The sequence below is a fragment of the Cetorhinus maximus genome, unplaced genomic scaffold, assembly GCF_964194155.1.
Source record: "Cetorhinus maximus unplaced genomic scaffold, sCetMax3.hap1.1 HAP1_SCAFFOLD_853, whole genome shotgun sequence".
NCBI lineage: Eukaryota > Metazoa > Chordata > Chondrichthyes > Lamniformes > Cetorhinidae > Cetorhinus > Cetorhinus maximus.
Window position 1 is genome coordinate 74,474 of NW_027596795.1, and position 71,208 is coordinate 145,681.

General features: G+C 51.0%; 5 non-coding genes and 2 pseudogenes across 5 annotated transcripts; all 7 read left to right on the top strand.

Annotated features, from left to right (window-relative positions):
• Positions 1-8,746: 8,746 nt before the first annotated feature.
• On the top strand, positions 8,747-8,930 carry LOC144674906 (U2 spliceosomal RNA). The gene has a single exon (XR_013574685.1). It is a non-coding gene; the product is annotated as a U2 spliceosomal RNA (small nuclear RNA).
• A 9,039-nt stretch (positions 8,931-17,969) lies between these two features.
• On the top strand, positions 17,970-18,150 carry LOC144674899 (U2 spliceosomal RNA; annotated as a pseudogene).
• An 8,978-nt stretch (positions 18,151-27,128) lies between these two features.
• LOC144674900 (U2 spliceosomal RNA) lies at positions 27,129-27,311 on the top strand. The gene has a single exon (XR_013574682.1). It is a non-coding gene; the product is annotated as a U2 spliceosomal RNA (small nuclear RNA).
• A 9,039-nt stretch (positions 27,312-36,350) lies between these two features.
• Positions 36,351-36,533, top strand: LOC144674901 (U2 spliceosomal RNA). Its single transcript, XR_013574683.1, has one exon. It is a non-coding gene; the product is annotated as a U2 spliceosomal RNA (small nuclear RNA).
• A 17,681-nt stretch (positions 36,534-54,214) lies between these two features.
• Positions 54,215-54,402, top strand: LOC144674897 (U2 spliceosomal RNA). The gene has a single exon (XR_013574680.1). It is a non-coding gene; the product is annotated as a U2 spliceosomal RNA (small nuclear RNA).
• Positions 54,403-59,747: 5,345 nt separating this feature from the next.
• LOC144674905 (U2 spliceosomal RNA) lies at positions 59,748-59,923 on the top strand (annotated as a pseudogene).
• A 5,826-nt stretch (positions 59,924-65,749) lies between these two features.
• LOC144674907 (U2 spliceosomal RNA) lies at positions 65,750-65,933 on the top strand. Its single transcript, XR_013574686.1, has one exon. It is a non-coding gene; the product is annotated as a U2 spliceosomal RNA (small nuclear RNA).
• Positions 65,934-71,208: the final 5,275 nt, after the last annotated feature.

Sequence of the window (71,208 nt, forward strand, 5' to 3'; positions counted from 1 at the left end):
TCCCGCCCGCTGCTGCTGCTGCTGCTGATATAGCAACAGTCAAAACTCACACCTCAAAGCTCACACACTTTACACAGCTACTCGGAAACGTCTACATCCACGTTCACACAATCCTTACACTGCACAAGGAGCCCATTCCGCCCGTCGTGACTGCACCAGCTCTCCCAATGAACATTTCACTTCGTGCCATTCTCCTGCCTTCTCCACGTAACCCAGCACATGCTTTCTTTTCAAATAATCATCTCATTCCCTCTTCAATTGAACCTGCCTCCGCCACGCTATCAGGCGGTGCATTCCAGACCCTGACCACTCGCTGCTCCTATCACTTTTGCTTCTTCTGCTAGTTACTTTAAACCTGTGCCCGCTCCTTCTCGATCCTTTCATCGGTGCAAGCAGTTTCTCCCTATCTACTCTCTCCAGATACCTCATGATTTTCAATACCTCTATCAAGTCTCCTCTCAGACTTCTTTTCCCCAAGGAATACAGTCCCAACTTCTCCAATCTTACTTCATAACTCAACTTCCTCGCCCCTGGAACCAAACTCGTAAACCTCTTCTGCACTCTCTCCAATGCCTTCACTACCCTCCTAAAATGCAAGTCAAAATGCAATCCATCAGAGTCAGCATGGCTTTATGAAGACTAAATCGTGTTTGACTAAATTGCTAGAGTTCTTTGAAGATGTGACAAGCAAAGTGGATAATGGCGATCCTGTAGATGTAGTATGTCTGGACTTCCAGAAGGCATTTGATAAGGTGCCGCACAAAAGATTAATACGCAAGATAAGATCACACGCAGCTAAGGGTAATATATTTGCTTGGATAGAGCTTTGGCTAACCAACAGAAAGCAGAGAGTCAGGATAAATGGGTCTTTTGTGGATGGCAAGCTGTAACTAGTGGGGTGCCACAGGGTTCGGTCCTTGGGCCCCAACTATTTACTTGGATTCAGGAGTAGAAGGTACCATAGCTAAATTTGCAGATGACACCAAAATAGGTGGGAAAGTAAGTTGCAGTGAAGAAATGAGAAATTTACAAATGGATATGGACAGGTTAGGTGAATGGGCCAAAATTTGGCAGATGGAGTTTAACGTGGATAAGTGAGGTTATCCAGTTCAGCTCCTACAGGCAATGGTCACGGTGGTGGTCCCATGGGCCATCGATCTGGTCGGGCGGAAATGACTCTCGTTCCTCCGGCCTGGGTATTCTGCTGCGGGGAGGCAACTTCACCGTCTCCGAGGTGAAGGAGGTGGTGGGCGGGCGACTCCTCGTAGCAGACGTAATGTACAAGAACGCTCCACTCCGGTTAATTAACGTGTATGGCCCGTCACAAGGAGCTGAGCGGCTGGAGGTTTTTCAGCAGCTCCCACTGCTGCTGGCGACCTCCAGGCCGGTCATTCTGGGCGGTGACTTCAACTGCATCATCGATGCGGCTGGACGATCCAGCAGGGCCGGCAGCAGATTGGACGCTACGTCCAGATCCCTGATGGAAACAGTTAAGGATGCCAAGCTGCACGACGTCTTCAGCAACCCTGCAGACAGAGCGCAGCGTAGATACACCTGGTCGCGGCCAGACGGGTCCATTCGTTCCAGGATAGACTTCCTGTTTGTGTCCCGTGCATTCACAGTCAGATCCACCGAGGTCAAGCCGTTGTTCTTCTCTGACCACTGCCTCCTACTGGCGGACTGCCACTTGGAGAAGGACCTGAGGGTGGGCAGGGGGGCATGGAAGCTATTCGTGCAACTGCTGACCCCAGAGAACATTGAGGAGCTCAAGAGGGCTTATGAAGGTTGGAGAACCATGAAACCCCTCTTTGAGTCCCTGACACACTGGTGGGAAGCGATCAAGGGAAACACCAAGAGGTTTTTCATCCTCAAAAGCATCCAGAAAGCTAGAAAGGAAGAGAGGGAAATGTCCCGACTCCAGAAAAACATGCAGAATCTGCTGCGGCTGCAGTCGGTGGGGGTCGATGTCAAGGAAGAACTCCAAGAGGTGAAGAGCCAGCAAGCCTAGCCCTTTGCCTCCAAGAACATCTTCCATTCCAGAGCCCGCTCCGTGGAGCAGGATGAGACGTGCTCACGTTTCTTCTTCCAAAAGGAACAGAGAGAGAGCTCTGTGATCAGCAGCCTGAATGAAGAAGACGGATCAGTAAAGTCAGCGCAGTCCGACATTTTGAGGATCAGCAAATCCTTTTATGCCGGATTTTATGACGTGAAGCCGACGGACAGCACGGCCTCCCAGTCCTCCTTGTCCTCTATCACGGAGGTCTCAGGCGACAGTACACGGGAGAGGCTGGACAAACCGCGAACTCCTGACGAACTGACTTAGGCCCTTGAGTCCTTCGAGAAGAGTAAATCTCCCCAGAAGCGACGGCTTGCCGGCGGAGTTGTATTCGGCTCTGTGGGACTTGATCGGCCCAGACCTGCTAGGAGTGTACGAGAGTATGCTCCTGGCCGGCAGTATGTCAGAATCCATGAGGAAAGGCATCATCACCCTCATCTACAAGCACAAGGAAGAAAGGGAGGAAATTAGAAATTGGCGACCCATTTCACTGTTGAATGTGGACTATAAGATTCTGTCCAAGGTCATCGCCAATCGGGTCAAATCCGCTCTGGAATTGGTGATACACCCTGACCAGACCTGCACTGTGCCGGGCAGGAAGATCTCTGACAGCCTGGCGCTGCTCAGGGATACGATTGCCTATGTGCAGGACAGGGGTGTGGACACCTGCCTCATCAGCCTGGATTAGGAGAAAGCCTTTGACAGAATATCGCACACCTACATGGTGGATGTGCTCTCAAAATGGGGTTTGGGGAGGGAATTCGCAATTGGATCCAGTTGGATCCTACTCTACACTAACATCAGTAGCGCAGTCTCAATCAATGGGTGGGAATCAGATAGCTTTCCAATTAAATCTGGAGTCAGGCAGGGCTGTCCTCTCTCGCCTGTTCTTTGCTGAGTCCATCAGGAAGGATCCGGGCATTAGAGGAGTTACGATCCCAGGCAGTGGAGGCACTCAGATCAAAGCCTCCCTGTACATGGACGATGTCGCCGTCTTCTGTTCTGATCCGCTGTCGGTGTGCAGACTGATCCACATCTGCGACCAGTTCGAACTGGACTCGGGAGCCAAGGTAAATCGTGGGAAGAGCGAGGCCATGTTCTTTGGGAACTGGGCTGACCGATCCTTTGTCCCCTTCACCGTCAGTGCTGACGGCCTGAAGGTGCTGGGGATATGGTTCAGAGGGACCGGGGTATGCGTTAGAAACTGGAAGGATCCAGTGTCTATGGTGAAAAGGAAACTGGGAATCTGGGAGCGACGCTTCCTCTCCGTTGCGGGTAAGAACCTGGTCATCAGGTGTGAGGCACTCTCGCTGTTGCTGTACATGGCGCAGGTCTGGCCCATTCCAGACTGCTGCGCGATGGCGATCACCCGAGCCATCTTCCGCTTTATCTGGAGGTCGAAAATGGATCGTGTCCGCAGGGACGCGCTGTATAAGCCTCTAGATAAAGGGGGAATAAACGTGCCCAACATCGCCCTCATACTGATGGCCACCTTTGTGTGCGGCTGTATCAAGCTGTGCGTAGACCCTCGGTACGCAAACACCAGGTGTCACTACGTGCTGAGGTTCTACCTGTCCCCGGTTTAGCGAAGGATGGGTGTGGCCACGCTGCCGCGGAACGCTCCAAGTAGTTGGACCGTGCCGTACCACCTGTCCCTGGTGGAAAACTTTATGCAGAAAAACACCTTTGACCCCAAGTCCATCAGGCAGTGGTCGGCACGTAACGTCCTATAGGCCCTGCGGGGAAAGGAGATGGTGGACCCTGTGCGATGTTTCCCCGAGCAGACTGTCAAAGTCGTTTGGCAGAATGCCTCGTCTCCAGAACTTTCCAACAAGCACCAAGACGTAGCTTGGCTGGTGGTGAGAAATGCCCTCCCCGTCAGATCCTTCCTGAAGTCTCAGCCTCTCTGCATGTTGACCTCGAGGTGGCTGTCGTGGGGACGAGACCGTTGTTCACCTCTTTGTGGAATGTGCGTTTGCAAAGAAGGTCTGCAGAGAGTTGCCGTGGTTTTTGTCGCGGTTCATCCCAAGCAGTTCTGTGACACAGGTCTCTGTGCTCTACGTGTTGATCCCAGGGACAGGGACGCACATCGAGACAAGCAGGTGGAGGATCATCTACTCGGTGAAAGACGCTCTTTGGTCTGCCCGAAACTTGTTGGTCTTCCAGTGCAATGAGTTGTCCCCAGCAGAGTGTTGCAGACTGGCTGGCACATTCCAAGGCCGAGGACTACGTGCTGAGGGACGCACTAAAGCTTGGGGCAGCCGCCACAAATGCGCAGTGGGGAACGGTCGCTGTCTAAGACCTTTCAGCCATAGTGCACCGAGGGACTGGGAAAGGTATAGACCCCTCGGCCTGAAAGACTCACATTGAATGTATGCAGTGAATATTACATTTATCACAATTGTATTGAAGCACCTCAGAGTGCAACATGATCTATGTAGATAACTTGAATACTATTGCACTGTCTGACTGCCTGTAATCAGCATGTTGAAATGTCTGTAATGTTCATTGATCGTATTGAAGCGTCGCAGGGTGCGACATGATCTATTTGAAAAACTGGAATATGATTGCACTTTTTGCGATGGCCATTTTGAAATGTTTTGTAACGTTCTTTCAGATATTTTATGGATAAGGTATATTTTTCCACAAAAAAACGACAACAGTTACAAAGAAAACCAACAGCAGCAACAACAGCTCTTCTCCACAGTCTGAATTAGAATTTCAGAGTCAGAAAACAGAGCAAAAAAACACGCAGCGTCCTGAAATGACAAACCTGAAATGAAAGTGTACTTAGTGTATCAAGCCTTTAAACTGCATTGCTGAAAACTCCTTCCTGCCTGCTAGTGCAACAAGATGCTGCAAAGTATATTACACAGCGAATCAGGCCTTCAGTCGTCTTGACTTGTGCAGCTCCAGTGACTTCAGGCCTCCAAAAGCAGGCCAGTATTTGAAAGGGCTCCTCTTGACAAGTGTAAGACCCTGATCAAACTAAATATTTTAATTTTCTTAACCAGTGAGATTGAACGAACCGTGATGCATGTCCAAGACAAAATAGAATATAAAGCAATGTAAAGTAAATTAATAACAAATTGAGAAAGTAAATATGGAACACAAAATATTTTAAAACTAGGGCACAGGTTAAAAACATGATCCTAATTTCTGTTGAACTGAATGAGGCGAGTCATTACAGTGCGTGACCGATTTGTTTAAGTGTGCGGGCCCATTAAACTTTTTGCACAGCCGCGCAAATTTAAAGGGGCTTATGTGGCGGTGTGTCTGTGAGGAAACCTCTCCTCATATCTTGTATCCCACTGTGAAACCGTCTTCAGCTCCCAAATTGCACTCAGACAATGTGCTACATTTGCATATTGTGCAGGAGTCGGGGGAGGGGTCATGGGGCTGCCCCTTGTCTCTGTACTTGAAATGGCAGCCAGGCAGCAACTGTAGTGCTTCCTCAAATCCAACCTGAAGAAAAGGCAAGACATGTTGGGTGCTGAGAGGGAGAAGCATTGCCACTTTAGGTTCTACTTGGATTTTACTGAGGTAAAAGGTGATTGAAAAAGTCAAGCCTTTCTCCCCTAGCAGTTACCACTGAGGACAGAAATAATACCGAGCGCTGATCTATCACTGAGCACTGAGGCCGGCCAAGGGGAGGCATCTGAAAGCTGCAGAGAGAGCAAGAAGCCAGGATGGACGACTGAGAATACTGGCTGAGATAGACAGCAAAAACTGTGACACAAGCTCAGGTAAGCGTGGTGTTTTGCAGTTCAAGTTCATCACTTTGTGACAGTATAGATATTTTTCACTTTCCTAGGATAAGGCTGTTCCCTTTCTAGAAGTTAGAAACAGCCGTGCAGATGTATTTTCTGCGCTCCTTTGCTTGCCTGCTGAATAGGACTGATTGGAGGGGAAAAGGTGATTAAAAGAGAGCCGACATCATTGCAGGCTGGCAGATGGTGTGCTGTGCTGTGCACGCAGGTGGTTTTGTTGTTTGGCTTGTGTGTGACTTCTGGTTGAAGCTGAAAGATTTCTAAAATTTTGAAGGAAATAATCTTCGAGAAGGGGAGAAACATTTTCAACATTTTAACAGGATCTAAGGCTGTTCGCTGTGTCGTACCTGTACTTATCCTTGCTGCCACCTGCCTTCTCACTGCTGATCATCATCTTGTGTTATTATAATGATATAATGCATTGGACTTATTTACTGTGACTTCATAACATGACACATTTCCCTTCTGGTGATGTCATGCTGACATCCCGTAAAGGAAATAGACCAACAGTCAGCCCAAAAGAAGGCCCAATGCCAAGCAAAGGAAGCCCATAAACGAGGATGCTAGACAGCTCGTACAAAAGAAAGCAGGGCATCAGGAAACAACTCAACAGCAGCTGACGTAGTACTCTCCAGGTTCAGTGCAGGAGAAGCACTGGAATCAGTAAAAAGTAATGCCCCTACATGTATGAACATACAACTTAGGAGCAGGAGTAGGCCACTGGGCCCCAAGAGCCTGCTCCACTACTCAGAAGATCATGGCTGATCCGATTGTAACCTCAACCCCACATTCCTGCCTACCAGCGATAACCTTCCAACCCCGCCTTGTTAGTCTATCCAGCTCTGTCTTGAAAATATTCAAAGACTCTGTTTCCACCACCTTTCGAGGAAGAGAGTTCCAAGGACTCTCTACACTCTGGGAGAAACGCTGCTGACTTTGCCTTCCCTGTAGATGTGGAAGGACTTTAGCTGCATACCTGGTCAGCTGGCAAGCTCCACAGACCGATCGGCGCAGGCTTGGAGGGCCGAAGTGCCTGTTCCTGTGCTGTACTTTTTTTTCTTCTTTGTTCTTTGACTGCTCAAGCTGAAAGCAAAGACAAAAATACAGCAGGCCTCGATCGAAGAACTCCTCTGCGCTGTGAGCTAGTTGCTCACACGGAAACTCAGCTACAAAGACTCATGGATTGTCTCTCATGCCTGTCACGTGTTCTCCCTTGTGACTGAGTGTTTCTCGAAATTTTCCATTACCTGCCAGTTACACGACACATCTAGCGCAACCGTAGACAGCGACCTTTCTCCATTACGCCTTTGCCCCAAACTTTAGTGCGTCCCTCAGCACGTAGTCCTGGACCTTGGAATGTGCCAACTCTTTGCAATGGAAGACCAACAAGTTTCGGACAGCCAAAGAGTGTCTTTCACCGAGTGGATCCTCCGGCGGTAGTTGATGTTTGTCTCGGCGTGTGTCCCTGGGAACAGCCCCTGGAGCACAGAGTCCATACCTGTGTCACGGAACTGCTCGGGATGCACCTCGACAAGAACCACGGCCACTCTCTTCAGAGTTCTGGTGATGAGGCATTCTGCCAAATGACCCTGACGGTCTGTTCGGCGAACCGTCCGCCGGAATCCACCATCTCCTTTTCCCGCAGGGCCTCTAGGGTGATACGTGCTAACCACTGCCTGATGGACTTGCGGACAAAGGTGTTTCTCTGCATAAGTTTTTCCACACGGGGCAGGTGATACGGCACTTGGAGCGTTCCGCGGCAGGGTGGCCAGACCCATCCTTCGCAACACCAGGGACAGGTAGAACCTCAGCACGTAGTGACGCTTGGTGTTTGGGTCTACACACAGCTTGATACTGCCATACACAAAGGTGGCCATCAGGATGAGGGTGATGTTGGGCATGTTTTTTCCCCCTTCATCAGAGTTTTTTTACATCATGTCCCTGCAAACAGGATCCACTTTTGACCTCCAGATAAAGCGGAAGATGGCTGGCGTGATCGCCACAGCGCAGGAGTGAGGAATGGGCCAGACCTGCGCCACGTACAGCAACACCTGTCCCTGGTGGAAAAATTTATGCAGAAAAACACCTTTGACCACAAGTCCATCAGGCAGTGGTCAGCACGTAACGTCCTAGAGGCCCTGAGGGAAAAGGAGAGGGTGGACCCTGTGGGATGGTTCCCCGAGCAGACTGTCAAAGTCATTTGGCAGAATGCCTCATCGCCAGAACTTTCCAACAAACACCAAGACGTGGCTTGGCTGGTGGTGAGAAAGGCCCTCCCCGTCAGATCCTTCCTACACGCCAGGAGGCTCACCCCCTCTGCACGTTGCCCTCGAGGTGGCTGTGGTGGGGAAGAGACCGTTGTTCACCTCCTTGTGGATTGTGCCTTTGCAAAGAAAGTCTGGAGAGAGATGCAGTGGTTGCTGTCGAGGTTCATCCCGAGCAGTTCTGTGACACAGGACTCTGTGCTCTACGGGCTGTTCCCAGGGACACACACCGAGACAAACATCGACTGCAGCTGGAGGATCATCAACTCGGTGAAAGAGGCGCTTTGGTCTGCCCGAAACTTGTTGGTCTTCCAGCGCAAAGAGTTGTCCCCGACCGAATGTTGCGGACTGGCACAATCCAAAGTCCAGGACTACGTGCTGAGGGACGCACTAAAGCTTGGGGCAGCTGCCGCAAAGGCGCAATGGGGAAGGGTCGCTGTCTAAGACCTTTCTACCACAGCGCACCGAGAGACTGGGAACTGTTTAGAGCCCCTCGGGCTGTACAGATCAAAATGAAAGGCTGTAAATGATTGTAATATTGTTTGTACTGATGCACCTGGTGATACATTTTGTAAAAGTTTAACCTGGATTGTACCCTTGTAATGTTGTTTTTGAAATGGTTTGGAATGTGATTGAAGATATTTTATGAATAAAGTATATTTTTACAAAAAAAAAAAAAAGAAAAAATCTGTTCTTATCAGTTTAATATCTGATACGTCCCTTATCTGGGGACCATATATTAAATTGATTTTTGGAGCAGGGAGATGGAATAGGGGCTTGCTCCGTCCACTCCACGCATCGACCCGGTATTGCAGTATCTCTGGGAATGGTGCACCACCCCTTTCCAGGGGATTTTCAATGCTAAAAATAGTTTTCTTACAAACATCTGCTTTCTTTACTTTTCAACATGCACATGTTTCAAAACCCAACTTTCTTTCTTTCTCACTCACCCGCACCATCTACACACAAAAAACACGCACGCTCACCCAACGCTCACAGACACCACTCTCATCTCACAAACACTCTACCTCACTCATACAAAAACATCTTTCACTTGCAAATACACCTCTCAAACACTCTCTCAGCTGCACCTTTCGCCTCACAACATTTTCAACCAGCTCTCTGCTGCCGCTCCCGCCCGCTGCTGCTGCTGCTGCTGATACAGCAACAGTCAAAACTCACACCTCAAAGCTCACACACTTTACACAGCTACTCGGAAACGTCTACATCCACGTTCACACAATCCTTACACTGCACAAGGAGCCCATTCCGCCCGTCGTGACTGCACCAGCTCTCCCAATGAACATTTCACTTCGTGCCATTCTCCTGCCTTCTCCACGTAACCCAGCACATGCTTTCTTTTCAAATAATCATCTCATTCCCTCTTCAATTGAACCTGCCTCCGCCACGCTATCAGGCGGTGCATTCCAGACCCTGACCACTCGCTGCTCCTATCACTTTTGCTTCTTCTGCTAGTTACTTTAAACCTGTGCCCGCTCCTTCTCGATCCTTTCATCGGTGCAAGCAGTTTCTCCCTATCTACTCTCTCCAGATACCTCATGATTTTCAATACCTCTATCAAGTCTCCTCTCAGACTTCTTTTCCCCAAGGAATACAGTCCCAACTTCTCCAATCTTACTTCATAACTCAACTTCCTCGCCCCTGGAACCAAACTCGTAAACCTCTTCTGCACTCTCTCCAATGCCTTCACTACCCTCCTAAAATGCAAGTCAAAATGCAATCCATCAGAGTCAGCATGGCTTTATGAAGACTAAATCGTGTTTGACTAAATTGCTAGAGTTCTTTGAAGATGTGACAAGCAAAGTGGATAATGGCGATCCTGTAGATGTAGTATGTCTGGACTTCCAGAAGGCATTTGATAAGGTGCCGCACAAAAGATTAATACACAAGATAAGATCACACGCAGCTAAGGGTAATATATTTGCTTGGATAGAGCTTTGGCTAACCAACAGAAAGCAGAGAGTCAGGATAAATGGGTCTTTTGTGGATGGCAAGCTGTAACTAGTGGGGTGCCACAGGGTTCGGTCCTTGGGCCCCAACTATTTACTTGGATTCAGGAGTAGAAGGTACCATAGCTAAATTTGCAGATGACACCAAAATAGGTGGGAAAGTAAGTTGCAGTGAAGAAATGAGAAATTTACAAATGGATATGGACAGGTTAGGTGAATGGGCCAAAATTTGGCAGATGGAGTTTAACGTGGATAAGTGAGGTTATCCAGTTCAGCTCCTACAGGCAATGGTCACGGTGGTGGTCCCATGGGCCATCGATCTGGTCGGGCGGAAATGACTCTCGTTCCTCCGGCCTGGGTATTCTGCTGCGGGGAGGCAACTTCACCGTCTCCGAGGTGAAGGAGGTGGTGGGCGGGCGACTCCTCGTAGCAGACGTAATGTACAAGAACGCTCCACTCCGGTTAATTAACGTGTATGGCCCGTCACAAGGAGCTGAGCGGCTGGAGGTTTTTCAGCAGCTCCCACTGCTGCTGGCGACCTCCAGGCCGGTCATTCTGGGCGGTGACTTCAACTGCATCATCGATGCGGCTGGACGATCCGGCAGGGCCGGCAGCAGATTGGACGCTACGTCCAGATCCCTGATGGAAACAGTTAAGGATGCCAAGCTGCACGACGTCTTCAGCAACCCTGCAGACGGAGCGCAGCGTAGATACACCTGGTCGCGGCCAGACGGGTCCATTCGTTCCAGGATAGACTTCCTGTTTGTGTCCCGTGCATTCACAGTCAGATCCACCGAGGTCAAGCCGTTGTTCTTCTCTGACCACTGCCTCCTACTGGCGGACTGCCACTTGGAGAAGGACCTGAGGGTGGGCAGGGGGGCATGGAAGCTATTCGTGCAACTGCTGACCCCAGAGAACATTGAGGAGCTCAAGAGGGCTTATGAAGGTTGGAGAACCATGAAACCCCTCTTTGAGTCCCTGACACACTGGTGGGAAGCGATCAAGGGAAACACCAAGAGGTTTTTCATCCTCAAAAGCATCCAGAAAGCTAGAAAGGAAGAGAGGGAAATGTCCCGACTCCAGAAAAACATGCAGAATCTGCTGCGGCTGCAGTCGGTGGGGGTCGATGTCAAGGAAGAACTCCAAGAGGTGAAGAGCCAGCAAGCCTAGCCCTTTGCCTCCAAGAACATCTTCCATTCCAGAGCCCGCTCCGTGGAGCAGGATGAGACGTGCTCACGTTTCTTCTTCCAAAAGGAACAGAGAGAGAGCTCTGTGATCAGCAGCCTGAATGAAGAAGACGGATCAGTAAAGTCAGCGCAGTCCGACATTTTGAGGATCAGCAAATCCTTTTATGCCGGATTTTATGACGTGAAGCCGACGGACAGCACGGCCTCCCAGTCCTCCTTGTCCTCTATCACGGAGGTCTCAGGCGACAGTACACGGGAGAGGCTGGACAAACCGCGAACTCCTGACGAACTGACTTAGGCCCTTGAGTCCTTCGAGAAGAGTAAATCTCCCCAGAAGCGACGGCTTGCCGGTGGAGTTGTATTCGGCTCTGTGGGACTTGATCGGCCCAGACCTGCTAGGAGTGTACGAGAGTATGCTCCTGGCCGGCAGTATGTCAGAATCCATGAGGAAAGGCATCATCACCCTCATCTACAAGCACAAGGAAGAAAGGGAGGAAATTAGAAATTGGCGACCCATTTCACTGTTGAATGTGGACTATAAGATTCTGTCCAAGGTCATCGCCAATCGGGTCAAATCCGCTCTGGAATTGGTGATTCACCCTGACCAGACCTGCTCTGTGCCGGGCAGGAAGATCTCTGACAGCCTGGCGCTGCTCAGGGATACGATTGCCTATGTGCAGGACAGGGGTGTGGACACCTGCCTCATCAGCCTGGATTAGGAGAAAGCCTTTGACAGAATATCGCACACCTACATGGTGGATGTGCTCTCAAAATGGGGTTTGGGGAGGGAATTCGCAATTGGATCCAGTTGGATCCTACTCTACACTAACATCAGTAGCGCAGTCTCAATCAATGGGTGGGAATCAGATAGCTTTCCAATTAAATCTGGAGTCAGGCAGGGCTGTCCTCTCTCGCCTGTTCTTTGCTGAGTCCATCAGGAAGGATCCGGGCATTAGAGGAGTTACGATCCCAGGCAGTGGAGGCACTCAGATCAAAGCCTCCCTGTACATGGACGATGTCGCCGTCTTCTGTTCTGATCCGCTGTCGGTGTGCAGACTGATCCACATCTGCGACCAGTTCGAACTGGACTCGGGAGCCAAGGTAAATCGTGGGAAGAGCGAGGCCATGTTCTTTGGGAACTGGGCTGACCGATCCTTTGTCCCCTTCACCGTCAGTGCTGACGGCCTGAAGGTGCTGGGGATATGGTTCAGAGGGACCGGGGTATGCGTTAGAAACTGGAAGGATCCAGTGTCTATGGTGAAAAGGAAACTGGGAATCTGGGAGCGACGCTTCCTCTCCGTTGCGGGTAAGAACCTGGTCATCAGGTGTGAGGCACTCTCGCTGTTGCTGTACATGGCGCAGGTCTGGCCCATTCCAGACTGCTGCGCGATGGCGATCACCCGAGCCATCTTCCGCTTTATCTGGAGGTCGAAAATGGATCGTGTCCGCAGGGACGCGCTGTATAAGCCTCTAGATAAAGGGGGAATAAACGTGCCCAACATCGCCCTCATACTGATGGCCACCTTTGTGTGCGGCTGTATCAAGCTGTGCGTAGACCCTCGGTACGCAAACACCAGGTGTCACTACGTGCTGAGGTTCTACCTGTCCCCGGTTTAGCGAAGGATGGGTGTGGCCACGCTGCCGCGGAACGCTCCAAGTAGTTGGACCGTGCCGTACCACCTGTCCCTGGTGGAAAACTTTATGCAGAAAAACACCTTTGACCCCAAGTCCATCAGGCAGTGGTCGGCACGTAACGTCCTATAGGCCCTGCGGGGAAAGGAGATGGTGGACCCTGTGCGATGTTTCCCCGAGCAGACTGTCAAAGTCGTTTGGCAGAATGCCTCGTCTCCAGAACTTTCCAACAAGCACCAAGACGTAGCTTGGCTGGTGGTGAGAAATGCCCTCCCCGTCAGATCCTTCCTGAAGTCTCAGCCTCTCTGCATGTTGACCTCGAGGTGGCTGTCGTGGGGACGAGACCGTTGTTCACCTCTTTGTGGAATGTGCGTTTGCAAAGAAGGTCTGCAGAGAGTTGCCGTGGTTTTTGTCGCGGTTCATCCCAAGCAGTTCTGTGACACAGGTCTCTGTGCTCTACGTGTTGATCCCAGGGACAGGGACGCACATCGAGACAAGCAGGTGGAGGATCATCTACTCGGTGAAAGACGCTCTTTGGTCTGCCCGAAACTTGTTGGTCTTCCAGTGCAATGAGTTGTCCCCAGCAGAGTGTTGCAGACTGGCTGGCACATTCCAAGGCCGAGGACTACGTGCTGAGGGACGCACTAAAGCTTGGGGCAGCCGCCACAAATGCGCAGCGGGGAACGGTCGCTGTCTAAGACCTTTCAGCCATAGTGCACCGAGGGACTGGGAAAGGTATAGACCCCTCGGCCTGAAAGACTCACATTGAATGTATGCAGTGAATATTACATTTATCACAATTGTATTGAAGCACCTCAGAGTGCAACATGATCTATGTAGATAACTTGAATACTATTGCACTGTCTGACTGCCTGTAATCAGCATGTTGAAATGTCTGTAATGTTCATTGATCGTATTGAAGCGTCGCAGGGTGCGACATGATCTATTTGAAAAACTGGAATATGATTGCACTTTTTGCGATGGCCATTTTGAAATGTTTTGTAATGTTCTTTCAGATATTTTATGGATAAGGTATATTTTTCCACAAAAAAACGACAACAGTTACAAAGAAAACCAACAGCAGCAACAACAGCTCTTCTCCACAGTCTGAATTAGAATTTCAGAGTCAGAAAACAGAGCAAAAAAACACGCAGCGTCCTGAAATGACAAACCTGAAATGAACGTGTACTTAGTGTATCAAGCCTTTAAACTGCATTGCAGAAAACTCCTTCCTGCCTGCTAGTGCAACAAGATGCTGCATCGTATATTACACAGCGAATCAGGCCTTCAGTCGTCTTGACTTGTGCAGCTCCAGTGACTTCAGGCCTCCAAAAGCAGGCCAGTATTTGAAAGGGCTCCTCTTGACAAGTGTAAGACCCTGATCAAACTAAATATTTTAATTTTCTTAACCAGTGAGATTGAACGAACCGTGATGCATGTCCAAGACAAAATAGAATATAAAGCAATGTAAAGTAAATTAATAACAAATTGAGAAAGTAAATATGGAACACAAAATATTTTAAAACTAGGGCACAGGTTAAAAACATGATCCTAATTTCTGTTGAACTGAATGAGGCGAGTCATTACAGTGCGTGACCGATTTGTTTAAGTGTGCGGGCCCATTAAACTTTTTGCACAGCCGCGCAAATTTAAAGGGGCTTATGTGGCGGTGTGTCTGTGAGGAAACCTCTCCTCATATCTTGTATCCCACTGTGAAACCGTCTTCAGCTCCCAAATTGCACTCAGACAATGTGCTACATTTGCATATTGTGCAGGAGTCGGGGGAGGGGTCATGGGGCTGCCCCTTGTCTCTGTACTTGAAATGGCAGCCAGGCAGCAACTGTAGTGCTTCCTCAAATCCAACCTGAAGAAAAGGCAAGACATGTTGGGTGCTGAGAGGGAGAAGCATTGCCACTTTAGGTTCTACTTGGATTTTACTGAGGTAAAAGGTGATTGAAAAAGTCAAGCCTTTCTCCCCTAGCAGTTACCACTGAGGACAGAAATAATACCGAGCGCTGATCTATCACTGAGCACTGAGGCCGGCCAAGGGGAGGCATCTGAAAGCTGCAGAGAGAGCAAGAAGCCAGGATGGACGACTGAGAATACTGGCTGAGATAGACAGCAAAAACTGTGACACAAGCTCAGGTAAGCGTGGTGTTTTGCAGTTCAAGTTCATCACTTTGTGACAGTATAGATATTTTTCACTTTCCTAGGATAAGGCTGTTCCCTTTCTAGAAGTTAGAAACAGCCGTGCAGATGTATTTTCTGCGCTCCTTTGCTTGCCTGCTGAATAGGACTGATTGGAGGGGAAAAGGTGATTAAAAGAGAGCCGACATCATTGCAGGCTGGCAGATGGTGTGCTGTGCTGTGCACGCAGGTGGTTTTGTTGTTTGGCTTGTGTGTGACTTCTGGTTGAAGCTGAAAGATTTCTAAAATTTTGAAGGAAATAATCTTCGAGAAGGGGAGAAACATTTTCAACATTTTAACAGGATCTAAGGCTGTTCGCTGTGTCGTACCTGTACTTATCCTTGCTGCCACCTGCCTTCTCACTGCTGATCATCATCTTGTGTTATTATAATGATATAATGCATTGGACTTATTTACTGTGACTTCATAACATGACACATTTCCCTTCTGGTGATGTCATGCTGACATCCCGTAAAGGAAATAGACCAACAGTCAGCCCAAAAGAAGGCCCAACGCCAAGCAAAGGAAGCCCATAAACGAGGATGCTAGACAGCTCGTACAAAAGAAAGCAGGGCATCAGGAAACAACTCAACAGCAGCTGACGTAGTACTCTCCAGGTTCAGTGCAGGAGAAGCACTGGAATCAGTAAAAAGTAATGCCCCTACATGTATGAACATACAACTTAGGAGCAGGAGTAGGCCACTGGGCCCCAAGAGCCTGCTCCACTACTCAGAAGGTCATGGCTGATCCGATTGTAACCTCAACCCCACATTCCTGCCTACCAGCGATAACCTTCCAACCCCGCCTTGTTAATCTATCCAGCTCTGTCTTGAAAATATTCAAAGACTCTGTTTCCACCACCTTTCGAGGAAGAGAGTTCCAAGGACTCTCTACACTCTGGGAGAAACGCTGCTGACTTTGCCTTCCCTGTAGATGTGGAAGGACTTTAGCTGCATACCTGGTCAGCTGGCAAGCTCCACAGACCGATCGGCGCAGGCTTGGAGGGCCGAAGTGCCTGTTCCTGTGCTGTACTTTTTTTTCTTCTTTGTTCTTTGACTGCTCAAGCTGAAAGCAAAGACAAAAATACAGCAGGCCTCGATCGAAGAACTCCTCTGCGCTGTGAGCTAGTTGCTCACACGGAAACTCAGCTACAAAGACTCATGGATTGTCTCTCATGCCTGTCACGTGTTCTCCCTTGTGACTGAGTGTTTCTCGAAATTTTCCATTACCTGCCAGTTACACGACACATCTAGCGCAACCGTAGACAGCGACCTTTCTCCATTACGCCTTTGCCCCAAACTTTAGTGCGTCCCTCAGCACGTAGTCCTGGACCTTGGAATGTGCCAACTCTTTGCAATGGAAGACCAACAAGTTTCGGACAGCCAAAGAGTGTCTTTCACCGAGTGGATCCTCCGGCGGTAGTTGATGTTTGTCTCGGCGTGTGTCCCTGGGAACAGCCCCTGGAGCACAGAGTCCATACCTGTGTCACGGAACTGCTCGGGATGCACCTCGACAAGAACCACGGCCACTCTCTTCAGAGTTCTGGTGATGAGGCATTCTGCCAAATGACCCTGACGGTCTGTTCGGCGAACCGTCCGCCGGAATCCACCATCTCCTTTTCCCGCAGGGCCTCTAGGGTGATACGTGCTAACCACTGCCTGATGGACTTGCGGACAAAGGTGTTTCTCTGCATAAGTTTTTCCACACGGGGCAGGTGATACGGCACTTGGAGCGTTCCGCGGCAGGGTGGCCAGACCCATCCTTCGCAACACCAGGGACAGGTAAAACCTCAGCACGTAGTGACGCTTGGTGTTTGGGTCTACACACAGCTTGATACTGCCATACACAAAGGTGGCCATCAGGATGAGGGTGATGTTGGGCATGTTTTTTCCCCCTTCATCCAGAGTTTTCTTACATCATGTCCCTGCAAACAGGATCCACTTTTGACCTCCAGATAAAGCGGAAGATGGCTGGCGTGATCGCCACAGCACAGGAGTGAGGAATGGGCCAGACCTGCGCCACGTACAGCAACACCTGTCCCTGGTGGAAAAATTTATGCAGAAAAACACCTTTGACCACAAGTCCATCAGGCAGTGGTCAGCACGTAACGTCCTAGAGGCCCTGAGGGAAAAGGAGAGGGTGGACCCTGTGGGATGGTTCCCCGAGCAGACTGTCAAAGTCATTTGGCAGAATGCCTCATCGCCAGAACTTTCCAACAAACACCAAGACGTGGCTTGGCTGGTGGTGAGAAAGGCCCTCCCCGTCAGATCCTTCCTACACGCCAGGAGGCTCACCCCCTCTGCACGTTGCCCTCGAGGTGGCTGTGGTGGGGAAGAGACCGTTGTTCACCTCCTTGTGGATTGTGCCTTTGCAAAGAAAGTCTGGAGAGAGATGCAGTGGTTGCTGTCGAAGTTCATCCCGAGCAGTTCTGTGACACAGGACTCTGTGCTCTACGGGCTGTTCCCAGGGACACACACCGAGACAAAAATCGACTGCAGCTGGAGGATCATCAACTCGGTGAAAGAGGCGCTTTGGTCTGCCCGAAACTTGTTGGTCTTCCAGCGCAAAGAGTTGTCCCCGACCGATTGTTGCGGACTGGCACAATCCAAAGTCCAGGACTACGTGCTGAGGGACGCACTAAAGCTTGGGGCAGCTGCCGCAAAGGCGCAATGGGGAAGGGTCGCTGTCTAAGACCTTTCTGCCACAGCGCACCGAGAGACTGGGAACTGTTTAGAGCCCCTCGGGCTGTACAGCTCAAAATGAAAGGCTGTAAATGATTGTAATATTGTTTGTACTGATGCACCTGGTGATACATTTTGTAAAAGTTTAACCTGGATTGTACCCTTGTAATGTTGTTTTTGAAATGGTTTGGAATGTGATTGAAGATATTTTATGAATAAAGTATATTTTTACAAAAAAAAAAAAAAAAAATCTGTTCTTATCAGTTTAATATCTGATACGTCCCTTATCTGGGGACCATATATTAAATTGATTTTTGCAGCAGGGAGATGGAATAGGGGCTTGCTCCGTCCACTCCACGCATCGACCCGGTATTGCAGTATCTCTGGGAATGGTGCACCACCCCTTTCCAGGGGATTTTCAATGCTAAAAATAGTTTTCTTACAAACATCTGCTTTCTTTACTTTTCAACATGCACATCTTTCAAAACCCAACTTTCTTTCTTTCTCACTCACCCGCACCATCTACACACAAAAAACACGCACGCTCACCCAACGCTCACAGACACCACTCTCATCTCACAAACACTCTACCTCACTCATACAAAAACATCTTTCACTTGCAAATACACCTCTCAAACACTCTCTCAGCTGCACCTTTCGCCTCACAACATTTTCAACCAGCTCTCTGCTGCCGCTCCCGCCCGCTGCTGCTGCTGCTGCTGATATAGCAACAGTCAAAACTCACACCTCAAAGCTCACACACTTTACACAGCTACTCGGAAACGTCTACATCCACGTTCACACAATCCTTACACTGCACAAGGAGCCCATTCCGCCCGTCGTGACTGCACCAGCTCTCCCAATGAACATTTCACTTCGTGCCATTCTCCTGCCTTCTCCACGTAACCCAGCACATGCTTTCTTTTCAAATAATCATCTCATTCCCTCTTCAATTGAACCTGCCTCCGCCACGCTATCAGGCGGTGCATTCCAGACCCTGACCACTCGCTGCTCCTATCACTTTTGCTTCTTCTGCTAGTTACTTTAAACCTGTGCCCGCTCCTTCTCGATCCTTTCATCGGTGCAAGCAGTTTCTCCCTATCTACTCTCTCCAGATACCTCATGATTTTCAATACCTCTATCAAGTCTCCTCTCAGACTTCTTTTCCCCAAGGAATACAGTCCCAACTTCTCCAATCTTACTTCATAAGTCAACTTCCTCGCCCCTGGAACCAAACTCGTAAACCTCTTCTGCACTCTCTCCAATGCCTTCACTACCCTCCTAAAATGCAAGTCAAAATGCAATCCATCAGAGTCAGCATGGCTTTATGAAGACTAAATCGTGTTTGACTAAATTGCTAGAGTTCTTTGAAGATGTGACAAGCAAAGTGGATAATGGCGATCCTGTAGATGTAGTATGTCTGGACTTCCAGAAGGCATTTGATAAGGTGCCGCACAAAAGATTAATACACAAGATAAGATCACACGCAGCTAAGGGTAATATATTTGCTTGGATAGAGCTTTGGCTAACCAACAGAAAGCAGAGAGTCAGGATAAATGGGTCTTTTGTGGATGGCAAGCTGTAACTAGTGGGGTGCCACAGGGTTCGGTCCTTGGGCCCCAACTATTTACTTGGATTCAGGAGTAGAAGGTACCATAGCTAAATTTGCAGATGACACCAAAATAGGTGGGAAAGTAAGTTGCAGTGAAGAAATGAGAAATTTACAAATGGATATGGACAGGTTAGGTGAATGGGCCAAAATTTGGCAGATGGAGTTTAACGTGGATAAGTGAGGTTATCCAGTTCAGCTCCTACAGGCAATGGTCACGGTGGTGGTCCCATGGGCCATCGATCTGGTCGGGCGGAAATGACTCTCGTTCCTCCGGCCTGGGTATTCTGCTGCGGGGAGGCAACTTCACCGTCTCCGAGGTGAAGGAGGTGGTGGGCGGGCGACTCCTCGTAGCAGACGTAATGTACAAGAACGCTCCACTCCGGTTAATTAACGTGTATGGCCCGTCACAAGGAGCTGAGCGGCTGGAGGTTTTTCAGCAGCTCCCACTGCTGCTGGCGACCTCCAGGCCGGTCATTCTGGGCGGTGACTTCAACTGCATCATCGATGCGGCTGGACGATCCAGCAGGGCCGGCAGCAGATTGGACGCTACGTCCAGATCCCTGATGGAAACAGTTAAGGATGCCAAGCTGCACGACGTCTTCAGCAACCCTGCAGACAGAGCGCAGCGTAGATACACCTGGTCGCGGCCAGACGGGTCCATTCGTTCCAGGATAGACTTCCTGTTTGTGTCCCGTGCATTCACAGTCAGATCCACCGAGGTCAAGCCGTTGTTCTTCTCTGACCACTGCCTCCTACTGGCAGACTGCCACTTGGAGAAGGACCTGAGGGTGGGCAGGGGGGCATGGAAGCTATTCGTGCAACTGCTGACCCCAGAGAACATTGAGGAGCTCAAGAGGGCTTATGAAGGTTGGAGAACCATGAAACCCCTCTTTGAGTCCCTGACACACTGGTGGGAAGCGATCAAGGGAAACACCAAGAGGTTTTTCATCCTCAAAAGCATCCAGAAAGCTAGAAAGGAAGAGAGGGAAATGTCCCGACTCCAGAAAAACATGCAGAATCTGCTGCGGCTGCAGTCGGTGGGGGTCGATGTCAAGGAAGAACTCCAAGAGGTGAAGAGCCAGCAAGCCTAGCCCTTTGCCTCCAAGAACATCTTCCATTCCAGAGCCCGCTCCGTGGAGCAGGATGAGACGTGCTCACGTTTCTTCTTCCAAAAGGAACAGAGAGAGAGCTCTGTGATCAGCAGCCTGAATGAAGAAGACGGATCAGTAAAGTCAGCGCAGTCCGACATTTTGAGGATCAGCAAATCCTTTTATGCCGGATTTTATGACGTGAAGCCGACGGACAGCACGGCCTCCCAGTCCTCCTTGTCCTCTATCACGGAGGTCTCAGGCGACAGTACACGGGAGAGGCTGGACAAACCGCGAACTCCTGACGAACTGACTTAGGCCCTTGAGTCCTTCGAGAAGAGTAAATCTCCCCAGAAGCGACGGCTTGCCGGTGGAGTTGTATTCGGCTCTGTGGGACTTGATCGGCCCAGACCTGCTAGGAGTGTACGAGAGTATGCTCCTGGCCGGCAGTATGTCAGAATCCATGAGGAAAGGCATCATCACCCTCATCTACAAGCACAAGGAAGAAAGGGAGGAAATTAGAAATTGGCGACCCATTTCACTGTTGAATGTGGACTATAAGATTCTGTCCAAGGTCATCGCCAATCGGGTCAAATCCGCTCTGGAATTGGTGATTCACCCTGACCAGACCTGCTCTGTGCCGGGCAGGAAGATCTCTGACAGCCTGGCGCTGCTCAGGGATACGATTGCCTATGTGCAGGACAGGGGTGTGGACACCTGCCTCATCAGCCTGGATTAGGAGAAAGCCTTTGACAGAATATCGCACACCTACATGGTGGATGTGCTCTCAAAATGGGGTTTGGGGAGGGAATTCGCAATTGGATCCAGTTGGATCCTACTCTACACTAACATCAGTAGCGCAGTCTCAATCAATGGGTGGGAATCAGATAGCTTTCCAATTAAATCTGGAGTCAGGCAGGGCTGTCCTCTCTCGCCTGTTCTTTGCTGAGTCCATCAGGAAGGATCCGGGCATTAGAGGAGTTACGATCCCAGGCAGTGGAGGCACTCAGATCAAAGCCTCCCTGTACATGGACGATGTCGCCGTCTTCTGTTCTGATCCGCTGTCGGTGTGCAGACTGATCCACATCTGCGACCAGTTCGAACTGGACTCGGGAGCCAAGGTAAATCGTGGGAAGAGCGAGGCCATGTTCTTTGGGAACTGGGCTGACCGATCCTTTGTCCCCTTCACCGTCAGTGCTGACGGCCTGAAGGTGCTGGGGATATGGTTCAGAGGGACCGGGGTATGCGTTAGAAACTGGAAGGATCCAGTGTCTATGGTGAAAAGGAAACTGGGAATCTGGGAGCGACGCTTCCTCTCCGTTGCGGGTAAGAACCTGGTCATCAGGTGTGAGGCACTCTCGCTGTTGCTGTACATGGCGCAGGTCTGGCCCATTCCAGACTGCTGCGCGATGGCGATCACCCGAGCCATCTTCCGCTTTATCTGGAGGTCGAAAATGGATCGTGTCCGCAGGGACGCGCTGTATAAGCCTCTAGATAAAGGGGGAATAAACGTGCCCAACATCGCCCTCATACTGATGGCCACCTTTGTGTGCGGCTGTATCAAGCTGTGCGTAGACCCTCGGTACGCAAACACCAGGTGTCACTACGTGCTGAGGTTCTACCTGTCCCCGGTTTAGCGAAGGATGGGTGTGGCCACGCTGCCGCGGAACGCTCCAAGTAGTTGGACCGTGCCGTACCACCTGTCCCTGGTGGAAAACTATAGGCCCTGCGGGGAAAGGAGATGGTGGATCCTGTGCGATGTTTCCCCGAGCAGACTGTCAAAGTCGTTTGGCAGAATGCCTCGTCTCCAGAACTTTCCAACAAGCACCAAGACGTAGCTTGGCTGGTGGTGAGAAATGCCCTCCCCGTCAGATCCTTCCTGAAGTCTCAGCCTCTCTGCATGTTGACCTCGAGGTGGCTGTCGTGGGGACGAGACCGTTGTTCACCTCTTTGTGGAATGTGCGTTTGCAAAGAAGGTCTGCAGAGAGTTGCCGTGGTTTTTGTCGCGGTTCATCCCAAGCAGTTCTGTGACACAGGTCTCTGTGCTCTACGTGTTGATCCCAGGGACAGGGACGCACATCGAGACAAGCAGGTGGAGGATCATCTACTCGGTGAAAGACGCTCTTTGGTCTGCCCGAAACTTGTTGGTCTTCCAGCGCAATGAGTTGTCCCCAGCAGAGTGTTGCAGACTGGCTGGCACATTCCAAGGCCGAGGACTACGTGCTGAGGGACGCACTAAAGCTTGGGGCAGCCGCCACAAATGCGCAGCGGGGAACGGTCGCTGTCTAAGACCTTTCAGCCATAGTGCACCGAGGGACTGGGAAAGGTATAGACCCCTCGGCCTGAAAGACTCACATTGAATGTATGCAGTGAATATTACATTTATCACAATTGTATTGAAGCACCTCAGAGTGCAACATGATCTATGTAGATAACTTGAATACTATTGCACTGTCTGACTGCCTGTAATCAGCATGTTGAAATGTCTGTAATGTTCATTGATCGTATTGAAGCGTCGCAGGGTGCGACATGATCTATTTGAAAAACTGGAATATGATTGCACTTTTTGCGATGGCCATTTTGAAATGTTTTGTAACGTTCTTTCAGATATTTTATGGATAAGGTATATTTTTCCACAAAAAAACGACAACAGTTACAAAGAAAACCAACAGCAGCAACAACAGCTCTTCTCCACAGTCTGAATTAGAATTTCAGAGTCAGAAAACAGAGCAAAAAAACACGCAGCGTCCTGAAATGACAAACCTGAAATGAACGTGTACTTAGTGTATCAAGCCTTTAAACTGCATTGCAGAAAACTCCTTCCTGCCTGCTAGTGCAACAAGATGCTGCATCGTATATTACACAGCGAATCAGGCCTTCAGTCGTCTTGACTTGTGCAGCTCCAGTGACTTCAGGCCTCCAAAAGCAGGCCAGTATTTGAAAGGGCTCCTCTTGACAAGTGTAAGACCCTGATCAAACTAAATATTTTAATTTTCTTAACCAGTGAGATTGAACGAACCGTGATGCATGTCCAAGACAAAATAGAATATAAAGCAATGTAAAGTAAATTAATAACAAATTGAGAAAGTAAATATGGAACACAAAATATTTTAAAACTAGGGCACAGGTTAAAAACATGATCCTAATTTCTGTTGAACTGAATGAGGCGAGTCATTACAGTGCGTGACCGATTTGTTTAAGTGTGCGGGCCCATTAAACTTTTTGCACAGCCGCGCAAATTTAAAGGGGCTTATGTGGCGGTGTGTCTGTGAGGAAACCTCTCCTCATATCTTGTATCCCACTGTGAAACCGTCTTCAGCTCCCAAATTGCACTCAGACAATGTGCTACATTTGCATATTGTGCAGGAGTCGGGGGAGGGGTCATGGGGCTGCCCCTTGTCTCTGTACTTGAAATGGCAGCCAGGCAGCAACTGTAGTGCTTCCTCAAATCCAACCTGAAGAAAAGGCAAGACATGTTGGGTGCTGAGAGGGAGAAGCATTGCCACTTTAGGTTCTACTTGGATTTTACTGAGGTAAAAGGTGATTGAAAAAGTCAAGCCTTTCTCCCCTAGCAGTTACCACTGAGGACAGAAATAATACCGAGCGCTGATCTACCACTGAGCACTGAGGCCGGCCAAGGGGAGGCATCTGAAAGCTGCAGAGAGAGCAAGAAGCCAGGATGGACGACTGAGAATACTGGCTGAGATAGACAGCAAAAACTGTGACACAAGCTCAGGTAAGCGTGGTGTTTTGCAGTTCAAGTTCATCACTTTGTGACAGTATAGATATTTTTCACTTTCCTAGGATAAGGCTGTTCCCTTTCTAGAAGTTAGAAACAGCCGTGCAGATGTATTTTCTGCGCTCCTTTGCTTGCCTGCTGAATAGGACTGATTGGAGGGGAAAAGGTGATTAAAAGAGAGCCGACATCATTGCAGGCTGGCAGATGGTGTGCTGTGCTGTGCACGCAGGTGGTTTTGTTGTTTGGCTTGTGTGTGACTTCTGGTTGAAGCTGAAAGATTTCTAAAATTTTGAAGGAAATAATCTTCGAGAAGGGGAGAAACATTTTCAACATTTTAACAGGATCTAAGGCTGTTCGCTGTGTCGTACCTGTACTTATCCTTGCTGCCACCTGCCTTCTCACTGCTGATCATCATCTTGTGTTATTATAATGATATAATGCATTGGACTTATTTACTGTGACTTCATAACATGACACATTTCCCTTCTGGTGATGTCATGCTGACATCCCGTAAAGGAAATAGACCAACAGTCAGCCCAAAAGAAGGCCCAACGCCAAGCAAAGGAAGCCCATAAACGAGGATGCTAGACAGCTCGTACAAAAGAAAGCAGGGCATCAGGAAACAACTCAACAGCAGCTGACGTAGTACTCTCCAGGTTCAGTGCAGGAGAAGCACTGGAATCAGTAAAAAGTAATGCCCCTACATGTATGAACATACAACTTAGGAGCAGGAGTAGGCCACTGGGCCCCAAGAGCCTGCTCCACTACTCAGAAGGTCATGGCTGATCCGATTGTAACCTCAACCCCACATTCCTGCCTACCAGCGATAACCTTCCAACCCCGCCTTGTTAATCTATCCAGCTCTGTCTTGAAAATATTCAAAGACTCTGTTTCCACCACCTTTCGAGGAAGAGAGTTCCAAGGACTCTCTACACTCTGGGAGAAACGCTGCTGACTTTGCCTTCCCTGTAGATGTGGAAGGACTTTAGCTGCATACCTGGTCAGCTGGCAAGCTCCACAGACCGATCGGCGCAGGCTTGGAGGGCCGAAGTGCCTGTTCCTGTGCTGTACTTTTTTTTCTTCTTTGTTCTTTGACTGCTCAAGCTGAAAGCAAAGACAAAAATACAGCAGGCCTCGATCGAAGAACTCCTCTGCGCTGTGAGCTAGTTGCTCACACGGAAACTCAGCTACAAAGACTCATGGATTGTCTCTCATGCCTGTCACGTGTTCTCCCTTGTGACTGAGTGTTTCTCGAAATTTTCCATTACCTGCCAGTTACACGACACATCTAGCGCAACCGTAGACAGCGACCTTTCTCCATTACGCCTTTGCCCCAAACTTTAGTGCGTCCCTCAGCACGTAGTCCTGGACCTTGGAATGTGCCAACTCTTTGCAATGGAAGACCAACAAGTTTCGGACAGCCAAAGAGTGTCTTTCACCGAGTGGATCCTCCGGCGGTAGTTGATGTTTGTCTCGGCGTGTGTCCCTGGGAACAGCCCCTGGAGCACAGAGTCCATACCTGTGTCACGGAACTGCTCGGGATGCACCTCGACAAGAACCACGGCCACTCTCTTCAGAGTTCTGGTGATGAGGCATTCTGCCAAATGACCCTGACGGTCTGTTCGGCGAACCGTCCGCCGGAATCCACCATCTCCTTTTCCCGCAGGGCCTCTAGGGTGATACGTGCTAACCACTGCCTGATGGACTTGCGGACAAAGGTGTTTCTCTGCATAAGTTTTTCCACACGGGGCAGGTGATACGGCACTTGGAGCGTTCCGCGGCAGGGTGGCCAGACCCATCCTTCGCAACACCAGGGACAGGTAAAACCTCAGCACGTAGTGACGCTTGGTGTTTGGGTCTACACACAGCTTGATACTGCCATACACAAAGGTGGCCATCAGGATGAGGGTGATGTTGGGCATGTTTTTTCCCCCTTCATCCAGAGTTTTCTTACATCATGTCCCTGCAAACAGGATCCACTTTTGACCTCCAGATAAAGCGGAAGATGGCTGGCGTGATCGCCACAGCACAGGAGTGAGGAATGGGCCAGACCTGCGCCACGTACAGCAACACCTGTCCCTGGTGGAAAAATTTATGCAGAAAAACACCTTTGACCACAAGTCCATCAGGCAGTGGTCAGCACGTAACGTCCTAGAGGCCCTGAGGGAAAAGGAGAGGGTGGACCCTGTGGGATGGTTCCCCGAGCAGACTGTCAAAGTCATTTGGCAGAATGCCTCATCGCCAGAACTTTCCAACAAACACCAAGACGTGGCTTGGCTGGTGGTGAGAAAGGCCCTCCCCGTCAGATCCTTCCTACACGCCAGGAGGCTCACCCCCTCTGCACGTTGCCCTCGAGGTGGCTGTGGTGGGGAAGAGACCGTTGTTCACCTCCTTGTGGATTGTGCCTTTGCAAAGAAAGTCTGGAGAGAGATGCAGTGGTTGCTGTCGAAGTTCATCCCGAGCAGTTCTGTGACACAGGACTCTGTGCTCTACGGGCTGTTCCCAGGGACACACACCGAGACAAAAATCGACTGCAGCTGGAGGATCATCAACTCGGTGAAAGAGGCGCTTTGGTCTGCCCGAAACTTGTTGGTCTTCCAGCGCAAAGAGTTGTCCCCGACCGATTGTTGCGGACTGGCACAATCCAAAGTCCAGGACTACGTGCTGAGGGACGCACTAAAGCTTGGGGCAGCTGCCGCAAAGGCGCAATGGGGAAGGGTCGCTGTCTAAGACCTTTCTGCCACAGCGCACCGAGAGACTGGGAACTGTTTAGAGCCCCTCGGGCTGTACAGCTCAAAATGAAAGGCTGTAAATGATTGTAATATTGTTTGTACTGATGCACCTGGTGATACATTTTGTAAAAGTTTAACCTGGATTGTACCCTTGTAATGTTGTTTTTGAAATGGTTTGGAATGTGATTGAAGATATTTTATGAATAAAGTATATTTTTACAAAAAAAAAAAAAAAAAAAATCTGTTCTTATCAGTTTAATATCTGATACGTCCCTTATCTGGGGACCATATATTAAATTGATTTTTGCAGCAGGGAGATGGAATAGGGGCTTGCTCCGTCCACTCCACGCATCGACCCGGTATTGCAGTATCTCTGGGAATGGTGCACCACCCCTTTCCAGGGGATTTTCAATGCTAAAAATAGTTTTCTTACAAACATCTGCTTTCTTTACTTTTCAACATGCACATCTTTCAAAACCCAACTTTCTTTCTTTCTCACTCACCCGCACCATCTACACACAAAAAACACGCACGCTCACCCAACGCTCACAGACACCACTCTCATCTCACAAACACTCTACCTCACTCATACAAAAACATCTTTCACTTGCAAATACACCTCTCAAACACTCTCTCAGCTGCACCTTTCGCCTCACAACATTTTCAACCAGCTCTCTGCTGCCGCTCCCGCCCGCTGCTGCTGCTGCTGCTGATATAGCAACAGTCAAAACTCACACCTCAAAGCTCACACACTTTACACAGCTACTCGGAAACGTCTACATCCACGTTCACACAATCCTTACACTGCACAAGGAGCCCATTCCGCCCGTCGTGACTGCACCAGCTCTCCCAATGAACATTTCACTTCGTGCCATTCTCCTGCCTTCTCCACGTAACCCAGCACATGCTTTCTTTTCAAATAATCATCTCATTCCCTCTTCAATTGAACCTGCCTCCGCCACGCTATCAGGCGGTGCATTCCAGACCCTGACCACTCGCTGCTCCTATCACTTTTGCTTCTTCTGCTAGTTACTTTAAACCTGTGCCCGCTCCTTCTCGATCCTTTCATCGGTGCAAGCAGTTTCTCCCTATCTACTCTCTCCAGATACCTCATGATTTTCAATACCTCTATCAAGTCTCCTCTCAGACTTCTTTTCCCCAAGGAATACAGTCCCAACTTCTCCAATCTTACTTCATAACTCAACTTCCTCGCCCCTGGAACCAAACTCGTAAACCTCTTCTGCACTCTCTCCAATGCCTTCACTACCCTCCTAAAATGCAAGTCAAAATGCAATCCATCAGAGTCAGCATGGCTTTATGAAGACTAAATCGTGTTTGACTAAATTGCTAGAGTTCTTTGAAGATGTGACAAGCAAAGTGGATAATGGCGATCCTGTAGATGTAGTATGTCTGGACTTCCAGAAGGCATTTGATAAGGTGCCGCACAAAAGATTAATACACAAGATAAGATCACACGCAGCTAAGGGTAATATATTTGCTTGGATAGAGCTTTGGCTAACCAACAGAAAGCAGAGAGTCAGGATAAATGGGTCTTTTGTGGATGGCAAGCTGTAACTAGTGGGGTGCCACAGGGTTCGGTCCTTGGGCCCCAACTATTTACTTGGATTCAGGAGTAGAAGGTACCATAGCTAAATTTGCAGATGACACCAAAATAGGTGGGAAAGTAAGTTGCAGTGAAGAAATGAGAAATTTACAAATGGATATGGACAGGTTAGGTGAATGGGCCAAAATTTGGCAGATGGAGTTTAACGTGGATAAGTGAGGTTATCCAGTTCAGCTCCTACAGGCAATGGTCACGGTGGTGGTCCCATGGGCCATCGATCTGGTCGGGCGGAAATGACTCTCGTTCCTCCGGCCTGGGTATTCTGCTGCGGGGAGGCAACTTCACCGTCTCCGAGGTGAAGGAGGTGGTGGGCGGGCGACTCCTCGTAGCAGACGTAATGTACAAGAACGCTCCACTCCGGTTAATTAACGTGTATGGCCCGTCACAAGGAGCTGAGCGGCTGGAGGTTTTTCAGCAGCTCCCACTGCTGCTGGCGACCTCCAGGCCGGTCATTCTGGGCGGTGACTTCAACTGCATCATCGATGCGGCTGGACGATCCAGCAGGGCCGGCAGCAGATTGGACGCTACGTCCAGATCCCTGATGGAAACAGTTAAGGATGCCAAGCTGCACGACGTCTTCAGCAACCCTGCAGACAGAGCGCAGCGTAGATACACCTGGTCGCGGCCAGACGGGTCCATTCGTTCCAGGATAGACTTCCTGTTTGTGTCCCGTGCATTCACAGTCAGATCCACCGAGGTCAAGCCGTTGTTCTTCTCTGACCACTGCCTCCTACTGGCGGACTGCCACTTGGAGAAGGACCTGAGGGTGGGCAGGGGGGCATGGAAGCTATTCGTGCAACTGCTGACCCCAGAGAACATTGAGGAGCTCAAGAGGGCTTATGAAGGTTGGAGAACCATGAAACCCCTCTTTGAGTCCCTGACACACTGGTGGGAAGCGATCAAGGGAAACACCAAGAGGTTTTTCATCCTCAAAAGCATCCAGAAAGCTAGAAAGGAAGAGAGGGAAATGTCCCGACTCCAGAAAAACATGCAGAATCTGCTGCGGCTGCAGTCGGTGGGGGTCGATGTCAAGGAAGAACTCCAAGAGGTGAAGAGCCAGCAAGCCTAGCCCTTTGCCTCCAAGAACATCTTCCATTCCAGAGCCCGCTCCGTGGAGCAGGATGAGACGTGCTCACGTTTCTTCTTCCAAAAGGAACAGAGAGAGAGCTCTGTGATCAGCAGCCTGAATGAAGAAGACGGATCAGTAAAGTCAGCGCAGTCCGACATTTTGAGGATCAGCAAATCCTTTTATGCCGGATTTTATGACGTGAAGCCGACGGACAGCACGGCCTCCCAGTCCTCCTTGTCCTCTATCACGGAGGTCTCAGGCGACAGTACACGGGAGAGGCTGGACAAACCGCGAACTCCTGACGAACTGACTTAGGCCCTTGAGTCCTTCGAGAAGAGTAAATCTCCCCAGAAGCGACGGCTTGCCGGTGGAGTTGTATTCGGCTCTGTGGGACTTGATCGGCCCAGACCTGCTAGGAGTGTACGAGAGTATGCTCCTGGCCGGCAGTATGTCAGAATCCATGAGGAAAGGCATCATCACCCTCATCTACAAGCACAAGGAAGAAAGGGAGGAAATTAGAAATTGGCGACCCATTTCACTGTTGAATGTGGACTATAAGATTCTGTCCAAGGTCATCGCCAATCGGGTCAAATCCGCTCTGGAATTGGTGATTCACCCTGACCAGACCTGCTCTGTGCCGGGCAGGAAGATCTCTGACAGCCTGGCGCTGCTCAGGGATACGATTGCCTATGTGCAGGACAGGGGTGTGGACACCTGCCTCATCAGCCTGGATTAGGAGAAAGCCTTTGACAGAATATCGCACACCTACATGGTGGATGTGCTCTCAAAATGGGGTTTGGGGAGGGAATTCGCAATTGGATCCAGTTGGATCCTACTCTACACTAACATCAGTAGCGCAGTCTCAATCAATGGGTGGGAATCAGATAGCTTTCCAATTAAATCTGGAGTCAGGCAGGGCTGTCCTCTCTCGCCTGTTCTTTGCTGAGTCCATCAGGAAGGATCCGGGCATTAGAGGAGTTACGATCCCAGGCAGTGGAGGCACTCAGATCAAAGCCTCCCTGTACATGGACGATGTCGCCGTCTTCTGTTCTGATCCGCTGTCGGTGTGCAGACTGATCCACATCTGCGACCAGTTCGAACTGGACTCGGGAGCCAAGGTAAATCGTGGGAAGAGCGAGGCCATGTTCTTTGGGAACTGGGCTGACCGATCCTTTGTCCCCTTCACCGTCAGTGCTGACGGCCTGAAGGTGCTGGGGATATGGTTCAGAGGGACCGGGGTATGCGTTAGAAACTGGAAGGATCCAGTGTCTATGGTGAAAAGGAAACTGGGAATCTGGGAGCGACGCTTCCTCTCCGTTGCGGGTAAGAACCTGGTCATCAGGTGTGAGGCACTCTCGCTGTTGCTGTACATGGCGCAGGTCTGGCCCATTCCAGACTGCTGCGCGATGGCGATCACCCGAGCGATCTTCCGCTTTATCTGGAGGTCGAAAATGGATCGTGTCCGCAGGGACGCGCTGTATAAGCCTCTAGATAAAGGGGGAATAAACGTGCCCAACATCGCCCTCATACTGATGGCCACCTTTGTGTGCGGCTGTATCAAGCTGTGCGTAGACCCTCGGTACGCAAACACCAGGTGTCACTACGTGCTGAGGTTCTACCTGTCCCCGGTTTAGCGAAGGATGGGTGTGGCCACGCTGCCGCGGAACGCTCCAAGTAGTTGGACCGTGCCGTACCACCTGTCCCTGGTGGAAAACTTTATGCAGAAAAACACCTTTGACCCCAAGTCCATCAGGCAGTGGTCGGCACGTAACGTCCTATAGGCCCTGCGGGGAAAGGAGATGGTGGATCCTGTGCGATGTTTCCCCGAGCAGACTGTCAAAGTCGTTTGGCAGAATGCCTCGTCTCCAGAACTTTCCAACAAGCACCAAGACGTAGCTTGGCTGGTGGTGAGAAATGCCCTCCCCGTCAGATCCTTCCTGAAGTCTCAGCCTCTCTGCATGTTGACCTCGAGGTGGCTGTCGTGGGGACGAGACCGTTGTTCACCTCTTTGTGGAATGTGCGTTTGCAAAGAAGGTCTGCAGAGAGTTGCCGTGGTTTTTGTCGCGGTTCATCCCAAGCAGTTCTGTGACACAGGTCTCTGTGCTCTACGTGTTGATCCCAGGGACAGGGACGCACATCGAGACAAGCAGGTGGAGGATCATCTACTCGGTGAAAGACGCTCTTTGGTCTGCCCGAAACTTGTTGGTCTTCCAGCGCAATGAGTTGTCCCCAGCAGAGTGTTGCAGACTGGCTGGCACATTCCAAGGCCGAGGACTACGTGCTGAGGGACGCACTAAAGCTTGGGGCAGCCGCCACAAATGCGCAGCGGGGAACGGTCGCTGTCTAAGACCTTTCAGCCATAGTGCACCGAGGGACTGGGAAAGGTATAGACCCCTCGGCCTGAAAGACTCACATTGAATGTATGCAGTGAATATTACATTTATCACAATTGTATTGAAGCACCTCAGAGTGCAACATGATCTATGTAGATAACTTGAATACTATTGCACTGTCTGACTGCCTGTAATCAGCATGTTGAAATGTCTGTAATGTTCATTGATCGTATTGAAGCGTCGCAGGGTGCGACATGATCTATTTGAAAAACTGGAATATGATTGCACTTTTTGCGATGGCCATTTTGAAATGTTTTGTAATGTTCTTTCAGATATTTTATGGATAAGGTATATTTTTCCACAAAAAAACGACAACAGTTACAAAGAAAACCAACAGCAGCAACAACAGCTCTTCTCCACAGTCTGAATTAGAATTTCAGAGTCAGAAAACAGAGCAAAAAAACACGCAGCGTCCTGAAATGACAAACCTGAAATGAACGTGTACTTAGTGTATCAAGCCTTTAAACTGCATTGCAGAAAACTCCTTCCTGCCTGCTAGTGCAACAAGATGCTGCATCGTATATTACACAGCGAATCAGGCCTTCAGTCGTCTTGACTTGTGCAGCTCCAGTGACTTCAGGCCTCCAAAAGCAGGCCAGTATTTGAAAGGGCTCCTCTTGACAAGTGTAAGACCCTGATCAAACTAAATATTTTAATTTTCTTAACCAGTGAGATTGAACGAACCGTGATGCATGTCCAAGACAAAATAGAATATAAAGCAATGTAAAGTAAATTAATAACAAATTGAGAAAGTAAATATGGAACACAAAATATTTTAAAACTAGGGCACAGGTTAAAAACATGATCCTAATTTCTGTTGAACTGAATGAGGCGAGTCATTACAGTGCGTGACCGATTTGTTTAAGTGTGCGGGCCCATTAAACTTTTTGCACAGCCGCGCAAATTTAAAGGGGCTTATGTGGCGGTGTGTCTGTGAGGAAACCTCTCCTCATATCTTGTATCCCACTGTGAAACCGTCTTCAGCTCCCAAATTGCACTCAGACAATGTGCTACATTTGCATATTGTGCAGGAGTCGGGGGAGGGGTCATGGGGCTGCCCCTTGTCTCTGTACTTGAAATGGCAGCCAGGCAGCAACTGTAGTGCTTCCTCAAATCCAACCTGAAGAAAAGGCAAGACATGTTGGGTGCTGAGAGGGAGAAGCATTGCCACTTTAGGTTCTACTTGGATTTTACTGAGGTAAAAGGTGATTGAAAAAGTCAAGCCTTTCTCCCCTAGCAGTTACCACTGAGGACAGAAATAATACCGAGCGCTGATCTATCACTGAGCACTGAGGCCGGCCAAGGGGAGGCATCTGAAAGCTGCAGAGAGAGCAAGAAGCCAGGATGGACGACTGAGAATACTGGCTGAGATAGACAGCAAAAACTGTGACACAAGCTCAGGTAAGCGTGGTGTTTTGCAGTTCAAGTTCATCACTTTGTGACAGTATAGATATTTTTCACTTTCCTAGGATAAGGCTGTTCCCTTTCTAGAAGTTAGAAACAGCCGTGCAGATGTATTTTCTGCGCTCCTTTGCTTGCCTGCTGAATAGGACTGATTGGAGGGGAAAAGGTGATTAAAAGAGAGCCGACATCATTGCAGGCTGGCAGATGGTGTGCTGTGCTGTGCACGCAGGTGGTTTTGTTGTTTGGCTTGTGTGTGACTTCTGGTTGAAGCTGAAAGATTTCTAAAATTTTGAAGGAAATAATCTTCGAGAAGGGGAGAAACATTTTCAACATTTTAACAGGATCTAAGGCTGTTCGCTGTGTCGTACCTGTACTTATCCTTGCTGCCACCTGCCTTCTCACTGCTGATCATCATCTTGTGTTATTATAATGATATAATGCATTGGACTTATTTACTGTGACTTCATAACATGACACATTTCCCTTCTGGTGATGTCATGCTGACATCCCGTAAAGGAAATAGACCAACAGTCAGCCCAAAAGAAGGCCCAATGCCAAGCAAAGGAAGCCCATAAACGAGGATGCTAGACAGCTCGTACAAAAGAAAGCAGGGCATCAGGAAACAACTCAACAGCAGCTGACGTAGTACTCTCCAGGTTCAGTGCAGGAGAAGCACTGGAATCAGTAAAAAGTAATGCCCCTACATGTATGAACATACAACTTAGGAGCAGGAGTAGGCCACTGGGCCCCAAGAGCCTGCTCCACTACTCAGAAGATCATGGCTGATCCGATTGTAACCTCAACCCCACATTCCTGCCTACCAGCGATAACCTTCCAACCCCGCCTTGTTAGTCTATCCAGCTCTGTCTTGAAAATATTCAAAGACTCTGTTTCCACCACCTTTCGAGGAAGAGAGTTCCAAGGACTCTCTACACTCTGGGAGAAACGCTGCTGACTTTGCCTTCCCTGTAGATGTGGAAGGACTTTAGCTGCATACCTGGTCAGCTGGCAAGCTCCACAGACCGATCGGCGCAGGCTTGGAGGGCCGAAGTGCCTGTTCCTGTGCTGTACTTTTTTTTCTTCTTTGTTCTTTGACTGCTCAAGCTGAAAGCAAAGACAAAAATACAGCAGGCCTCGATCGAAGAACTCCTCTGCGCTGTGAGCTAGTTGCTCACACGGAAACTCAGCTACAAAGACTCATGGATTGTCTCTCATGCCTGTCACGTGTTCTCCCTTGTGACTGAGTGTTTCTCGAAATTTTCCATTACCTGCCAGTTACACGACACATCTAGCGCAACCGTAGACAGCGACCTTTCTCCATTACGCCTTTGCCCCAAACTTTAGTGCGTCCCTCAGCACGTAGTCCTGGACCTTGGAATGTGCCAACTCTTTGCAATGGAAGACCAACAAGTTTCGGACAGCCAAAGAGTGTCTTTCACCGAGTGGATCCTCCGGCGGTAGTTGATGTTTGTCTCGGCGTGTGTCCCTGGGAACAGCCCCTGGAGCACAGAGTCCATACCTGTGTCACGGAACTGCTCGGGATGCACCTCGACAAGAACCACGGCCACTCTCTTCAGAGTTCTGGTGATGAGGCATTCTGCCAAATGACCCTGACGGTCTGTTCGGCGAACCGTCCGCCGGAATCCACCATCTCCTTTTCCCGCAGGGCCTCTAGGGTGATACGTGCTAACCACTGCCTGATGGACTTGCGGACAAAGGTGTTTCTCTGCATAAGTTTTTCCACACGGGGCAGGTGATACGGCACTTGGAGCGTTCCGCGGCAGGGTGGCCAGACCCATCCTTCGCAACACCAGGGACAGGTAGAACCTCAGCACGTAGTGACGCTTGGTGTTTGGGTCTACACACAGCTTGATACTGCCATACACAAAGGTGGCCATCAGGATGAGGGTGATGTTGGGCATGTTTTTTCCCCCTTCATCCAGAGTTTTTTTACATCATGTCCCTGCAAACAGGATCCACTTTTGACCTCCAGATAAAGCGGAAGATGGCTGGCGTGATCGCCACAGCACAGGAGTGAGGAATGGGCCAGACCTGCGCCACGTACAGCAACACCTGTCCCTGGTGGAAAAATTTATGCAGAAAAACACCTTTGACCACAAGTCCATCAGGCAGTGGTCAGCACGTAACGTCCTAGAGGCCCTGAGGGAAAAGGAGAGGGTGGACCCTGTGGGATGGTTCCCCGAGCAGACTGTCAAAGTCATTTGGCAGAATGCCTCATCGCCAGAACTTTCCAACAAGCACCAAGACATAGCTTGGCTGGTGGTGAGAAAGGCCCTCCCCGTCAGATCCTTCCTACACGCCAGGAGGCTCACCCCCTCTGCACGTTGCCCTCGAGGTGGCTGTGGTGGGGAAGAGACCGTTGTTCACCTCCTTGTGGATTGTGCCTTTGCAAAGAAAGTCTGGAGAGAGATGCAGTGGTTGCTGTCGAGGTTCATCCCGAGCAGTTCTGTGACACAGGACTCTGTGCTCTACGGGCTGTTCCCAGGGACACACACCGAGACAAAAATCGACTGCAGCTGGAGGATCATCAACTCGGTGAAAGAGGCGCTTTGGTCTGCCCGAAACTTGTTGGTCTTCCAGCGCAAAGAGTTGTCCCCGACCGATTGTTGCGGACTGGCACAATCCAAAGTCCAGGACTACGTGCTGAGGGACGCACTAAAGCTTGGGGCAGCTGCCGCAAAGGCGCAATGGGGAAGGGTCGCTGTCTAAGACCTTTCTGCCACAGCGCACCGAGAGACTGGGAACTGTTTAGAGCCCCTCGGGCTGTACAGCTCAAAATGAAAGGCTGTAAATGATTGTAATATTGTTTGTACTGATGCACCTGGTGATACATTTTGTAAAAGTTTAACCTGGATTGTACCCTTGTAATGTTGTTTTTGAAATGGTTTGGAATGTGATTGAAGATATTTTATGAATAAAGTATATTTTTACAAAAAAAAAAAAAAAAAAAATCTGTTCTTATCAGTTTAATATCTGATACGTCCCTTATCTGGGGACCATATATTAAATTGATTTTTGCAGCAGGGAGATGGAATAGGGGCTTGCTCCGTCCACTCCACGCATCGACCCGGTATTGCAGTATCTCTGGGAATGGTGCACCACCCCTTTCCAGGGGATTTTCAATGCTAAAAATAGTTTTCTTACAAACATCTGCTTTCTTTACTTTTCAACATGCACATCTTTCAAAACCCAACTTTCTTTCTTTCTCACTCACCCGCACCATCTACACACAAAAAACACGCACGCTCACCCAACGCTCACAGACACCACTCTCATCTCACAAACACTCTACCTCACTCATACAAAAACATCTTTCACTTGCAAATACACCTCTCAAACACTCTCTCAGCTGCACCTTTCGCCTCACAACATTTTCAACCAGCTCTCTGCTGCCGCTCCCGCCCGCTGCTGCTGCTGCTGCTGATACAGCAACAGTCAAAACTCACACCTCAAAGCTCACACACTTTACACAGCTACTCGGAAACGTCTACATCCACGTTCACACAATCCTTACACTGCACAAGGAGCCCATTCCGCCCGTCGTGACTGCACCAGCTCTCCCAATGAACATTTCACTTCGTGCCATTCTCCTGCCTTCTCCACGTAACCCAGCACATGCTTTCTTTTCAAATAATCATCTCATTCCCTCTTCAATTGAACCTGCCTCCGCCACGCTATCAGGCGGTGCATTCCAGACCCTGACCACTCGCTGCTCCTATCACTTTTGCTTCTTCTGCTAGTTACTTTAAACCTGTGCCCGCTCCTTCTCGATCCTTTCATCGGTGCAAGCAGTTTCTCCCTATCTACTCTCTCCAGATACCTCATGATTTTCAATACCTCTATCAAGTCTCCTCTCAGACTTCTTTTCCCCAAGGAATACAGTCCCAACTTCTCCAATCTTACTTCATAACTCAACTTCCTCGCCCCTGGAACCAAACTCGTAAACCTCTTCTGCACTCTCTCCAATGCCTTCACTACCCTCCTAAAATGCAAGTCAAAATGCAATCCATCAGAGTCAGCATGGCTTTATGAAGACTAAATCGTGTTTGACTAAATTGCTAGAGTTCTTTGAAGATGTGACAAGCAAAGTGGATAATGGCGATCCTGTAGATGTAGTATGTCTGGACTTCCAGAAGGCATTTGATAAGGTGCCGCACAAAAGATTAATACACAAGATAAGATCACACGCAGCTAAGGGTAATATATTTGCTTGGATAGAGCTTTGGCTAACCAACAGAAAGCAGAGAGTCAGGATAAATGGGTCTTTTGTGGATGGCAAGCTGTAACTAGTGGGGTGCCACAGGGTTCGGTCCTTGGGCCCCAACTATTTACTTGGATTCAGGAGTAGAAGGTACCATAGCTAAATTTGCAGATGACACCAAAATAGGTGGGAAAGTAAGTTGCAGTGAAGAAATGAGAAATTTACAAATGGATATGGACAGGTTAGGTGAATGGGCCAAAATTTGGCAGATGGAGTTTAACGTGGATAAGTGAGGTTATCCAGTTCAGCTCCTACAGGCAATGGTCACGGTGGTGGTCCCATGGGCCATCGATCTGGTCGGGCGGAAATGACTCTCGTTCCTCCGGCCTGGGTATTCTGCTGCGGGGAGGCAACTTCACCGTCTCCGAGGTGAAGGAGGTGGTGGGCGGGCGACTCCTCGTAGCAGACGTAATGTACAAGAACGCTCCACTCCGGTTAATTAACGTGTATGGCCCGTCACAAGGAGCTGAGCGGCTGGAGGTTTTTCAGCAGCTCCCACTGCTGCTGGCGACCTCCAGGCCGGTCATTCTGGGCGGTGACTTCAACTGCATCATCGATGCGGCTGGACGATCCAGCAGGGCCGGCAGCAGATTGGACGCTACGTCCAGATCCCTGATGGAAACAGTTAAGGATGCCAAGCTGCACGACGTCTTCAGCAACCCTGCAGACGGAGCGCAGCGTAGATACACCTGGTCGCGGCCAGACGGGTCCATTCGTTCCAGGATAGACTTCCTGTTTGTGTCCCGTGCATTCACAGTCAGATCCACCGAGGTCAAGCCGTTGTTCTTCTCTGACCACTGCCTCCTACTGGCGGACTGCCACTTGGAGAAGGACCTGAGGGTGGGCAGGGGGGCATGGAAGCTATTCGTGCAACTGCTGACCCCAGAGAACATTGAGGAGCTCAAGAGGGCTTATGAAGGTTGGAGAACCATGAAACCCCTCTTTGAGTCCCTGACACACTGGTGGGAAGCGATCAAGGGAAACACCAAGAGGTTTTTCATCCTCAAAAGCATCCAGAAAGCTAGAAAGGAAGAGAGGGAAATGTCCCGACTCCAGAAAAACATGCAGAATCTGCTGCGGCTGCAGTCGGTGGGGGTCGATGTCAAGGAAGAACTCCAAGAGGTGAAGAGCCAGCAAGCCTAGCCCTTTGCCTCCAAGAACATCTTCCATTCCAGAGCCCGCTCCGTGGAGCAGGATGAGACGTGCTCACGTTTCTTCTTCCAAAAGGAACAGAGAGAGAGCTCTGTGATCAGCAGCCTGAATGAAGAAGACGGATCAGTAAAGTCAGCGCAGTCCGACATTTTGAGGATCAGCAAATCCTTTTATGCCGGATTTTATGACGTGAAGCCGACGGACAGCACGGCCTCCCAGTCCTCCTTGTCCTCTATCACGGAGGTCTCAGGCGACAGTACACGGGAGAGGCTGGACAAACCGCGAACTCCTGACGAACTGACTTAGGCCCTTGAGTCCTTCGAGAAGAGTAAATCTCCCCAGAAGCGACGGCTTGCCGGTGGAGTTGTATTCGGCTCTGTGGGACTTGATCGGCCCAGACCTGCTAGGAGTGTACGAGAGTATGCTCCTGGCCGGCAGTATGTCAGAATCCATGAGGAAAGGCATCATCACCCTCATCTACAAGCACAAGGAAGAAAGGGAGGAAATTAGAAATTGGCGACCCATTTCACTGTTGAATGTGGACTATAAGATTCTGTCCAAGGTCATCGCCAATCGGGTCAAATCCGCTCTGGAATTGGTGATTCACCCTGACCAGACCTGCTCTGTGCCGGGCAGGAAGATCTCTGACAGCCTGGCGCTGCTCAGGGATACGATTGCCTATGTGCAGGACAGGGGTGTGGACACCTGCCTCATCAGCCTGGATTAGGAGAAAGCCTTTGACAGAATATCGCACACCTACATGGTGGATGTGCTCTCAAAATGGGGTTTGGGGAGGGAATTCGCAATTGGATCCAGTTGGATCCTACTCTACACTAACATCAGTAGCGCAGTCTCAATCAATGGGTGGGAATCAGATAGCTTTCCAATTAAATCTGGAGTCAGGCAGGGCTGTCCTCTCTCGCCTGTTCTTTGCTGAGTCCATCAGGAAGGATCCGGGCATTAGAGGAGTTACGATCCCAGGCAGTGGAGGCACTCAGATCAAAGCCTCCCTGTACATGGACGATGTCGCCGTCTTCTGTTCTGATCCGCTGTCGGTGTGCAGACTGATCCACATCTGCGACCAGTTCGAACTGGACTCGGGAGCCAAGGTAAATCGTGGGAAGAGCGAGGCCATGTTCTTTGGGAACTGGGCTGACCGATCCTTTGTCCCCTTCACCGTCAGTGCTGACGGCCTGAAGGTGCTGGGGATATGGTTCAGAGGGACCGGGGTATGCGTTAGAAACTGGAAGGATCCAGTGTCTATGGTGAAAAGGAAACTGGGAATCTGGGAGCGACGCTTCCTCTCCGTTGCGGGTAAGAACCTGGTCATCAGGTGTGAGGCACTCTCGCTGTTGCTGTACATGGCGCAGGTCTGGCCCATTCCAGACTGCTGCGCGATGGCGATCACCCGAGCCATCTTCCGCTTTATCTGGAGGTCGAAAATGGATCGTGTCCGCAGGGACGCGCTGTATAAGCCTCTAGATAAAGGGGGAATAAACGTGCCCAACATCGCCCTCATACTGATGGCCACCTTTGTGTGCGGCTGTATCAAGCTGTGCGTAGACCCTCGGTACGCAAACACCAGGTGTCACTACGTGCTGAGGTTCTACCTGTCCCCGGTTTAGCGAAGGATGGGTGTGGCCACGCTGCCGCGGAACGCTCCAAGTAGTTGGACCGTGCCGTACCACCTGTCCCTGGTGGAAAACTATAGGCCCTGCGGGGAAAGGAGATGGTGGATCCTGTGCGATGTTTCCCCGAGCAGACTGTCAAAGTCGTTTGGCAGAATGCCTCGTCTCCAGAACTTTCCAACAAGCACCAAGACGTAGCTTGGCTGGTGGTGAGAAATGCCCTCCCCGTCAGATCCTTCCTGAAGTCTCAGCCTCTCTGCATGTTGACCTCGAGGTGGCTGTCGTGGGGACGAGACCGTTGTTCACCTCTTTGTGGAATGTGCGTTTGCAAAGAAGGTCTGCAGAGAGTTGCCGTGGTTTTTGTCGCGGTTCATCCCAAGCAGTTCTGTGACACAGGTCTCTGTGCTCTACGTGTTGATCCCAGGGACAGGGACGCACATCGAGACAAGCAGGTGGAGGATCATCTACTCGGTGAAAGACGCTCTTTGGTCTGCCCGAAACTTGTTGGTCTTCCAGTGCAATGAGTTGTCCCCAGCAGAGTGTTGCAGACTGGCTGGCACATTCCAAGGCCGAGGACTACGTGCTGAGGGACGCACTAAAGCTTGGGGCAGCCGCCACAAATGCGCAGCGGGGAACGGTCGCTGTCTAAGACCTTTCAGCCATAGTGCACCGAGGGACTGGGAAAGGTATAGACCCCTCGGCCTGAAAGACTCACATTGAATGTATGCAGTGAATATTACATTTATCACAATTGTATTGAAGCACCTCAGAGTGCAACATGATCTATGTAGATAACTTGAATACTATTGCACTGTCTGACTGCCTGTAATCAGCATGTTGAAATGTCTGTAATGTTCATTGATCGTATTGAAGCGTCGCAGGGTGCGACATGATCTATTTGAAAAACTGGAATATGATTGCACTTTTTGCGATGGCCATTTTGAAATGTTTTGTAATGTTCTTTCAGATATTTTATGGATAAGGTATATTTTTCCACAAAAAAACGACAACAGTTACAAAGAAAACCAACAGCAGCAACAACAGCTCTTCTCCACAGTCTGAATTAGAATTTCAGAGTCAGAAAACAGAGCAAAAAAACACGCAGCGTCCTGAAATGACAAACCTGAAATGAACGTGTACTTAGTGTATCAAGCCTTTAAACTGCATTGCTGAAAACTCCTTCCTGCCTGCTAGTGCAACAAGATGCTGCATCGTATATTACACAGCGAATCAGGCCTTCAGTCGTCTTGACTTGTGCAGCTCCAGTGACTTCAGGCCTCCAAAAGCAGGCCAGTATTTGAAAGGGCTCCTCTTGACAAGTGTAAGACCCTGATCAAACTAAATATTTTAATTTTCTTAACCAGTGAGATTGAACGAACCGTGATGCATGTCCAAGACAAAATAGAATATAAAGCAATGTAAAGTAAATTAATAACAAATTGAGAAAGTAAATATGGAACACAAAATATTTTAAAACTAGGGCACAGGTTAAAAACATGATCCTAATTTCTGTTGAACTGAATGAGGCGAGTCATTACAGTGCGTGACCGATTTGTTTAAGTGTGCGGGCCCATTAAACTTTTTGCACAGCCGCGCAAATTTAAAGGGGCTTATGTGGCGGTGTGTCTGTGAGGAAACCTCTCCTCATATCTTGTATCCCACTGTGAAACCGTCTTCAGCTCCCAAATTGCACTCAGACAATGTGCTACATTTGCATATTGTGCAGGAGTCGGGGGAGGGGTCATGGGGCTGCCCCTTGTCTCTGTACTTGAAATGGCAGCCAGGCAGCAACTGTAGTGCTTCCTCAAATCCAACCTGAAGAAAAGGCAAGACATGTTGGGTGCTGAGAGAGAGAAGCATTGCCACTTTAGGTTCTACTTGGATTTTACTGAGGTAAAAGGTGATTGAAAAAGTCAAGCCTTTCTCCCCTAGCAGTTACCACTGAGGACAGAAATAATACCGAGCGCTGATCTATCACTGAGCACTGAGGCCGGCCAAGGGGAGGCATCTGAAAGCTGCAGAGAGAGCAAGAAGCCAGGATGGACGACTGAGAATACTGGCTGAGATAGACAGCAAAAACTGTGACACAAGCTCAGGTAAGCGTGGTGTTTTGCAGTTCAAGTTCATCACTTTGTGACAGTATAGATATTTTTCACTTTCCTAGGATAAGGCTGTTCCCTTTCTAGAAGTTAGAAACAGCCGTGCAGATGTATTTTCTGCGCTCCTTTGCTTGCCTGCTGAATAGGACTGATTGGAGGGGAAAAGGTGATTAAAAGAGAGCCGACATCATTGCAGGCTGGCAGATGGTGTGCTGTGCTGTGCACGCAGGTGGTTTTGTTGTTTGGCTTGTGTGTGACTTCTGGTTGAAGCTGAAAGATTTCTAAAATTTTGAAGGAAATAATCTTCGAGAAGGGGAGAAACATTTTCAACATTTTAACAGGATCTAAGGCTGTTCGCTGTGTCGTACCTGTACTTATCCTTGCTGCCACCTGCCTTCTCACTGCTGATCATCATCTTGTGTTATTATAATGATATAATGCATTGGACTTATTTACTGTGACTTCATAACATGACACATTTCCCTTCTGGTGATGTCATGCTGACATCCCGTAAAGGAAATAGACCAACAGTCAGCCCAAAAGAAGGCCCAACGCCAAGCAAAGGAAGCCCATAAACGAGGATGCTAGACAGCTCGTACAAAAGAAAGCAGGGCATCAGGAAACAACTCAACAGCAGCTGACGTAGTACTCTCCAGGTTCAGTGCAGGAGAAGCACTGGAATCAGTAAAAAGTAATGCCCCTACATGTATGAACATACAACTTAGGAGCAGGAGTAGGCCACTGGGCCCCAAGAGCCTGCTCCACTACTCAGAAGATCATGGCTGATCCGATTGTAACCTCAACCCCACATTCCTGCCTACCAGCGATAACCTTCCAACCCCGCCTTGTTAGTCTATCCAGCTCTGTCTTGAAAATATTCAAAGACTCTGTTTCCACCACCTTTCGAGGAAGAGAGTTCCAAGGACTCTCTACACTCTGGGAGAAACGCTGCTGACTTTGCCTTCCCTGTAGATGTGGAAGGACTTTAGCTGCATACCTGGTCAGCTGGCAAGCTCCACAGACCGATCGGCGCAGGCTTGGAGGGCCGAAGTGCCTGTTCCTGTGCTGTACTTTTTTTTCTTCTTTGTTCTTTGACTGCTCAAGCTGAAAGCAAAGACAAAAATACAGCAGGCCTCGATCGAAGAACTCCTCTGCGCTGTGAGCTAGTTGCTCACACGGAAACTCAGCTACAAAGACTCATGGATTGTCTCTCATGCCTGTCACGTGTTCTCCCTTGTGACTGAGTGTTTCTCGAAATTTTCCATTACCTGCCAGTTACACGACACATCTAGCGCAACCGTAGACAGCGACCTTTCTCCATTACGCCTTTGCCCCAAACTTTAGTGCGTCCCTCAGCACGTAGTCCTGGACCTTGGAATGTGCCAACTCTTTGCAATGGAAGACCAACAAGTTTCGGACAGCCAAAGAGTGTCTTTCACCGAGTGGATCCTCCGGCGGTAGTTGATGTTTGTCTCGGCGTGTGTCCCTGGGAACAGCCCCTGGAGCACAGAGTCCATACCTGTGTCACGGAACTGCTCGGGATGCACCTCGACAAGAACCACGGCCACTCTCTTCAGAGTTCTGGTGATGAGGCATTCTGCCAAATGACCCTGACGGTCTGTTCGGCGAACCGTCCGCCGGAATCCACCATCTCCTTTTCCCGCAGGGCCTCTAGGGTGATACGTGCTAACCACTGCCTGATGGACTTGCGGACAAAGGTGTTTCTCTGCATAAGTTTTTCCACACGGGGCAGGTGATACGGCACTTGGAGCGTTCCGCGGCAGGGTGGCCAGACCCATCCTTCGCAACACCAGGGACAGGTAGAACCTCAGCACGTAGTGACGCTTGGTGTTTGGGTCTACACACAGCTTGATACTGCCATACACAAAGGTGGCCATCAGGATGAGGGTGATGTTGGGCATGTTTTTTCCCCCTTCATCCAGAGTTTTTTTACATCATGTCCCTGCAAACAGGATCCACTTTGGACCTTCAGATAAAGCGGAAGATGGCTGGCGTGATCGCCACAGCGCAGGAGTGAGGAATGAGCCAGACCTGCGCCACGTACAACAACACCGAGAGTGCCTCACACCTGATGAGCAGGTTCTTACCCGCAATGGAGAGGGAGCTTTGCTCCCACATGCCCAGTTCTTTTCTCACCATAGCTACTCGCTCCTTCCAGTTTCTAACGCATGCCCTGGTCCCTCCGAACCATATCCCCAGTAGCTTCAGGCAGTCTGACCCGCTGGTGAAAGGGACAAAGCTTAGTTCAGTTCCCAGAGGACACGGCCTCGCTCTTGCCACGATTTACCCTTGGCACCTGAGGCCGGTTCGAAGTGGTCGCAGGTGTCGATCAGTCTGCGCACCGATGTGTGAAAAGTGGGGAGTTGACCGTACTACCGCATCACCACACTGTCCCAGGTCCAATAGCATGGCGGAATGTATATACTGTAAAGTCCTTACTTATGAAATGACAGCAAAGTAAACAAGGCTTGTGACGGCCTGTCACAATGCTACACCTTAGAGCGACAGCGCTCAGTGCAACCACTCCTTCACCAGCAGAATTACAGTGCGAACAACCCTTCCCAGTCATCATTTGTCGATGCATCCAGGAGTAAGTGATGCATTCGCTGAAGGTGAAGGTGAAGGACGCACATGAGCAAAGAATCACCCAACTTAAACATTGGACAAAAGGTATGACTACAACACCCAACCGATGGAACATGAAATCCGGCCGAAATCAGCAGCATGTCCAGAACCATGATCATATCAAATACGAGCACCCATTGTGAAGAAACCGATGGCGAATCAGGGAAGTACCAGAACAAGAAACACCAAGTAACCCCATCGCAAGCAGAACGCGATCTAAGACACGATCCCAGCGCAGCACTCCTACAGACAACCAGAATTGTGAGAACGTACAGCAATATCAAACCAACTTCACAGTATCAACGAAGCACCATTCCGTTCCAGAGACTCATAAGGTGATCACTTTGTACAATTGTAGGTTCAAAGACAGAAGAGCAATTTGTGGTAATGTAAATAGTTCTTATTATTTAATGGTACAGCCTGGAGTTGTTGTGGTATACCTTTAAGGAGCGTATCTAAAATTGCTGTGCAGCGCCAGGCAGGGTGTGACGTATATGCTCATGTATAATTCTCGGGCCGATGATAGGAGCTGTCCTAGAGACCCAGATATTGTTGTATATATTTCATCTCTTCAAATCAAAGAATTGAGTTCGCAATCCTCTTTGTGTCGTCGGTGTGTTTGTGTCAGGTGGAAAACACAACATGGAGGACCCCCATTTAAGGTGAATGGCAAAAGAACCAAGGCGACATGAGGAGAAACCTTCTTGCGCAGCGAGTGGTTAGAATCTGCAATGCACTGCCTGAGAGTGTGCTGGGGGCACTTTCAAGAGTGGCTTTCAAAAGAGAATCGGATAATTAATTATCTGAAGAGAAAATATTTGCAGGGCTACGGGGAAAAGGCAGGTGAGTGGCACTAGGGGAGTTGCTCTTGCAGAGAGCTAGCACAGACACGACAGGCCGAATGGTCTCCTTTAGTGCTCTAACCAATCTAGGATTCGATGTTCTCCCTCCACTTGGACCCCTCCCTCTGGATTTTTGCCTTCTCTTGATCTTTTCATTGAGAACTGTCGGCGTGACATTAGCCGTCTCAATTTCTCTGCTCCTCTCACCCATTCTAATCTGTCTCTCTCTGAACTCACTGCACTCCGTTCTCTCAGGTCCAACCCCAACATTGTCATCAAACCCGCTGACAAGGGTGGTACTGTTGTTGTCTGGCGCATTGACCTCTACCTCGCGGAGGCTGAGCGTCAACTCGCAGACGTTTCCTCCTACCTCTCCCTGGACCATGACCCCACCACAGAACATCAAGCCATTGTTTCCAGGACTGTCACTGACCTCATCTCCTCAGGAGATCTTCCTCCCACAGCTTCCAACTTGATAGTCGCCCAACCTCGGACGGCCCGCTTCTACCTCCTACCCAAAATCCACAAACAGAACTGTCCTGGCAGACCGATCGTGTCAGCCTGTTCCTGCCCCACGGAACTCATTTCTCGTTATCTTGACTCCCTTCTCTCTCCCCTTGTCCAGTCCCTTCCCACCTACATCCGTGATTCCTCTGACACCTTACGTCACATCAACAATTTCCAGTTCCCTGGCCCCAACCGCTTCCTCTTCACCATGGATGTCCAATCCCTCTACACCTCCATCCCCCACCAGGATGGTCTGAGGGCCCTTAGCTTCTTCCTTGAACAGAGGCCCCAACAATCCCCATCCACCACTACTCTCCTCCGTCTGGCTGAACTTGTTCTCACACTGAACAATTTCTCCTTTAACTCCTCTCACTTCCTCCAAATAAAAGGTGTGGCTATGGGTACCCGCATGGGCCCCAGCTATGCCTGTCTCTTGATGGGGTATGTGGAACATTCCTTGTTCCAGTCCTACTCCGGCCCCCTCCCACAACTCTTTCTCCGGTACATCGATGATTACTTCGGTGCTGCTTCATGCTCTCGTCGGGACCTGGAAAAATTTATTAATTTTGCTTCCAATCTCCACCCCTCCATCATCTTCACATGGTCCATCTCTGACACTTCTCTTCCCTTCCTTGACCTCTCTGTCTCAATTTCTGATGATAGACTGTCCACCAATATCCATTACAAGCCTACCGACTCCCACAGCTACCTCGACTACAGCTCCTCACACCCCGCTTCCTGTAAAGACTCCATCCCATTCTCTCAGTTCCTTCGCCTCCGTCGCATCTGTTCTGATGACGCTACCTTCAAAAACAGCTCCTCTGACATGTCCTCCTTCTTCCTTAACCGAGGTTTTCCATCCACGGTCGTTGACAGGGCCCTCAACCGTGTCCGGCCCATATCCCGCGCATCCTCCCTCACGCCTTCTCCTCCTTCCCAGAAACATGATAGGGTCCCCCTTGTCCTCACTTATCACCCCACCAGCCTCCGCATTCAAAGGATCATCCTCCGCCATTTCCGCCAACTCCAGCATGATGCCACCACCAAACACATCTTCCCTTCACCCCCCTTGACGGCATTCCGTAGGGATCGTTCCCTCCGGGACACCCTGGTCCACTCCTCCATCACCCCCTACTCCTCAACCCCCACTTATGGCACCTCGCCATGCCCACGCAGAAGATGCAACACCTGCCCCTTCACTTCCTCTCTCCTCACCGTCCAAGGGCCCAAACACTCCTTTCAAGTGAAGCAGCATTTCACTTGCATTTCCCCTAACTTAGTCTACTGCATTCGTTGCTCCCAATGCGGTCTCCTCTACATTGGAGAGACCAAACGCAAACTGGGCGACCGTTCTGCGGAACACCTGCGGTCTGTCCGCAAGAAAGACCCAAACCTCCCTGTCGCTTGCCATTTTAACACTCCACCCTGTTCTCTTGCCAACATGTCTGTCCTTGGCTTGCTGCATTGTTCCAGTGAAGCCCAACGCAAACTGGAGGAGCAGCACCTCATCTTCCGACTAGGCACTTTACAGCCCTCTGGGCTGAATATTGAATTCAACAACTTTAGATCTTAAACTCCCCCTCCCCCCATCCCCACCCCGTTTCTTTTCCCCCCCACCCGCTTTTTTTTCAATAATTTATATAGATTCTTCTTTCCCCACCTATTTCCATTATTTTTAAATCTAAAACTAAAACCTTTAGTCTTTCCACCCCACCCCCACTAGAGCTGTACTTTAAATATCCTGTTTTCCATTCTTAATTAGCACTTTTCTCAGACAAAGACCACCACCTTCAACACCTCTTTGACCCTTTTGTCTCTGACATCTTTTGATTATCTGCTCACACCACACCCTCAATGTGTCTCTTCCCCCCCCACCCCACCCACCTTAAACCAATTTATATTTCTCCCTTGTTGAAACTATGCTGCAGTTCTGCCGAAGGGCCATGAGGGCTCGAAACGTTGACTGATTTCTTCTCCACCGATGCTGCCAGACTTGCTGAGTTTTTCCAGGTAATTCTGTTTTTATTTTGTTTAGGATTCGATGTGTGCAGCTCTGCACAGTTGGTTGCTGCATTGTCACTCACTCCCTGCAAGACACGCAACTGCTTTCAAAAGCTTCTCCCACAGCAGCCTCTGACAGTGACGTCCATGTGGATAGGCACAACCCTCTCCCACCTGATTGGTGGAATACTGGCGATCTACATAACTCTGATGCAGTCTCACTGAAAAAGACAGAACAAAGGCAACTTCTGTAAATTAACCTTCTGTTCCAATTAGAAATCCCAGGAGAAATATGCCAACAGTAAAAGCATCAGTACTTATATATATATAAGCCTTTGAACGCTGTCAGTCTGCTTTAAAGGAGGGAAGGCATATGGCACTCGGGAAAGTCCAGGGTATTTGTGCCATCGCTTCTCGGCCTCTTGGCTAAGATCAAGTGTTGCAGGGGCGACACCATGGTCCTGCCATGGCAAGGTCGGGTTGGAAGGGCGATAACCAATCGCAATCCGAACTCATACCGTGGGTTACCTATCACCGTCCGAGTCACGGTGAACCACAGCGACGAAGGAGGATCACCTATGGATCGGGGCTTCTTCACCAGGAGGATCCTGTTGAAGGCGTGCGGCTTCCAAGCTACGGAGATCTTCACCCTGCACGACTCCCGCAAAGGTGGTTATTTCGACGTCACGTTCAAGCAAGTGGCAGACTGCGTCCGGCTCCTGAGGGTGTTCGAGGAGAAGAGAGACCTGCCGGAGATGAAGATCCTGACGGCGGAGCCGCACTTTTCTCTGCCGTTGCAACGGGAACGTGAGGTGATGGTGCATGTGTACAACCCCTTCGTCCCTGTCGCCGACGTGGTCACCTTCCTCACCAGGTACTTCGATAAGGTGGGGAGCGGCACCGAGATTCGAGACGACTTGGGGATCTGGACAGGCAAACGCCTGTTTAAGGTCACGCTAAAGACCGATGGTAAGGGAGCCATTTTCCACCCTCCTTCCAGTTTCGCTATCGGGGGAAACCGTGGCTACCTGGTCTACGCTGGGCAACCCAAGCATTGTCGCTCATGCGGCAAGGCTGGTCATGTGGCGGCCAACTGCAGCGCCTCCCTCTGCAAGATCTGCAAACAGGAAGGGCACCAGACAAAAGACTGCAAACAGGCCAAGTGCTGCAACCTGTGTGGCGAGGCAAGTCACCTCTACAGGACCTGCCCCAAACGCTGCCGTACTTACGCACAGGCAGCCAAAGCCGACCACGGGGAAGCAGAAGAAATGTTCCGTGTCACTCCAACCACCAAGGCCCCCAGGGAGCTCAACGGGACAAAGGAGGACACAGAGAGAGACAAGGTGGAGAAAGAGATTGAGGCAACAGAGAGCCAATCAACAGCACCACCCCCTGAACCTTCCAGTCCTCAGGACAGCGAATCAATGGAGGAGGAGGCAGCAGTGGAAAAGCAGCAGGGGGAGTGGCGGACGGTGAAGAACAAGAAAAGTAAGAGGGAGCGAAGAAGAAGCAAAGGCGTTTCCCAGAGAAGCGGCAAGAGGCGTCTCCCATCCGACACGGATGACAAGGGCAGCAGCTCTTCGGATGAGGAAGTGCCAGAGCGGCACCGACAGAAGAGGCGGCAAAGCTCCAGGGCGTTGGAGGACGAGACACCCGAGCTCCAGAAAATTGGAGACAACAAGGAGACCAACGCACCCCAACTTTGCCTGCAACCTGAGGAGGCCAGTGCACCACAGCCCCTGGAATCTGGGAGCAGTGAGGCAATCATCGCACCCCAGCTCCAGGAAGCCGGGAACAGCAACCCCCCAGAGGGGGTGAGTTTTGGAGAAGCTTCTCCAGCAAAGGTCATCTCAAAATCCGCTCACTACGTGAACCTCCAGATGCCACTGGAGCAGAACACGGCCAAGGAGATCTACCTCAGCCCATCCAAAGTGAAGGAATTTGAGCTCACTACGGGTATGAAGGAGCAGACTAAAGGTCTGGGACTCTCAGAGACAGTGGGTTTGGTAGGAGAATAAATGCTTTAATATGGGTTTAAAGATTGTATCCATAAATGTGCGTAGCATTAAATCTACTACGCGATGTGTTGCGACCTTGGACTACCTAGCCAAGGTCAAAGCTGACCTGTTGTTTCTGCAGGAGTGTGCGATACCGCACCTCAGCTCCTACAGGCAATGGTCACGATGGTGGTCCCACGGGCCATCGATCTGGTCGGGCGGAAACGACTCTCGTTCCTCCGGCCTGGGTATTCTGCTGCGGGGAGGCAACTTCACCGTCTCCGAGGTCAAGGAGGTGGTGGGCGGGCGACTCCTGGTAGCAGACGTAATGTACAAGAACGCTCCACTCCGGTTAATTAACGTGTACGGCCCGGCACAAAGGGCTGAGCGGCTGGAGGTTTTTCAGCAGCTCCCACTGCTGCTGGCGACCTCCAGGCCGGTCATTCTGGGCGGGGACTTCAACTGCATCATCGATGCGGCTGGACGATCCGGCAGGGCCGGAAGCAGATTGGACGCTACGTCCAGATCCCTGATGGAAACAGTTAAGGATGCCAAGCTGCACGACGTCTTCAGCAACCCTGCAGACGGAGCGCAGCGTAGATACACCTGGTCGCGGCCAGACGGGTCCATTCGTTCCAGGATAGACTTCCTGTTTGTGTCCCGTGCATTCACAGTCAGATCCACCGAGGTCAAGCCGGTGTTCTTCTCTGACCACTGCCTCCTACTGGCGGACTGCCACTTGGAGGAAGACCTGAGGGTGGGCAGGGGGGCATGGAAGCTAAATGTGCAACTGCTGACCCCAGAGAACATTGAGGAGCTCAAGAGGGATTACAAAGGTTGGAGAACCGTGAAACCCCTCTTTGAGTCCCTGACACACTGGTGGGAAGTGATCAAGGGAAGCATCAAGAGGTTTTTCATCCTCAAAGGCACCCAGAAAGCTAGAAAGGAACAGAGGGAAATGTCCCGACTCCAGGAAAAGATGCAGAATCTGCTCCGGCTGCAGTCGATGGGGGTCGATGTCAAGGAGGAGCTCCAAGAGGTGAAGGGCCAGCAAGCCTCGCACTTTGCCTCGGAGGCCTCCAAGATCATCTTCCGTTCCAGAGTCCGCTCCGTGGAGCAGGATGAGACGTGCTCACGTTTCTTCTTCCAAAAGGTACACAGAGAGCGCTCTGTGATCAGCAGCCTGAAGGAAGAAGACGGCTCAGTAAAGTCATCACGGTCCGACATTCTGAGGATCAGCAAATCCTTTTATGCCGGACTGTATGACGTGAAGCCCACGGACAGCACGGCCTCCCAGTCCTTCCTGTCCTCTATCACGGAGGTCCTAGACCACAGTACGCGGGAGAGCCTAGACAAACCGCTAACTCCTGACGAACTGACTAAGGCCCTCGAGTCCTTCGAGAAGAGTAAAACCCCCGGAAGCGACGGCCTGCCGGCGGAGTTGTATTCGGCTCTGTGGGACTTGATCGGCCCAGACCTGCTAGAAGTGTACGAGAGTATGCTCCTGGCCGGCAGCATGTCAGAATCCATGAGGAAAGGCATCATCACCCTCATCTACAAGCACAAGGGGGAAAGGGAGGAAATTAGAAATTGGCGACCCATTTCACTGTTGAATGTGGACTATAAGATTCTGTCCAAGGTCATCGCCAACCGGGTCAAATCCGCTCTGGAATTGGTGATTCACCCTGACCAGACCTGCTCTGTGCCAGGCAGGAAGATCTCTGACAGCCTGGCGCTGCTCGGGGATACGATTGCCTATGTACAGGACAGGGGTGTGGATACCTGCCTCATCAGCTTGGATCAGGAGAAGGCCTTTGACAGAATATCGCACACCTACATGGGGGATGTGCTCTCCAAAATGGGGTTTGGGGAGGGAATTCGAAATTGGATCCAACTGCTCTACACTAACATCAGTAGCGCAGTCTCAATCAATGGGTGGGAAACAGATAGCTTTCCGATTAAATCTGGAGTCAGGCAGGGCTGCCCTCTCTCGCCTGTCCTTTTTGTGTGCTGCATAGAACCCTTTGCCGAGTCCATCAGGAAGGATCCGGGCATAAGAGGAGTGACGATCCCAGGCAGTGGAGGCACTCAGGTAAAAGCCTCCCTGTACATGGACGACGTCGCCGTCTTCTGCTCGGATCCGCTGTCGGTGCGCAGACTGATGCACGTCTGCGACCAGTTCGAACTGGCCTCGGGAGCCAAGGTAAATCGTGGGAAGAGCGAGGCCATGTTCTTTGGGAAGTGGGCTGACCGATCCTTTGTCCCCTTCACTGTCAGGGCTGACGGCCTGAAGGTGCTGGGGATATGGTTCGGAGGGACCGGGGCATGCGTTAGAAACTGGAAGGAGCGAGTGGCTATGGTGAAAAGGAAACTGGGCATGTGGGAGCGACGCTCCCTCTCCATTGCGGGTAAGAACCTGGTCATCAGGTGTGAGGTACTCTCGCTGTTGCTGTACGTGGCGCAGGTCTGGCCCATTCCACACTCCTGCGCGATGGCGATCACTCGAGCCATCTTCCGCTTTATCTGGAGGTCGAAAATGGATCGTGTCTGCAGGGACGCGATGTACAAGCCTCTAGATAAAGGGGGAAAAAACGTGCCCAACATCGCCCTCATACTGATGGCCACCTTTGTGTGTGGCTGCATCAAGCGGTGCGTAGACCCTCAGTACGCAAACACCAAGTGTCACTACGTGCTGAGGTTCTACCTGTCCCCGGTGTTGCGAAGGATGGGTCTGGCCACGCTGCCGCGGAACGCTCCAAGTAGTTGGACCGTGCCGTACCACCTGTCCCTGGTGGAAAAATTTATGCAGAAAAACACCTTTGACCACAAGTCCATCAGGCAGTGGTCAGCACGTAACGTCCTAGAGGCCCTGAGGGATAAGGAGAGGGTGGACCCTGTGGGATGGTTCCCCGAGCAGACTGTCAAAGTCATTTGGCAGAATGCCTCATCGCCAGAACTTTCCAACAAGCACCAAGACGTAGCTTGGCTGGTGGTGAGAAAGGCCCTCCCCGTCAGATCCTTCCTACACGCCAGGAGTCTCACCCCCTCTGCACGATGCCCTCGAGGTGGCTGTGGTGGGGAAGAGACCGTTGTCCACCTCCTTGTGGATTGTGCCTTTGCAAAGAAAGTCTGGAGAGAGATGCAGTGGTTGCTGTCGAGGTTCATCCCGAGCAGTTCTGTGACACAGGACTCTGTGCTCTACGGGCTGTTCCCAGGGACACACACCGAGACAAACATCGACTGCAGCTGGAGGATCATCAACTCGGTGAAAGAGGCGCTTTGGTCTGCCCGAAACTTGTTGGTCTTCCAGCACAAAGAGTTGTCCCCGACCGATTGTTGCGGACTGGCACAATCCAAAGTCCAGGACTACGTGCTGAGGGACGCACTAAAGCTTGGGGCAGCTGCCGCAAAGGCGCAATGGGGAAGGGTCGCTGTCTAAGACCTTTCTACCACAGCGCACCGAGAGACTGGGAACTGTTTAGAGCCCCTCGGGCTGTACAGATCAAAATGAAAGGCTGTAAATGATTGTAATATTGTTTGTACTAATGCACCTGGTGATACATTTTGTAAAAGTTTAACCCTGGATTGTACCCTTGTAAGGTTGTTTTTGAAATGGTGTGGAATGTGATTGAAGATATTTTATGAATAAAGTATATTTTTACAAAAAAAAAAAAAAAAAAAAAAAAATCTGTTCTTATCAGTTTAATATCTGATACGTCCCTTATCTGGGGACCATATATTAAATTGATTTTTGGAGCAGGGAGATGGAATAGGGGCTTGCTCCGTCCACTCCACGCATCGACCCGGTATTGCAGTATTTCTGGGAGTGGTGCACCACCCCTTTCCAGGGGATTTTCAATGCTAAAAATAGATTTCTTACAAACATCTGCTTTCTTTACTTTTCAACATGCACATCTTTCAAAACACAACTTTCTTTCTTTCTCATCGCTTCTCGGCCTTTTGGCTAAGATCAAGTGTTGCAGGAGCGACACCATGGTCCTGCCGTGGCAAGGTCGGGATGGAAGGGCGATAACCAATCGCAATCCGAATTCATACCGTGGGTTACCTATCACCGTCCGAGTCACGGTGAACCACAGCGACGAAGGAGGATCACCTATGGATCGGGGCTTCTTCACCAGGAGGATCCTGTTGAAGGCGTGCGGCTTCCAAGCTACGGAGATCTTCACCCTGCACGACTCCCGCAAAGGTGGTTATTTTGACGTCACGTTCAAGCAAGTGGCAGACTGCGTCCGGCCCCTGAGGGTGTTCGAGGAGAAGAGAGACCTGCCGGAGATGAAGATCCTGACGGCGGAGCCGCACTTTTCTCTGCCGTTGCAACGGGAACGTGAGGTGATGGTGCATGTGTACAACCCCTTCGTCCCTGTCGCCGACGTGGTCACCTTCCTCACCAGGTACTTCGATAAGGTGGGGAGCGGCACTGAGATTCGAGACGACTTGGGGATCTGGACAGGCAAACGCCTGTTTAAGGTCACGCTAAAGACCGATGGTAAGGGAGCCATTTTCCACCCTCCTTCCAGTTTCGCAATCGGGGGAAACCGTGGCTACCTGGTCTACGCTGGGCAACCCAAGCATTGCCGCTCATGCGGCAAGGCTGGTCATGTGGCGGCCAACTGCAGCGCCTCCCTCTGCAAGATCTGCAAACAGGAAGGGCACCAGACAAAAGACTGCAAACAGGCCAAGTGCTGCAACCTGTGTGGCGAGGCAAGTCACCTCTACAGGACCTGCCCCAAACGCTGCCGTACTTACGCACAGGCAGCCAAAGCCGACCACGGGGAAGCAGAAGAAATGTTCCGTGTCACTCCAACCACCAAGGCCCCCAGGGAGCTCAACGGGACAAAGGAGGACACAGAGAGAGACAAGGTGGAGAAAGAGATTGAGGCAACAGAGAGCCAATCAACAGCACCACCCCCTGAACCTTCCAGTCCTCAGGACAGCGAATCAATGGAGGAGGAGGCAGCAGTGGAAAAGCAGCAGGGGGAGTGGCGGACGGTGAAGAACAAGAAAAGTAAGAGGGAGCGAAGAAGAAGCAAAGGCGTTTCCCAGAGAAGCGGCAAGAGGCGTCTCCCATCCGACACGGATGACAAGGGCAGCAGCTCTTCGGATGAGGAAGTGCCAGAGCGGCACCGACAGAAGAGGCGGCAAAGCTCCAGGGCGTTGGAGGACGAGACACCCGAGCTCCAGAAAATTGGAGACAACAAGGAGACCAACGCACCCCAACTTTGCCTGCAACCTGAGGAGGCCAGTGCACCACAGCCCCTGGAATCTGGGAGCAGTGAGGCAATCATCGCACCCCAGCTCCAGGAAGCCGGGAACAGCAACCCCCCAGAGGGGGTGAGTTTTGGAGAAGCTTCTCCAGCAAAGGTCATCTCAAAATCCGCTCACTACGTGAACCTCCAGATGCCACTGGAGCAGAACACGGCCAAGGAGATCTACCTCAGCCCATCCAAAGTGAAGGAATTTGAGCTCACTACGGGTATGAAGGAGCAGACTAAAGGTCTGGGACTCTCAGAGACAGTGGGTTTGGTAGGAGAATAAATGCTTTAATATGGGTTTAAAGATTGTATCCATAAATGTGCGTAGCATTAAATCTACTACGCGATGTGTTGCGACCTTGGACTACCTAGCCAAGGTCAAAGCTGACCTGTTGTTTCTGCAGGAGTGTGCGATACCGCACCTCAGCTCCTACAGGCAATGGTCACGATGGTGGTCCCACGGGCCATCGATCTGGTCGGGCGGAAACGACTCTCGTTCCTCCGGCCTGGGTATTCTGCTGCGGGGAGGCAACTTCACCGTCTCCGAGGTCAAGGAGGTGGTGGGCGGGCGACTCCTGGTAGCAGACGTAATGTACAAGAACGCTCCACTCCGGTTAATTAACGTGTACGGCCCGGCACAAAGGGCTGAGCGGCTGGAGGTTTTTCAGCAGCTCCCACTGCTGCTGGCGACCTCCAGGCCGGTCATTCTGGGCGGGGACTTCAACTGCATCATCGATGCGGCTGGACGATCCGGCAGGGCCGGAAGCAGATTGGACGCTACGTCCAGATCCCTGATGGAAACAGTTAAGGACGCCAAGCTGCACGACGTCTTCAGCAACCCTGCAGACGGAGCGCAGCGTAGATACACCTGGTCGCGGCCAGACGGGTCCATTCGTTCCAGGATAGACTTCCTGTTTGTGTCCCGTGCATTCACAGTCAGATCCACCGAGGTCAAGCCGGTGTTCTTCTCTGACCACTGCCTCCTACTGGCGGACTGCCACTTGGAGGAAGACCTGAGGGTGGGCAGGGGGGCATGGAAGCTAAATGTGCAACTGCTGACCCCAGAGAACATTGAGGAGCTCAAGAGGGATTACAAAGGTTGGAGAACCGTGAAACCCCTCTTTGAGTCCCTGACACACTGGTGGGAAGTGATCAAGGGAAGCATCAAGAGGTTTTTCATCCTCAAAGGCACCCAGAAAGCTAGAAAGGAACAGAGGGAAATGTCCCGACTCCAGGAAAAGATGCAGAATCTGCTCCGGCTGCAGTCGATGGGGGTCGATGTCAAGGAGGAGCTCCAAGAGGTGAAGGGCCAGCAAGCCTCGCACTTTGCCTCGGAGGCCTCCAAGATCATCTTCCGTTCCAGAGTCCGCTCCGTGGAGCAGGATGAGACGTGCTCACGTTTCTTCTTCCAAAAGGTACACAGAGAGCGCTCTGTGATCAGCAGCCTGAAGGAAGAAGACGGCTCAGTAAAGTCATCACGGTCCGACATTCTGAGGATCAGCAAATCCTTTTATGCCGGACTGTATGACGTGAAGCCCACGGACAGCACGGCCTCCCAGTCCTTCCTGTCCTCTATCACGGAGGTCCTAGACCACAGTACGCGGGAGAGCCTAGACAAACCGCTAACTCCTGACGAACTGACTAAGGCCCTCGAGTCCTTCGAGAAGAGTAAAACCCCCGGAAGCGACGGCCTGCCGGCGGAGTTGTATTCGGCTCTGTGGGACTTGATCGGCCCAGACCTGCTAGAAGTGTACGAGAGTATGCTCCTGGCCGGCAGCATGTCAGAATCCATGAGGAAAGGCATCATCACCCTCATCTACAAGCACAAGGGGGAAAGGGAGGAAATTAGAAATTGGCGACCCATTTCACTGTTGAATATGGACTATAAGATTCTGTCCAAGGTCATCGCCAACCGGGTCAAATCCGCTCTGGAATTGGTGATTCACCCTGACCAGACCTGCTCTGTGCCAGGCAGGAAGATCTCTGACAGCCTGGCGCTGCTCAGGGATACGATTGCCTATGTACAGGACAGGGGTGTGGATACCTGCCTCATCAGCTTGGATCAGGAGAAGGCCTTTGACAGAATATCGCACACCTACATGGGGGATGTGCTCTCCAAAATGGGCTTTGGGGAGGGAATTCGAAATTGGATCCAACTGCTCTACACTAACATCAGTAGCGCAGTCTCAATCAATGGGTGGGAAACAGATAGCTTTCCGATTAAATCTGGAGTCAGGCAGGGCTGCCCTCTCTCGCCTGTCCTTTTTGTGTGCTGCATAGAACCCTTTGCCGAGTCCATCAGGAAGGATCCGGGCATAAGAGGAGTGACGATCCCAGGCAGTGGAGGCACTCAGGTAAAAGCCTCCCTGTACATGGACGACGTCGCCGTCTTCTGCTCGGATCCGCTGTCGGTGCGCAGACTGATGCACGTCTGCGACCAGTTCGAACTGGCCTCGGGAGCCAAGGTAAATCGTGGGAAGAGCGAGGCCATGTTCTTTGGGAAGTGGGCTGACCGATCCTTTGTCCCCTTCACTGTCAGGGCTGACGGCCTGAAGGTGCTGGGGATATGGTTCGGAGGGACCGGGGCATGCGTTAGAAACTGGAAGGAGCGAGTGGCTATGGTGAAAAGGAAACTGGGCATGTGGGAGCGACGCTCCCTCTCCATTGCGGGTAAGAACCTGGTCATCAGGTGTGAGGTACTCTCGCTGTTGCTGTACGTGGCGCAGGTCTGGCCCATTCCACACTCCTGCGCGATGGCGATCACTCGAGCCATCTTCCGCTTTATCTGGAGGTCGAAAATGGATCGTGTCTGCAGGGACGCGATGTACAAGCCTCTAGATAAAGGGGGAAAAAACGTGCCCAACATCGCCCTCATACTGATGGCCACCTTTGTGTGCGGCTGCATCAAGCGGTGCGTAGACCCTCAGTACGCAAACACCAAGTGTCACTACGTGCTGAGGTTCTACCTGTCCCCGGTGTTGCGAAGGATGGGTCTGGCCACGCTGCCGCGGAACGCTCCAAGTAGTTGGACCGTGCCGTACCACCTGTCCCTGGTGGAAAAATTTATGCAGAAAAACACCTTTGACCACAAGTCCATCAGGCAGTGGTCAGCACGTAACGTCCTAGAGGCCCTGAGGGATAAGGAGAGGGTGGACCCTGTGGGATGGTTCCCCGAGCAGACTGTCAAAGTCATTTGGCAGAATGCCTCATCGCCAGAACTTTCCAACAAGCACCAAGACGTAGCTTGGCTGGTGGTGAGAAAGGCCCTCCCCGTCAGATCCTTCCTACACGCCAGGAGTCTCACCCCCTCTGCACGATGCCCTCGAGGTGGCTGTGGTGGGGAAGAGACCGTTGTTCACCTCCTTGTGGATTGTGCCTTTGCAAAGAAAGTCTGGAGAGAGATGCAGTGGTTGCTGTCGAGGTTCATCCCGAGCAGTTCTGTGACACAGGACTCTGTGCTCTACGGGCTGTTCCCAGGGACACACACCGAGACAAACATCAACTGCAGCTGGAGGATCATCAACTCGGTGAAAGACGCGCTTTGGTCTGCCCGAAACTTGTTGGTCTTCCAGCACAAAGATTTGTCCCCGACCGATTGTTGCGGACTGGCACAATCCAAAGTCCAGGACTACGTGCTGAGGGACGCACTAAAGCTTGGGGCAGCTGCCGCAAAGGCGCAATGGGGAAGGGTCGCTGTCTAAGACCTTTCTACCACAGCGCACCGAGAGACTGGGAACTGTTTAGAGCCCCTCGGGCTGTACAGATCAAAATGAAAGGCTGTAAATGACTGTAATATTGTTTGTACTGATGCACCTGGTGATACATTTTGTAAAAGTTTAACCTGGATTGTACCCTTGTAATGTTGTTTTTGAAATGGTTTTGAATGTGATTGAAGATTTTTATGAATAAAGTATATTTTTACAAAAAAAAAAAAATCTGTTCTTATCAGTTTAATATCTGATACGTCCCTTATCTGGGGACCATATATTAAATTGATTTTTGGAGCAGGGAGATGGAATAGGGGCTTGCTCCGTCCACTCCACGCATCGACCCGGTATTGCAGTATTTCTGGGAGTGGTGCACCACCCCTTTCCAGGGGATTTTCAATGCTAAAAATAGATTTCTTACAAACATCTGCTTTCTTTACTTTTCAACATGCACATCTTTCAAAACACAACTTTCTTTCTTTCTCATCGCTTCTCGGCCTTTTGGCTAAGATCAAGTGTTGCAGGAGCGACACCATGGTCCTGCCGTGGCAAGGTCGGGATGGAAGGGCGATAACCAATCGCAATCCGAATTCATACCGTGGGTTACCTATCACCGTCCGAGTCACGGTGAACCACAGCGACGAAGGAGGATCACCTATGGATCGGGGCTTCTTCACCAGGAGGATCCTGTTGAAGGCGTGCGGCTTCCAAGCTACGGAGATCTTCACCCTGCACGACTCCCGCAAAGGTGGTTATTTCGACGTCACGTTCAAGCAAGTGGCAGACTGCGTCCGGCTCCTGAGGGTGTTCGAGGAGAAGAGAGACCTGCCGGAGATGAAGATCCTGACGGCGGAGCCGCACTTTTCTCTGCCGTTGCAACGGGAACGTGAGGTGATGGTGCATGTGTACAACCCCTTCGTCCCTGTCGCCGACGTGGTCACCTTCCTCACCAGGTACTTCGATAAGGTGGGGAGCGGCACTGAGATTCGAGACGACTTGGGGATCTGGACAGGCAAACGCCTGTTTAAGGTCACGCTAAAGACCGATGGTAAGGGAGCCATTTTCCACCCTCCTTCCAGTTTCGCTATCGGGGGAAACCGTGGCTACCTGGTCTACGCTGGGCAACCCAAGCATTGTCGCTCATGCGGCAAGGCTGGTCATGTGGCGGCCAACTGCAGCGCCTCCCTCTGCAAGATCTGCAAACAGGAAGGGCACCAGACAAAAGACTGCAAACAGGCCAAGTGCTGCAACCTGTGTGGCGAGGCAAGTCACCTCTACAGGACCTGCCCCAAACGCTGCCGTACTTACGCACAGGCAGCCAAAGCCGACCACGGGGAAGCAGAAGAAATGTTCCGTGTCACTCCAACCACCAAGGCCCCCAGGGAGCTCAACGGGACAAAGGAGGACACAGAGAGAGACAAGGTGGAGAAAGAGATTGAGGCAACAGAGAGCCAATCAACAGCACCACCCCCTGAACCTTCCAGTCCTCAGGACAGCGAATCAATGGAGGAGGAGGCAGCAGTGGAAAAGCAGCAGGGGGAGTGGCGGACGGTGAAGAACAAGAAAAGTAAGAGGGAGCGAAGAAGAAGCAAAGGCGTTTCCCAGAGAAGCGGCAAGAGGCGTCTCCCATCCGACACGGATGACAAGGGCAGCAGCTCTTCGGATGAGGAAGTGCCAGAGCGGCACCGACAGAAGAGGCGGCAAAGCTCCAGGGCGTTGGAGGACGAGACACCCGAGCTCCAGAAAATTGGAGACAACAAGGAGACCAACGCACCCCAACTTTGCCTGCAACCTGAGGAGGCCAGTGCACCACAGCCCCTGGAATCTGGGAGCAGTGAGGCAATCATCGCACCCCAGCTCCAGGAAGCCGGGAACAGCAACCCCCCAGAGGGGGTGAGTTTTGGAGAAGCTTCTCCAGCAAAGGTCATCTCAAAATCCGCTCACTACGTGAACCTCCAGATGCCACTGGAGCAGAACACGGCCAAGGAGATCTACCTCAGCCCATCCAAAGTGAAGGAATTTGAGCTCACTACGGGTATGAAGGAGCAGACTAAAGGTCTGGGACTCTCAGAGACAGTGGTTTTGGTAGGAGAATAAATGCTTTAATATGGGTTTAAAGATTGTATCCATAAATGTGCGTAGCATTAAATCTACTACGCGATGTGTTGCGACCTTGGACTACCTTGCCAAGGTCAAAGCTGACCTGTTGTTTCTGCAGGAGTGTGCGATACCGCACCTCAGCTCCTACAGGCAATGGTCACGATGGTGGTCCCACGGGCCATCGATCTGGTCGGGCGGAAACGACTCTCGTTCCTCCGGCCTGGGTATTCTGCTGCGGGGAGGCAACTTCACCGTCTCCGAGGTCAAGGAGGTGGTGGGCGGGCGACTCCTGGTAGCAGACGTAATGTACAAGAACGCTCCACTCCGGTTAATTAACGTGTACGGCCCGGCACAAGGGGCTGAGCGGCTGGAGGTTTTTCAGCAGCTCCCACTGCTGCTGGCGACCTCCAGGCCGGTCATTCTGGGCGGGGACTTCAACTGCATCATCGATGCGGCTGGACGATCCGGCAGGGCCGGAAGCAGATTGGACGCTACGTCCAGATCCCTGATGGAAACAGTTAAGGATGCCAAGCTGCACGACGTCTTCAGCAACCCTGCAGACGGAGCGCAGCGTAGATACACCTGGTCGCGGCCAGACGGGTCCATTCGTTCCAGGATAGACTTCCTGTTTGTGTCCCGTGCATTCACAGTCAGATCCACCGAGGTCAAGCCGGTGTTCTTCTCTGACCACTGCCTCCTACTGGCGGACTGCCACTTGGAGGAAGACCTGAGGGTGGGCAGGGGGGCATGGAAGCTAAATGTGCAACTGCTGACCCCAGAGAACATTGAGGAGCTCAAGAGGGATTACAAAGGTTGGAGAACCGTGAAACCCCTCTTTGAGTCCCTGACACACTGGTGGGAAGTGATCAAGGGAAGCATCAAGAGGTTTTTCATCCTCAAAGGCACCCAGAAAGCTAGAAAGGAACAGAGGGAAATGTCCCGACTCCAGGAAAAGATGCAGAATCTGCTCCGGCTGCGGTCGATGGGGGTGGATGTCAAGGAGGAGCTCCAAGAGGTGAAGGGCCAGCAAGCCTCGCACTTTGCCTCGGAGGCCTCCAAGATCATCTTCCGTTCCAGAGTCCGCTCCGTGGAGCAGGATGAGACGTGCTCACGTTTCTTCTTCCAAAAGGTACACAGAGAGCGCTCTGTGATCAGCAGCCTGAAGGAAGAAGACGGCTCAGTAAAGTCATCACGGTCCGACATTCTGAGGATCAGCAAATCCTTTTATGCCGGACTGTATGACGTGAAGCCCACGGACAGCACGGCCTCCCAGTCCTTCCTGTCCTCTATCACGGAGGTCCTAGACCACAGTACTCGGGAGAGCCTAGACAAACCGCTAACCCCTGACGAACTGACTAAGGCCCTCGAGTCCTTCGAGAAGAGTAAAACCCCCGGAAGCGACGGCCTGCCGGCGGAGTTGTATTCGGCTCTGTGGGACTTGATCGGCCCAGACCTGCTAGAAGTGTACGAGAGTATGCTCCTGGCCGGCAGCATGTCAGAATCCATGAGGAAAGGCATCATCACCCTCATCTACAAGCACAAGGGGGAAAGGGAGGAAATTAGAAATTGGCGACCCATTTCACTGTTGAATATGGACTATAAGATTCTGTCCAAGGTCATCGCCAACCGGGTCAAATCCGCTCTGGAATTGGTGATTCACCCTGACCAGACCTGCTCTGTGCCAGGCAGGAAGATCTCTGACAGCCTGGCGCTGCTCAGGGATACGATTGCCTACGTACAGGACAGGGGTGTGGATACCTGCCTCATCAGCTTGGATCAGGAGAAGGCCTTTGACAGAATATCGCACACCTACATGGGGGATGTGCTCTCCAAAATGGGGTTTGGGGAGGGAATTCGAAATTGGATCCAACTGCTCTACACTAACATCAGTAGCGCAGTCTCAATCAATGGGTGGGAAACAGATAGCTTTCCGATTAAATCTGGAGTCAGGCAGGGCTGCCCTCTCTCGCCTGTCCTTTTTGTGTGCTGCATAGAACCCTTTGCCGAGTCCATCAGGAAGGATCCGGGCATAAGAGGAGTGACGATCCCAGGCAGTGGAGGCACTCAGGTAAAAGCCTCCCTGTACATGGACGACGTCGCCGTCTTCTGCTCGGATCCGCTGTCGGTGCGCAGACTGATGCACGTCTGCGACCAGTTCGAACTGGCCTCGGGAGCCAAGGTAAATCGTGGGAAGAGCGAGGCCATGTTCTTTGGGAAGTGGGCTGACCGATCCTTTGTCCCCTTCACTGTCAGGGCTGACGGCCTGAAGGTGCTGGGGATATGGTTCGGAGGGACCGGGGCATGCGTTAGAAACTGGAAGGAGCGAGTGGCTATGGTGAAAAGGAAACTGGGCATGTGGGAGCGACGCTCCCTCTCCATTGCGGGTAAAAACCTGGTCATCAGGTGTGAGGTACTCTCGCTGTTGCTGTACGTGGCGCAGGTCTGGCCCATTCCACACTCCTGCGCGATGGCGATCACTCGAGCCATCTTCCGCTTTATCTGGAGGTCGAAAATGGATCGTGTCTGCAGGGACGCGATGTACAAGCCTCTAGATAAAGGGGGAAAAAACGTGCCCAACATCGCCCTCATACTGATGGCCACCTTTGTGTGCGGCTGCATCAAGCGGTGCGTAGACCCTCAGTACGCAAACACCAAGTGTCACTACGTGCTGAGGTTCTACCTGTCCCCGGTGTTGCGAAGGATGGGTCTGGCCACGCTGCCGCGGAACGCTCCAAGTAGTTGGACCGTGCCGTACCACCTGTCCCTGGTGGAAAAATTTATGCAGAAAAACACCTTTGACCACAAGTCCATCAGGCAGTGGTCAGCACGTAACGTCCTAGAGGCCCTGAGGGATAAGGAGAGGGTGGACCCTGTGGGATGGTTCCCCGAGCAGACTGTCAAAGTCATTTGGCAAAATGCCTCATCGCCAGAACTTTCCAACAAGCACCAAGACGTAGCTTGGCTGGTGGTGAGAAAGGCCCTCCCCGTCAGATCCTTCCTACACGCCAGGAGTCTCACCCCCTCTGCACGATGCCCTCGAGGTGGCTGTGGTGGGGAAGAGACCGTTGTTCACCTCCTTGTGGATTGTGCCTTTGCAAAGAAAGTCTGGAGAGAGATGCAGTGGTTGCTGTCGAGGTTCATCCCGAGCAGTTCTGTGACACAGGACTCTGTGCTCTACGGGCTGTTCCCAGGGACACACACCGAGACAAACATCAACTGCAGCTGGAGGATCATCAACTCGGTGAAAGACGCGCTTTGGTCTGCCCGAAACTTGTTGGTCTTCCAGCACAAAGAGTTGTCCCCGACCGATTGTTGCGGACTGGCACAATCCAAAGTCCAGGACTACGTGCTGAGGGACGCACTAAAGCTTGGGGCAGCTGCCGCAAAGGCGCAATGGGGAAGGGTCGCTGTCTAAGACCTTTCTACCACAGCGCACCGAGAGACTGGGAACTGTTTAGAGCCCCTCGGGCTGTACAGATCAAAATGAAAGGCTGTAAATGACTGTAATATTGTTTGTACTGATGCACCTGGTGATACATTTTGTAAAAGTTTAACCTGGATTGTACCCTTGTAATGTTGTTTTTGAAATGGTTTTGAATGTGATTGAAGATTTTTATGAATAAAGTATATTTTTACAAAAAAAAAAAAAAAAAAAAAAAATCTGTTCTTATCAGACACACACCGAGACAAACATCAACTGCAGCTGGAGGATCATCAACTCGGTGAAAGACGCGCTTTGGTCTGCCCGAAACTTGTTGGTCTTCCAGCACAAAGATTTGTCCCTGACCGATTGTTGCGGACTGGCACAATCCAAAGTCCAGGACTACGTGCTGAGGGACGCACTAAAGCTTGGGGCAGCTGCCGCAAAGGCGCAATGGGGAAGGGTCGCTGTCTAAGACCTTTCTACCACAGCGCACCGAGAGACTGGGAACTGTTTAGAGCCCCTCGGGCTGTACAGATCAAAATGAAAGGCTGTAAATGACTGTAATATTGTTTGTACTGATGCACCTGGTGATACATTTTGTAAAAGTTTAACCTGGATTGTACCCTTGTAATGTTGTTTTTGAAATGGTTTTGAATGTGATTGAAGATTTTTATGAATAAAGTATATTTTTACAAAAAAAAAAAAAAAAAAAAATCTGTTCTTATCAGTTTAATATCTGATACGTCCCTTATCTGGGGACCATATATTAAATTGATTTTTGGAGCAGGGAGATGGAATAGGGGCTTGCTCCATCCACTCCACGCATCGACCCGGTATTGCAGTATTTCTGGGAGTGGTGCACCACCCCTTTCCAGGGGATTTTCAATGCTAAAAATAGATTTCTTACAAACATCTGCTTTCTTTACTTTTCAACATGCACATCTTTCAAAACACAACTTTCTTTCTTTCTCATCGCTTCTCGGCCTTTTGGCTAAGATCAAGTGTTGCAGGAGCGACACCATGGTCCTGCCGTGGCAAGGTCGGGATGGAAGGGCGATAACCAATCGCAATCCGAATTCATACCGTGGGTTACCTATCACCGTCCGAGTCACGGTGAACCACAGCGACGAAGGAGGATCACCTATGGATCGGGGCTTCTTCACCAGGAGGATCCTGTTGAAGGCGTGCGGCTTCCAAGCTACGGAGATCTTCACCCTGCACGACTCCCGCAAAGGTGGTTATTTTGACGTCACGTTCAAGCAAGTGGCAGACTGCGTCCGGCCCCTGAGGGTGTTCGAGGAGAAGAGAGACCTGCCGGAGATGAAGATCCTGACGGCGGAGCCGCACTTTTCTCTGCCGTTGCAACGGGAACGTGAGGTGATGGTGCATGTGTACAACCCCTTCGTCCCTGTCGCCGACGTGGTCACCTTCCTCACCAGGTACTTCGATAAGGTGGGGAGCGGCACCGAGATTCGAGACGACTTGGGGATCTGGACAGGCAAACGCCTGTTTAAGGTCACGCTAAAGACCGATGGTAAGGGAGCCATTTTCCACCCTCCTTCCAGTTTCGCTATCGGGGGAAACCGTGGCTACCTGGTCTACGCTGGGCAACCCAAGCATTGTCGCTCATGCGGCAAGGCTGGTCATGTGGCGGCCAACTGCAGCGCCTCCCTCTGCAAGATCTGCAAACAGGAAGGGCACCAGACAAAAGACTGCAAACAGGCCAAGTGCTGCAACCTGTGTGGCGAGGCAAGTCACCTCTACAGGACCTGCCCCAAACGCTGCCGTACTTACGCACAGGCAGCCAAAGCCGACCACGGGGAAGCAGAAGAAATGTTCCGTGTCACTCCAACCACCAAGGCCCCCAGGGAGCTCAACGGGACAAAGGAGGACACAGAGAGAGACAAGGTGGAGAAAGAGATTGAGGCAACAGAGAGCCAATCAACAGCACCACCCCCTGAACCTTCCAGTCCTCAGGACAGCGAATCAATGGAGGAGGAGGCAGCAGTGGAAAAGCAGCAGGGGGAGTGGCGGACGGTGAAGAACAAGAAAAGTAAGAGGGAGCGAAGAAGAAGCAAAGGCGTTTCCCAGAGAAGCGGCAAGAGGCGTCTCCCATCCGACACGGATGACAAGGGCAGCAGCTCTTCGGATGAGGAAGTGCCAGAGCGGCACCGACAGAAGAGGCGGCAAAGCTCCAGGGCGTTGGAGGACGAGACACCCGAGCTCCAGAAAATTGGAGACAACAAGGAGACCAACGCACCCCAACTTTGCCTGCAACCTGAGGAGGCCAGTGCACCACAGCCCCTGGAATCTGGGAGCAGTGAGGCAATCATCGCACCCCAGCTCCAGGAAGCCGGGAACAGCAACCCCCCAGAGGGGGTGAGTTTTGGAGAAGCTTCTCCAGCAAAGGTCATCTCAAAATCCGCTCACTACGTGAACCTCCAGATGCCACTGGAGCAGAACACGGCCAAGGAGATCTACCTCAGCCCATCCAAAGTGAAGGAATTTGAGCTCACTACGGGTATGAAGGAGCAGACTAAAGGTCTGGGACTCTCAGAGACAGTGGGTTTGGTAGGAGAATAAATGCTTTAATATGGGTTTAAAGATTGTATCCATAAATGTGCGTAGCATTAAATCTACTACGCGATGTGTTGCGACCTTGGACTACCTAGCCAAGGTCAAAGCTGACCTGTTGTTTCTGCAGGAGTGTGCGATACCGCACCTCAGCTCCTACAGGCAATGGTCACGATGGTGGTCCCACGGGCCATCGATCTGGTCGGGCGGAAACGACTCTCGTTCCTCCGGCCTGGGTATTCTGCTGCGGGGAGGCAACTTCACCGTCTCCGAGGTCAAGGAGGTGGTGGGCGGGCGACTCCTGGTAGCAGACGTAATGTACAAGAACGCTCCACTCCGGTTAATTAACGTGTACGGCCCGGCACAAAGGGCTGAGCGGCTGGAGGTTTTTCAGCAGCTCCCACTGCTGCTGGCGACCTCCAGGCCGGTCATTCTGGGCGGGGACTTCAACTGCATCATCGATGCGGCTGGACGATCCGGCAGGGCCGGAAGCAGATTGGACGCTACGTCCAGATCCCTGATGGAAACAGTTAAGGACGCCAAGCTGCACGACGTCTTCAGCAACCCTGCAGACGGAGCGCAGCGTAGATACACCTGGTCGCGGCCAGACGGGTCCATTCGTTCCAGGATAGACTTCCTGTTTGTGTCCCGTGCATTCACAGTCAGATCCACCGAGGTCAAGCCGGTGTTCTTCTCTGACCACTGCCTCCTACTGGCGGACTGCCACTTGGAGGAAGACCTGAGGGTGGGCAGGGGGGCATGGAAGCTAAATGTGCAACTGCTGACCCCAGAGAACATTGAGGAGCTCAAGAGGGATTACAAAGGTTGGAGAACCGTGAAACCCCTCTTTGAGTCCCTGACACACTGGTGGGAAGTGATCAAGGGAAGCATCAAGAGGTTTTTCATCCTCAAAGGCACCCAGAAAGCTAGAAAGGAACAGAGGGAAATGTCCCGACTCCAGGAAAAGATGCAGAATCTGCTCCGGCTGCAGTCGATGGGGGTCGATGTCAAGGAGGAGCTCCAAGAGGTGAAGGGCCAGCAAGCCTCGCACTTTGCCTCGGAGGCCTCCAAGATCATCTTCCGTTCCAGAGTCCGCTCCGTGGAGCAGGATGAGACGTGCTCACGTTTCTTCTTCCAAAAGGTACACAGAGAGCGCTCTGTGATCAGCAGCCTGAAGGAAGAAGACGGCTCAGTAAAGTCATCACGGTCCGACATTCTGAGGATCAGCAAATCCTTTTATGCCGGACTGTATGACGTGAAGCCCACGGACAGCACGGCCTCCCAGTCCTTCCTGTCCTCTATCACGGAGGTCCTAGACCACAGTACTCGGGAGAGCCTAGACAAACCGCTAACCCCTGACGAACTGACTAAGGCCCTCGAGTCCTTCGAGAAGAGTAAAACCCCCGGAAGCGACGGCCTGCCGGCGGAGTTGTATTCGGCTCTGTGGGACTTGATCGGCCCAGACCTGCTAGAAGTGTACGAGAGTATGCTCCTGGCCGGCAGCATGTCAGAATCCATGAGGAAAGGCATCATCACCCTCATCTACAAGCACAAGGGGGAAAGGGAGGAAATTAGAAATTGGCGACCCATTTCACTGTTGAATATGGACTATAAGATTCTGTCCAAGGTCATCGCCAACCGGGTCAAATCCACTCTGGAATTGGGGATTCACCCTGACCAGACCTGCTCTGTGCCAGGCAGGAAGATCTCTGACAGCCTGGCGCTGCTCGGGGATACGATTGCCTATGTACAGGACAGGGGTGTGGATACCTGCCTCATCAGCTTGGATCAGGAGAAGGCCTTTGACAGAATATCGCACACCTACATGGGGGATGTGCTCTCCAAAATGGGGTTTGGGGAGGGAATTCGAAATTGGATCCAACTGCTCTACACTAACATCAGTAGCGCAGTCTCAATCAATGGGTGGGAAACAGATAGCTTTCCGATTAAATCTGGAGTCAGGCAGGGCTGCCCTCTCTCGCCTGTCCTTTTTGTGTGCTGCATAGAACCCTTTGCCGAGTCCATCAGGAAGGATCCGGGCATAAGAGGAGTGACGATCCCAGGCAGTGGAGGCACTCAGGTAAAAGCCTCCCTGTACATGGACGACGTCGCCGTCTTCTGCTCGGATCCGCTGTCGGTGCGCAGACTGATGCACGTCTGCGACCAGTTCGAACTGGCCTCGGGAGCCAAGGTAAATCGTGGGAAGAGCGAGGCCATGTTCTTTGGGAAGTGGGCTGACCGATCCTTTGTCCCCTTCACTGTCAGGGCTGACGGCCTGAAGGTGCTGGGGATATGGTTCGGAGGGACCGGGGCATGCGTTAGAAACTGGAAGGAGCGAGTGGCTATGGTGAAAAGGAAACTGGGCATGTGGGAGCGACGCTCCCTCTCCATTGCGGGTAAGAACCTGGTCATCAGGTGTGAGGTACTCTCGCTGTTGCTGTACGTGGCGCAGGTCTGGCCCATTCCACACTCCTGCGCGATGGCGATCACTCGAGCCATCTTCCGCTTTATCTGGAGGTCGAAAATGGATCGTGTCTGCAGGGACGCGATGTACAAGCCTCTAGATAAAGGGGGAAAAAACGTGCCCAACATCGCCCTCATACTGATGGCCACCTTTGTGTGCGGCTGCATCAAGCGGTGCGTAGACCCTCAGTACGCAAACACCAAGTGTCACTACGTGCTGAGGTTCTACCTGTCCCCGGTGTTGCGAAGGATGGGTCTGGCCACGCTGCCGCGGAACGCTCCAAGTAGTTGGACCGTGCCGTACCACCTGTCCCTGGTGGAAAAATTTATGCAGAAAAACACCTTTGACCACAAGTCCATCAGGCAGTGGTCAGCACGTAACGTCCTAGAGGCCCTGAGGGATAAGGAGAGGGTGGACCCTGTGGGATGGTTCCCCGAGCAGACTGTCAAAGTCATTTGGCAGAATGCCTCATCGCCAGAACTTTCCAACAAGCACCAAGACGTAGCTTGGCTGGTGGTGAGAAAGGCCCTCCCCGTCAGATCCTTCCTACACGCCAGGAGTCTCACCCCCTCTGCACGATGCCCTCGAGGTGGCTGTGGTGGGGAAGAGACCGTTGTTCACCTCCTTGTGGATTGTGCCTTTGCAAAGAAAGTCTGGAGAGAGATGCAGTGGTTGCTGTCGAGGTTCATCCCGAGCAGTTCTGTGACACAGGACTCTGTGCTCTACGGGCTGTTCCCAGGGACACACACCGAGACAAACATCAACTGCAGCTGGAGGATCATCAACTCGGTGAAAGACGCGCTTTGGTCTGCCCGAAACTTGTTGGTCTTCCAGCACAAAGATTTGTCCCCGACCGATTGTTGCGGACTGGCACAATCCAAAGTCCAGGACTACGTGCTGAGGGACGCACTAAAGCTTGGGGCAGCTGCCGCAAAGGCGCAATGGGGAAGGGTCGCTGTCTAAGACCTTTCTACCACAGCGCACCGAGAGACTGGGAACTGTTTAGAGCCCCTCGGGCTGTACAGATCAAAATGAAAGGCTGTAAATGACTGTAATATTGTTTGTACTGATGCACCTGGTGATACATTTTGTAAAAGTTTAACC